Raw genomic sequence first — 69,177 nt, 5'->3', positions numbered from 1 at the left:
CTCAGTGTCCCAGTAATCGCTCCAAGCACCTTTGAGAGAAAGCCGTCCTCGAGTTCCGAGTTCTGCCCACTGCCAGACATTCCAGTTTTTCCCCATATGAGTCTGGGTCCCCAGAGACTCACCCGGAACTGGAGTTCAGAGCTGTTGGGGGCTTGTGACTCCCTCCTGATTCAAAAAGACAGCTGAGTCCTCAGTTGCCAGCCCTTGCTGCGTGCACCTCCGTACCTCTGCACTTTACTTCCGCACCTCCTCTGGGTCTCAGTGTGCTTTTCTCTTTCCTTCTAGTTGTAGAATTTTCACTCAGGCAGCCTTCCTGTAGTTCTGGATGATGTCCGTTTTGTCTTTTAGTTGCATTTTTGAATTTGTTGTTGGGAGGAAGCAATTTCCGGTGTTTACCTATACCGCCATCTTGGTTTCTCCCTCAATTTTTTTTTTTTTAAGAAAATCATGCACAGGTCTCTGCTCCTTTCCCTGGGGAGCCCACCTTCCCTCCTGGCCACCTGACCACTCACAAGGGTCATGCTGTGGTAGGCAGTCAGACAGGCAGGAGTAGAGCAGAGCAGGACTATAGGCCGGGTCTGAATGTCACCAGGGCAGAGAGCCCAGGACACCTAGCGACAGGCACCAGGAGAGGAAGTGATGGGAGTAACTGTTGTCCTCAGTAACTAGTCATGTGGGAGCTCCCTCCCCAACACCCACACCTCGACTCCTGAACCCCCTGCCCCTACCCCCGCCCAGCGAGGAACAAGGGAGCTGGAGAAAAGCCCCATCTGACTTCCAGGCAAGGACAGGGGCCTGGGACGGGGCGGCTTGGGGAGAAAGCAGGGAACCCTCCCTGGCCCACACCCTGCTGGGAACTTTTCCAAGTGTACTTTTGTTTTGTTTGCTGAATAAATTTCCCCTCACAAGTTTGAATCTTGGCTCTGAATTCTTTCTTAGCCAGAACTCAGGACCAAGGTCTACTTCCACCATTTACAATGTCATGACGAAACCTGGCGGGGAAGTGTCGGGCTTGCCAAGAGAAGACGGCTGGCATGCTGGAAGCCCGCACGTGCCAAGGGGCCAGGCAGGAGGAATGGGAGTGCCAGGGACCGAGGGGCAGGGCTTCAGGGCTCCTCACAGGAAGTGGGTTCAGGGAGGGCTTATCTGTAGGGGAGCACCTGCTGTAACACAGGACTTACTACCTGGCAGAGCCCCCAGGAAACCGTGCCAATTCACTGCCACCTTGGTGTGGAAGCTTTGAGAAAGCCATGGCCCTGGCTCAGGGAAGCAGAAATACAGGCGTTGCCATAGGCAGTGGAGGAAGGAATTCAAGTGCCAGGTGAAGGGCATGCTGATCTGGACATACTCTACAAGTCTTTTTTTTTGTTTTTAAATCCTACCCAAGAAGTAGGGATGTTTTTTCTATTGATTTTTTTTTTTTGAGATAGTAGAAGGGAGGGGGGAGGGGGAGAGAGAGAAACATCGATGTGACAGAAACATCAATTAGTTGCCTCCCACACAACCCAGACTGGGGGTGGGAATAAAATCTGCAACTAGGTAGGTGCCCTTGATGGGGAATCAAACCCAAGACCCTTCAGTGCTCAGCTGATTCTCTAACCACTCAGCACACCGGCCAGCAAACTCTACATTTCTGTTGGGCCAAAAACCCCACCCACCATTAGATTCTGCAAGAACACCCAGAGGACATCCATTTACCAAAGAGGGCACACTGGAGTGACCCGTCATTGAGAAGCGGGGTGGCCTTTCCTCCAAGACCCAGACTGATAGTAGCAGATCCTGTAACAGAATCGGGCTCCCTGAAAGCAGTGGGGTTGAGAGGGTCCCAGAGCAACGGGGCCTGGCAGAGGGTGGGATACTTAGCATATTAGCCTTTTATATATATACTAGGGGCCCGGTGCACAAAAATTTGTGCACTCGGGGGGAAGGGGGGGTCCCTCAGCCCGGCCTGTGCCCTCTCACAGTCTGGGACCCCTCGGAAGATAACGACCTGCTGGCTTAGGCCTGCTCCCAGGTGGCAGAGGGCAGGCCCAATTCCTAGGTGCAGGCCCTGGTTGGACTCAGAGCAGGGCTGATTGGGGAGTTGGGGCACCGCCCCCTGTCATGCACAGAGCAGGGCGGATCGGGAGGTTGTGATGCCACCCTCAGTCACGCTCAGGGTAGGGCCGATTGGGGGGTTGGGGCACCGCCCCCTGTCACACTCAAGGCAGGGTCGATGGGGAGGTTGCGGAGCCACCCCCTGTCACGCACGGAGCAGAGCCAATCCGGGGTTGGGGCGCTGCCCCCTGTCACGCACAGAGCAGGACCCATCAGGGGGGTTGGGGCTCCTTACCCTGTCACGCACAGAGCAGGGTCGATCAGGGGGTTGGGGACCTCCCCCCTGTCACGCACAGAGCAGGGCCCATCAGGGGGTTGGGGAGCTCCCCCCTGTCACGCACAGAGCAGGGCCGATAGGGGAGTTGGGGCACCGCCCCCTGTCACACTCAGGGCAGGGCCGATGGGGAGGTTATGGCTCTACCCCGTCACACACAGAGCAGGGCCTGTGGGGGCGGGCGGAGGCGGGGAGGTTGGGGCACCACACCCTGTCACACACAGAGCAGGGCCGATCAGGGGGTTGGGGAGCTCCCCACTATCAGGCACAAAGCAGGGCTGATCAGGGGGTTGGAGCGCCTTCCCCTGTCACAAACAGAGCAGGGTGGATTGGGAGGTTGTGGCCCCACCCCTGTCACACATAGAGCTGCAGGGTGATCGGGGGGTTTGGGCGCTGCCCCCTGTCACGCTGATCCCGGTGCCGGGAGGCCTCTCAGCTCCGCTGATCCCGGTGCTGGGAGGCATATTACCCTTTTACTATATAGGATGGAGGCCTGGTGCATGGGTGGGGACTGGCTGGTTTGCCCTGAAGGGTGTCCTGGATCAGGGTGGGGGTCCCGCTTGGGTGCCTGGCCAGCCTGGGTGAGGGGCTGATAGCTGTTTGCAGCTGGACACACACCCTTCAGGGTGGGGGTCCCTACTGGGGTGCCTGACCAGTCTGCGTGAGGGGCTGAGGGCTGTTTTCAGGCTGGCGGGTGACTGAAGCTCCCAACCGCTCCTTTTTTTCTTTTTTTTTTAAATTCTGGGCCAACTTTAGCTCTGAGGCTTGGCTCCAGCTCTGAGGCCTCGGCTGCTGAAAGCAGGTATCTGGTTTGTTTGGGTTCTATAATCAAAACACTGTATCAACTCCAGCTCTGAGATCCCGGCTGGCTGAAAGCAGGTTTCTGGGGTTTTGTTTAGCTTCTATATTTGTAACAATGTTTCAAACTGCAAGCTCAGAGGCTGGCAGCGGCAGGCAGGGAATGTTGGTTTCCTCCGTCTCTGAAGCAAGCAAGCCTCATGTTAACTTCAAGCTGCCTGGCCTCCGGCCACCATCTTGGCTGGCAGTAAATTTGCATATCACCCTGATTAGCCAATGGGAAAGGTAGCGGAGTTATGGCTAATTACCATGTTTCTCTTTTATTAGATAGGACTAGTGGCCTGGTGCATGAAATTTGTGCATGGGAGGGGATTTCCCTCAGCCTGGCCTGCACCCTCTCCAATCTGGGACCCCTCAGGAGATGTCCAACTGCCGGTTTAGGCAGGGATCGGACCTAAACCGGCAGTCGCACATCCCTCTCGCAATCTGGGACCACTCACTTCTAACCGCTCACCTGCCTGCCTGCCTGCTCACCCCTAACCACTCTGCCTGCTGGCCTGATCACCCCCAACTGCCCTCCCCTCCTGGCCTGATTGCCCCTAACTGCCTCTGCCTTAGCCCCACCACCATGGCTTTGTCTGGAAGGACGTCCAGTAGGTCTCCCAGTCTCATTAGCATATTACCCTTTTATTAGTATAGATAGATAATTTCAGACATAGGAAAAAAGCTGTGACAGAGACCATAGCTGAGGAGCCTGCTAACTACTAAAATGGACCCAGGCAATAGGCATACAACCACGAAAGCTTTCTTCCTCCGATGACAGCTGCCAGTTCCTTGGGATTGTTCAGCACCAGAGTCGGGGATTCCTGTGGCAGTAAATGTGGAGTCATGGGTTTCCGCGAATCCCTGAGCCTCGAGTTGAAAGCTGCTGAAAGGGATGGAATTAAGACAACGCTGGTTTGCCCACACCTGGTAGACACTGGCATGTTCAGAGGCTGCGGGATCCAGAAGGAAAGCGAGCCTTTTCTGCCCCCTCTGCAGCCCGACTACTGTGCGCAGCAGGCGTGAGGGCCACCCTCACCGACCAGCCCATAAGCTGCACCTCATGCAGATCGTGACCGTCATGGAGAGCATCCTCCCTTTTGTAGCAGTCGTGTGCGTGTGTCGGTTCCTAGGAGCGGACAAGTGTATGTGCCCCTTTCTCGCTCAAAGAAAACAAGCCACAAACAATAATGACGCGAAAAACAGCATCTGGGAATCTTCTGGGTGGAGTGCTGTTTCCCTCGGAAGACGAGCAAGATGTTTCTGTTCACCCCATCAGCACTTCGGACATTCTCGGGATTCTGAATTCGTGTGGACTATTTTTTATTAATCAACTTTTTAAAAAATAACGTGTAAAGTAACCGACTAGAGTACTTGGAACAACGCGATCAGCAAAAGTGAGGTGGAGCTGTATCCAGTGGGGGCCGACAGTTCTTTCAGACAAGCGTTGTGTGCGTCCCCAGGCTCCCATGATATTTTTTTTAATGAGCAGAGAGTCTAGAGATGATAACTACAGTGTGTTTCACGTGTGTGGCTTTTCTTAATTCCCATAGAGTCCATTAATTCTTGTCATTAAACTCTAGTCGGTTGACACACTTGCAACTTCAAGGACGGAGAGTGCGATGTTTTATCCTGGTTCCTCAGTTTTGTTTTGCAAAGCCTGCGCGGCCCTTTCGTGGTGTCTATATAGCTCTTCTAAAAAGGAATTTTGAAATCTCCATCAGTTTGAATCAAGTGATGTTTGATTCGGTAAGATAATCGGGTCTCTTTCTTAAAGTCACAACAACTAAAGTGTTAGCTGGATTTTCAAACTTTCTCTCTAAAACCTTCCTTAAGTGTCTGTCCCTGGGGACCGAGTTATCCAAAAAAGATCATGCGTTTCTTACCTATGAATTCTGCTGCAAACAGACGTGCCCCCTTTCCTCAGGAGGTTGCTGTGTTTCATTTGTTTGGGGGACTTTTATCTAGAACACATAGTGGATGAGCAAAGAGAGTTGGGTTAATTTGCATACTCGCTCCTGATTGGCTGGTGGGCGCTGCAAAAGGCACAGTCAATTTGCATCTTTCTCTTTTATTAGTGTAGACTAGAGGCCCGATGCACAAAAATTTGTGCACTCGGGGGGGTGGGGGAGGGGTTCCTCAGCCCGGCCTGTGCCCTCTCACAGTCTGGGACCCCTCGGGAGATAACGACCTGCTGGCTTCGGCCTGCTCCCAGGTGGCAGAGGGCAGGCCCAATCCCTAGGTGCAGTCCCTGGTTGGGCTCAGAGCAGGGCTGATTGGGGAGTTGGGGCACCGCCCCCTGTCATGCACAGAGCAGGGCGGATTGGGAGCTTGCGATGCCACCCTCAGCCATGCTCAGGGTAGGGCCAATTGGGGGGTTGGGGCACCGCCCCCTGTCATGCACAGAGCAGGGCGGATTGGGAGCTTGCGATGCCACCCTCAGCCATGCTCAGGGTAGGGCCAATTGGGGGGTTGGGGCACCGCCCCCTGTCACACTCAAGGCAGGGTCGATCGGGAGGTTGTGGCGCCACCCCCGTCATGCACAGAACAGGGCCAATCAGGGGGTTGGGGCGCTGCCCCCTGTCACGCACAGAGCAGGGCCCATCAGGGGGTTGAGGAGCTCCCCCCTGTCACTCACAGAGTAGGGCCCATAGGGGAGTTGGCGCACTGCACCCTGTCACACACACAGCAGGGCGGATCAGGGGGTTGGGGCGCCGCCCTCTATCACCCACAGAGCAGGGCCGATCAGGGGTTTGGGGTGCTGCCACTCTCACACTCAGGGCAGGGCCGATGGGGAGGTTATGGCTCTACCCCGTCACACACAGAGCAGGGCCCGTGGGGTGGGGGGGTTGGGGCGCTGCACCCTGTCACACATAGAGCAGGGCCGATCAGGGGGTTGGGGCGCTGCCACTCTCACACTCAGGGCAGGGCTGATGGGGAGGTTATGGCTCTACCCCGTCACACACAGAGCAGGGCCCGTGGGGTGGGGGGGTTGGGGCGCCGCACCCTATCACATACAGAGCCACAGGGTGATCAGGGGTTTGGGGAGCTCCCCACTATCAGGCACAGAGCAGGGCTGATCAGGGGGTTGGGGCGCCTTCACCTGTCAGGAACAGAGCAGGGCTGATAGGGAGGTTGTGGCCCCACCTCCTGTCACACACAGAGCCACAGGGCGATCAGGGGGTTTGGGTGCTGCCCCCTGTCATGCTGATCCCGGTGCCGGGAGGCATATTACCCTTTTACTATATAGAATAGAGGCCTGGTGCATGGGTGGGGGCTGGCTGGTTTGCCCTGAAGGGTGTCCCGGATCAGGGTGGGAGTCCCCACTGAGGTGCTTGGCCAGCCTGGATGAGGGGATGATGGCTGTTTGCAGCTGGTCACACACCCTTCAGGGTGGGGGTCCCCACTGGGGTGCCTGGCCAGTCTGGGTGAGGGGCTGAGGGCTGTTTTCAGGCTGGGACTGAAGCTCCCAACTGCTCCTTTTTTCCTTTTTTTTTTTTTATTCTGAGCCAGCTTTAGCTCTGAGGCTCCAGCTCTTAGGCCTCCGCTCCTGAAAGCAGGTATCTGGTTTGTTTAGGTTCTACAATCGAAACTCTGTATCAACTCCAGGTCTGAGATCCAGGCTAGCTGAAAGCTGGTTTCTGGGGTTTTGTTTAGCTTCTATTTTTGTAACTATGTTTCAAACTGCCAGCTCAGAGGCCTGCAGCGGCAGGCGGGGAACGTTGGAGTCCTCCATCACTGAAGCAAGCAAGCCTCCTGTTAGTTTCAAGCTGCCTGGCTGCCGGCCACCATCTTGGCTGGCAGTTAATTTGCATATCGCCCTGATTAGCCAATAGGAAGGGTATCGGTCGTACGCCAATTACCATGTTTCTCTTTTATTAGTGTAGATGTCCAGAAAAGACCCAACAGGCAGGACAGAGGACAGATCAGTGGGGACCTGGGGCTGGGGCTATTGGGGTGATGAGAATGTTCTAAGACCAGACTATGTTGATGCTTGCACAAGTGATTGCATTTACTAAAAGTCATTGAATTACATATTTTTAAAGGGTAAATATTTGGTATATAAATTATATACCTCAATAAATTTGTTTTTTAAAATACTACAAAGAATGCTGGTATACCCTTCACCCAGCTGTTAAAATCCTTTATAACAACAATACAATTATTAAAAAGAGGAAATTTCCCTAACTGTTTTGGCTCAGTGGATAGAGCATCGGCCTTCGGACTCAAACGTCCCAGGTTCAATTCCAGTCAAGGGCATGTACCTTGATTGCAGGCACATACCAGTAGGGAGTGTGCAGGAGGCAGCTGATCGGTGTTTCTCTCTCGTCGATGTTTCTAACTCTCTATCCCTCTCCCTTCTTCTCTGTAAAAAATCAATAAAATATATTTTTTTAAAAAAAGAGGAAATTTACATTGAAATAAAGACTATTAACTAATCAACAGATCTTATTCAAACTTTGTCCTATAATGTCCTTTTTCTGATCCAGGATCCCATCTGGGATCACATTGCCTAGAGTTGTCAGGCCTCCTCGGCCGCCCCGAGTCTGGGGCAGTTGCTCGGTCTTTGTTAGTTATGTCCTTGGCACCGACTAGCGCAACTCCTGCAGTGGGCACCTCCCAGGTGTGCTCTGCCTATCCTGCTGGTGGGCCTGGGCCAGCACTGCTGTCCGAGGAGTCGGTGTTCGACCTGCCAACACTTAATCTGCCTTACATTGCCTTGGACCAAAGAACTGTTACAGGATAGCGAGAAGCTAGAAAAATTCCGAGGCAGGAGGAATAGGGAAACTGAGACAAAATAATTAAACAAGGCCAAGCAGTTTGGACAGCTGCAGCTGGCTTGTAAATAATAAGCCATTATCTTCGCCAAACCAAGGGAACTTGAGGACAAATTGTTAGCCCTGCTGGCGTGTCTCAGTGGCTGATCATCAACCTAGGAACCAGGAGGTCACAGTTTGATTCCCAGTCAGGGCACATGCCCAAGTTGTGGGCTCGATCCCCAGAGTGGGGCGTGTAAGAAGCAGCTGATGAATGATTCTCTCATCATTGATGTTTCTTTTTTTTTTTTTAAGATATTTTTATTGATTTCAGAGAGGAAGGAAGAGGGAGAGAGAAACATCAATGAGAGAATCATTGATCGGCTGCCTCCTGCACACCCTACACTGGGGATGGAGCCCGAAACCCAGGCATGCTGAGCTCGTCATTGATGTTTCCATCTCTCTCTCCCTCTCCCTTCCTCTTTGAAATCAATAAAAATATATTTAAATAAATAAATAAAATAACAGGCTCTCTAACCAGAGAATGCTACAAAGGAGGTGGAAAGGGGAAAGGGAAAAAAGGCAGTTTTATTTTTTACTTTCTAAACAGAGAAGCCAACAGTCTCAAGGGTTGGCAAGATAAAATTGGTGCTTTTCATGAATTCTGGGAAGGCCACAACAAAGTAAAAGGAGAAACTTGAAAATTAATCTATACTGAGATATTCCGCAGAGGAATTTAAAAATTTATACACAGAAAAGTATATAAGGCAGACACCCCCCACCCAACTCTCTCTCAGATCAGCTGAGAGCCCATTTATGCATTTCATGCTGGATGATAGATTTGCTTCCCTTGCTTCTTTAATACATTTGCTTGTTTCAATTGCTTTCATAAATTGTCTTTATCACAATGCAGTCAGGGTCATTCGTTTGAATTCATCCCTACAAAACTGATGTCAACTGTAAGAAACATTCAAACCTATAGAGAATTTTTGTGAGTTTATTTGAGCCAAACTGTGTACAATTATTGGGAAGCAAAATCTCAACAGATGGAGATAATGTTCCAGAAAATGGCAGTTTTGTATCTTATTTTGTATACTAGAGGCCTGTTGCAGGAGGATTCCTGCAAGAATAGGGCTTCACTCCCGTCTCTGCGGCTCCTACCCCGGCTCCTACCCCACCCGTCTCTGCCGCTTATCTCCCGCCCATCTCCGCTACCTCGGCTCTGTTGCTTGACTTCCTTCTATGGTGTCTTCAGTCTTCGCTCCCAGCTGGTATATGCAAATTAGCTGCCATCTTTTTTGGCGGTTAATTTGCATATCACACTGATTAGCCCATGGGAGGTGTAGCGAAGGTATGGTCAATTACCATGTTTGTCTATTATTAGATAGGATTATAATTAAGAGAAGACTTAATTGAGTTATATGAAATCCATTGGTGATAGATTAGGGAGGTGGGAGAAAGCAAATCAAGGAAACCTCTGGGATTGGATGAAGAGTAAAATGGCAGTTAACAGTTAATGATTAACATGATTTATGGTCTCCACCCAGTCCTGAGTGGTCTGGAGAAAGGGGAGTTACCTGACATTCCAAAGGAATGTTATTGTAGATGCAAAAGTCAATAAACAAGCTTAATTAAGGGAAAGATTGGCTTTTGTCAGGGAAGATCTTAGGCCATGACATGACAACCTGCCATAAACTGCCTTTAATTAAAAACTTTTAATTTCAGCCCTAGCAGGTTTGGCTCAGTGGATAGAGCATTGGCCTGTGGACTGAAGGGTCCCAGGTTCAACTCCGATCAAGGGCACATACCTCAGTTACAGGCTTGATATCCCTCCCCCTCCCTCTCTCTAAAAAATCAGTAAGAACATATTTAAATAATAATAATAAATAAATAAAAAGTTTTACTTTCAGCACATTGAGACTGGTAGGAGGGGTGGAGGTGAGGAATGGGCTGGTCAGACACCCATGTGTACTGTTTTTTTAATCAGGACAGATATCTCTGAGGCCTCCGTGAGACAGGAGGTCCCAGCCCCACACCAGACCCAGGGTTCCAGAGCTGGGAAGAGAAGTCCCCGTAACTTCAGGCTGTAAAAACCAGTGGGGATTGTGGCTGAGTGACACGGAGGCTGCTGGAGTCCCAGATGTTCCTCTTAAAGGGCTTGAGCACAAACTTTAATGGCCCCACTTCCTCTGAGCTCTAGCACCAGGGCGGTGGCTTTGGGGGAATCCAGAGACATATGGGGAGAAACTGGACTGTCTGGCATTGGGGCAGGAACTCAGGGGCAGCTTTCTCCCAAACAGGGATGCTCACATGGGTCATTGTTCCTGTGTTGAGACCTCCTCTGTCGCAGGGCTGACGAGCAGCCATATCTGAGTTTCCATCAGCCTGCCTTACACTGTTCATTTCACCCAGGTGATTCCCTGAGAACCCCACCCCATCCAATTTGCAGCCCCACCTAAGCTGTTTGCAGTTGCTTCTCCATATGAATGGCTTGTCCTGGCTCAGGCTTCAGACTTTTCTAAAATCTCTTAAACAAGCAGCAGCTGGAGTCAGTGTGCCCCGAACCTATCAATAAAAAGCCCAAGAGCCAGCACTGGAACTACCCTGCCTTCCTTCGCAGCAGGGCCTCACCTGGGCACTTCCTAGCCCAATACAAGTAGCAGCCATCTGCAGATCTCTCTGTAGCTCCTGACAGGTGGCCCCAGGCAATGGCTGACTTTGCACCTCCCTGGTGACCCAAGAGCCAGTGTACCCAGTGGTCAGTGCCAGACTATAGCAGATTACAATTCTTCACATCCATAAGCAACACACTCAAGGGGCAGACTCAGTGAGCACCAAAGCCCCACTGAAGCAAGTCCTACTCTATAGGGGTGTCTCCTGCACAGTATCTTTTCCATTATAGACACAGCTGGTCCTCACAGCCAATTGGCTCGGAGGTCAATTCCTCCTAGTGACACCAACAGCAATCAAGGATCAACAACAAGATTGTGCACACAGCCCACACAGGGGTGCACCTAGAGTGCTCAGCTCAGGTGACTGGGGAAGCTAAGCCACTGGGTCCTACAGGACACCTACTATACAAGGCCACTCTACCAACTCAAGGAGACATAGTAGCTCTACCCAATACATAGAAACAAACACAGGGAAACAGCAAAAATGAGAAGACAAATTAAGGAAGCTGCTTAGAGCTTAATGGGACTCATATTGTGTTACAAATTAAAGAAATGGAAGCAAGAAAACTTATGGGGGTCCCAGAAGGAGAAGTGAGCAAGATATTGAAAACTATTTGAAGAAATAATGACAGAAAATTTCCCCTACCTGGTGAAAGAAGTAGACTTACAAGTCCAGGAAGTGCAGAGAGTCCCAAACAAGAGGAACCCAAAGAGGCCCACACCAAGACATATGGTAATTAGAATGCCAAGAGTTAAAGACAAAGAGAGAATCTTAAAAACAGCAAGAGAAAAGCAGTTAGTTACCTATAAGGGAGCACCCATACGACTGTCAGCTGATTTCTCAACAGAAACTATGCAGGCCAGAAGGGAGTGGCAAGAAATATTCAAGGTGATGAATAGCAAGAAGCTACAACCAAGATTACTCAGCAAAGCTATCATTTAGAATTGAAGATCAGATAAAGAGTTTCACAGACAAGAAAAAGCTAAAGGAGTTCATCGCCACCAAACCAGTATTACATGAACTGTTGAAGGGTATTCTTTAGGAAGAGGAAGAAGAAGAAAAAGATAAAAAGAATGAACAATAAAATGGCATGAAATACGTATCTATCAACAATTGAATCTAAAAATAAGTAAAGAAGAAATCTAATGATCAAATAAACTGGTGAATAAAATAGAATCAGAGGGATGGAAACATGGAACAGACTGATGAATAGCAGAGGGAAGAGGGGTGGGGGAGGGCGGTAAGAGATTAAGTAAAGATTTTATATGCATACTAGAGGCCCGGTGCACGAAATTCATGCACTGGGGGAGGGGCGTCCCTCAGCCCGGCCTGCACCCTCTCGCAGTCCGGGACCCCTCGCTCCTTTCCGCCTGCCTGCAGTGGAGGTGGGAGAGGCTCCCACCACTGCTGCTGCGCTCAGAAGCTGGGCTCATGGCTGGCAAGCACAGCAGCGGCAGCGGGAGCCTCTCCCGCCTTGAGGCAGTGCTAAGGGGCAGCGAGCCCAGGTTCTGACTGAGCAGTGCTCCCACAGGGGTAGTGCATTGAGTGTCTGCCTCCTGGTGGTCAGTGCTTGTCATAGCAACTGGTCGTTCCGCCAAATATTCAGTCTATTTGCATATTAGGATTTTATTATGGAGCATATGCATTACTTATGGACACAGACAATAGGGCGAAGGCCTGGGGTGGGGTGGGAACTGGTGAAGGAGGCAATGGGGGGGAAAAGAGGGACATCTGTAATACTCTCAAAGATTTTTTAAAATATATTTTTATTGATTTCAGAGAGGAAGGGAGAGGGAGAGAGAGATAGAAACATCAATGATGAGAGAGAATCACTGATTGGCTGTCTCCTGTGCAGCCCCTGAAAGGACAAAGCAGAAACATACTCCCCTCCCTCTCCCCTATCTTGCCTTGTAGGGCTGGGCCCTCAGCCCAAGCCCCCTCCTTTTCTGAGTGACCACAAGAATGCCGGTATTGACCTAACTTCCCCAACCACCACCTGAGTGGACCAATGAAGCTCCAGGAATGCAGCTAAGGTCCTGATAAGGCTATCGTGGGGGACGGCCCAAGCCTCAGAATGTGCTGGTCACTTCCTGACCTTTGTGCTGTAAGACGCTGATGAAAAACCCTGACCTAAATGACCAACCTCTGTAACCCACGTCACCCCCTAAGCCCACCCAAATAGCTAGCCCTATATAACCTTTGTTCTCCTGGGACACGCTCTCTCGCCTTACCGCTGCGTCGGACAGAGGCTGGGAGCCAAACCTAGGTTTGATTAATAAAATTAATAAAGACTCCTTGCTTTTGCATCGGAAGAGGCTCCCTGGTGGTGGATTATTGGGGACCCCGAACTCTGGGCATAACACCCCCTACTGGGGATCAAGCCCACAACCCGGGCATGTGCCCTTGCCCGGAATCAAACCTGGGACCTTTCAGTCTGCAGGCCGACACTGTATTCACTGAGCCACACCAGCTGGGCATAAAGATTTTTTTTTTAAGTTTTCATTTCAGACCATCCTTTGTGGTTACTTTAGGTCTCTGAGTTTGCAAGCCGCACGCAGGCTGTCCCTGAGCTCGTGAGGTTAGCATGCGGCCCCTTTTGTCCACACTAAGAACTGATCTGGGGCCAGCCCTCTCTTCTGACTCAGGGGTTGTCTGATAACTCCTTTCCTGGGGCTCCAGGCGGCCTGCCCCAGAGCCCTCTCCATGACGACGCTGCAGGGTCAGGCAGCAGGACCCCCTGTGCTGCCGCACTCCCACCTCCAGGAGCTCCAACCTGGAGAGCGATGGAAACTGGTGATGAGACCTTACAAGGACAGGATGCTGTCCTCCAGGAAAGGTATACATCCCAGATCCAGCCTGAGGCTTGGGGCCGTGTCTCCAATAGAGACAGGGTGGGAAACACCCTTGTGAAACGAAATTTTTGGACTGGAACCCGGATTCATTGTCTGCCGGAGTCGAGGAATGAATCCACTGGCAGAAGGTGGTGTAGCAACGGTGGAGATTTATTGAAGAACAAGTACAGACTCCCACGTGGGGAGGGGGAAGAGTCCCACAGAACGGACTCCCTCATAGGAGGGGGGAAAGGCTACCGCTGTCTTCCTTTTCCCTACGGCTTACACCAGTAAAAGCTGCAGATCCTGGTGCCTTGATATCCCCTCTGATGGTCACTATCCCCTTAGACTGGTTGCTATAGTAACTCCTGGGCTCAAAGGTCAGACCTCCCTCCCCCCCCCCCCCCTCCTTCCTTATTGTTTTCCTGTTCCCTTTGGGCTTTCTCCTCTCCTTCTGGAAGAAGGGCTTCCTTCTCTTTATTTTGTAAATATAGACCTTTTGCTGTTTCCAGCTCCTTTCTATGGAAATGTTCCCGTTGCAGCTTTTCAGCTTTTCTATTCTATGGACATATACCTTCTGCTGCTCTGCAGCCCTGTGCTTCCTCCATGGTCCCCTTAATTTCCAAAATTTCCTAAACCTGTCCTATTTTGCCCCTAAAATTCCTGTTTCACTTGCTTGTTGTTAGGTCGAAAGGGGTCCAGGAGCTGATGCATGCCTCCACCAGGCAGATGGTGACATAGATACTGGGCCCTTCCTAGAATCCGTAACAGGCCAGGGCACCAGGTAAATGGTGACGCAGATACCGGTCCTGCCCTGGAATTCCTAACAGGTCAGCTACCAGGCAGATGAGGACACCTGGAAACCGTGACCACCCCGCCCCCACGGCGGGAACTCCCACAGCTCATGCTCTCCCGCCCTCACTGAACAGCTGTGTAAAAAAAGCGCCCCCCTCCCTGTTGGTGCGGATCCGCGTGCCCTGTCTTTGGGGCCCGTGGGTCGCCCGGGGACACAGAATAAAGCCTTTCCTTTCTTTCTTTTCTGATTAACTGGACTCTCTTTATTTCCTACGCCGCCTCCTGAGCAACCTAGCCTAACGCTTGTCATCTCTCCAGACCCACTGGGGTGCTGTGCTTCCCATCCTGCAGCTTCCGGCTCCGTGGGTCCAGGGACCCGGCTCCCAAGGAAGAACACATCCTCCGGGAGACACAATAGGAGCCCCTGAGCCTCTAAGCAGCAGCTGCCACCTGGTCCCAAAGCTCCTCAGGCCCAGAGAGCAGAGAAAGGAGCCACTGTCCTGGCAGGAGGGGTTGGCCTGCCCATCAGGGGAGGAGGGAGAATGTAGCCGACACCCAGCAGATCCCCTGAGTGCCCCTTGGTACAATCTTGGAGGTGAATGGGTCACGGACCAGAGGGGTCTGCTTGCCTGAGCACATCAGAACCCAATGAGCCCGGAACAGGTTTGTAGCCAAGAAAATAAGGGTTAATTTTAGGAAGTGGCCCAGGACAGACAGGCGAGCTAACGCTCAGCGCCCTGGTTGCCCAATGGCTTCCAGGGGTTGGGTTACACAGGGACAAAGCATTAATCATGGTGACTACGGGGGTTAGGGTCAGGTCTCTGTTAGGGTCGCCGAAGGAGGAACACGAGGGCAGAATGGTGAAGGCTTACGAATTTATTGGATCATCTGCACACCAGGTGGCTGAGCCCCAGATGGCGCCAGCCCCCAGTGACGGGAGTCAGCGGGTTTGAAAGGACTTCGGCGGGCTTTCTGGGCGGAGAATTCTCTGTGCAGGTCTGGAGGGGAGAGATAAATTGTCTTAGCAAGTGGAATGTGGTCTCAGCGAAAGGGAATTAAAAAATCAGACAGAGGCCGAAAACCAGGACTACAGGCTTTATTAGAGGAGAAGGACCTGCGGGCTGTCTCGCACGGGGAGGACAGCAGCACGTGCAGGGCGGGCACGCCTTTTGAGGGGCGGAATGGGAAGGGGTGGGCGCTTAGTGTACTCGGCGCACACGGATTGGTGGCTTACTGCATTGTCCATATAGACCAGTGATGGCGAACCTTTTGAGCTCGGCGTGTCAGCATTTTGAAAACCCTGACTTAACTCTGGTGCCGTGTCACATATAGAAATTTTTTTTATATTTGTAACCATAGTAAAACAAAGACTTATATTTTTGATATTTATTTTATATATTTAAATGCCATTTAACAAAGAAAAATCAACCAAAAAAATGAGTTCTCGTGTCACCTCTGACACGTGTATTATAGGTTCACCATCACTGATATAGACCAAGGGCTTAGGGTATTTGGCAGGTGTGGATTGGTGGTCCAATGTATAGTCCATATAAGGTACATGGTTAGTCACTCAGGTATTTCGTCATACTCCGCCCACCAGTTGGGGGAAGGGAGGATCTATCAGGAATGTCCACTGCAAAATGGCCTGGAAGTCAGTTCCGGGGGAGGGGTGTCCAACTGCTGGATGAAGCCTTGTTATGCCCAGATTTCAAGATCCCCCAAAGACCACCAGGGAGCCAGCCAAGTCCGATGCAAAAGCAAAGAGTCTTTATTCGAGCTAGCTCGGCTCCCCGACCACATTCACCAACGCAGCGGCAAGCGGCAGAGAGAGAGAACTCTGTGTGGAGAGGGGTTTTATTAGGGGGGTTGGAGTAAGGGGAGGAGAAAGGACTGTGGGCCCTGATGATTGGCCAGGCGCAAGTCGATGTCTTGTTACACAGGATGTGGTCATATCTATGGCGCGCACTTCCCTTGATTGTCATTGGTTAGTTTAAAGAAATCGTGGGTGTGGCTAGCAGAGGCTTGGGCTTCCGGGAAGAAGCTCCTTGCCGAGCACATGGCTGCCCAAAAATGTAGGATCCAGGATAAGATGGAGGGCGTAGCCCTTACCCTGGGGCAAGTTGGAGGGCTTAGCCCTTGCCCTTTCAGCCTCACAGTCTCTACTGATTTGCTGGCACTAGGGGTTCGGAGCAGGGGCGGGGGTGGGGGGGTGACCATTGTATCTGGTCTTGGTGTCTGCCGTGGCCTTGCTTCATCTGGTGTCACCACTTTTCTGGGCCTGGAGGAGGCACACAACTGCGGCCTAGATGTTATCTCTAGTTTGACTCTGTCTCTGTGGTCAGCAGACCAGAGGCTTTGTTCCTAAGATTATTTGATGCTCATCAGAACCTCGTTGTCCTGAGGGCTTAAATGATTAAGGGAGTGGATGTGCATGGGAGGAGGCAGGTGAGCCAGGTGCTGGAGTTCGGATCAAAAGGAAATGTGGACGAAAGGGGCCGCAGGCTGACCTGACAAGCTCAGGGGCGGCCTGCACGGCGGTCTTGCAAACTCAGAGACCTAAAGTCACCACAAAGGATGGTCTGAAATTAAACTTTAACTAAAGCAATGATGGGGGGCAGTTACATCCTAGGCCGGTATCTTCACTGACAAGGGCAACTGAGCCTATCTGTCTTTTTGCATCTGTGATAACATACCCTTGAAATGTCTGGGTAACTTGTAACTTCCCTTTTTCTGGAGCCCTTGGGGCACAAAGAAATGTGCTGGGCGCCAGGACAGAGACCACAAATTCCGTCATCATCATGTTAACTGATCCTGCACCCACCTAAGTATGTGTCCATCATTTTACTTTTTATCCAATCCCAGGGGTTTCCCTGCTTTGCTTTCTCCCCCCTCCTTATTCTATCACCAATGGATTTCATGTAACCCACCTATGTCCCTCCTTTGATTGCAAATGTATAAGTGCAGATGTAACCCCGCCATTCTCCGGGGCATTATCTCAATTACTTGAGGTTCTGCTTCCCGGCCTATGTCGACAGTTTGGCTCAAATAAACTCACAAAAATTCTTTACGGGTTTCAATGGTTTTTTCCGTTAACAGAAAGAAGGAGAAAACATCACAATAAATAAATGAAGTTTCTACGTGGTTACAGATGGACTGGCACGGCCACCCACACTGGCAGGAGCTCAGACCCCCCCCCCCCCCCCGGGATATGGGACTGGGTGACCCCCAGGTAAATGGATGTGTGGCAACCTGGACAGGTGGGGGGGGGGGCAGTGAAGCCTGAGACACTGGGGGGGCGGGCAGGCTGCTGTGGCCCATTCACTTCTTTCAGTGTCCCCAGGAAGAGACCAGCACCCTGAGGTGCTGTGCACGGAGGAACTGAACTTACTGTGTGAGGCACGAGGACCCAGGTGGTGCGGGATACAGCCTCCCCTGGCTCCCAGCCTCCCCGTCGCTGTGGGGTGCAGAAGCCCGACCTGCAGGCCAGGCGGCTGAGGCTCAGGTGCAGCCATGTCACATCTCAGCCCCCTGCCCAGCCCGGTGCCCCTCAGCTCCCACAGGTGGTGCTGCCAGGCCCAGGCCCCAAGCAACCCCTGCACACATGCCCTGAGGGGTCCACTCACACAAATGGAAAGTTTAAGTGTTTCTTTGTTGAGGAGACAGTAGGTTTATCAGCATTTCCAAGACTTGTGTTCCCAAACAAGTCAGTTGAAAGCCCGCCCTCCTTCAGACTCCGGAGGCGCCTGCAGGAGCAGGAAAGGTCTCCCCGCCTGTGCCCTGTGCCCTGTGCCCTGTGCCCTGTGCCCTGTGCCCTGTGCCCTGTGCCAGGGCTTCTGAAAGTGAACATCTTCAGTGTGGTGGGGTTTTTCATCCTGATTTTAAGCTCTTTTAAAACGGCCAGGTAGAGCATTGCAGTGAACGCCACCACAAGGTCGTATTGGCTATGACATTTAAATCAGTGTCTCTATATATTATTTAATAAAAGAATTATAGTCCTGGCTGGTAGCTCAGCTGTTATGCTGGTGGTGCGGGCACCAGGTTCAACAACCTCGTACTTGGGTTCTGGCAAGGAAAGAATTCAGAAAATTCCCTAAGAGAACATTTATTTAGAAAGTCACAGAAGTGGAAGTGAGTGGTAGAAGAAATGGGCTCAGGAAACAAGTTATAGGAGCAAAAGAGGGGCCCTTGGAGCTTGGAGGAAGAGAGGCGAGGGAAATGTGCGGGGCAGAAGGAGGGGGTGGAAGGGGAGGGGAGGGGAAAACCTGGGAGTGCTCTGGGGACCCGGCTGGGTCCTCCCTCCTTAAGGACTTTGAAGGGTGGGGATTTTAGGGGAGGTCCCAGAGGAGGCTCTCAATAGCATGTTCATCAGCAAGCATGTCAAACTCACAGCCCTCAGGCCACGTGTGGCCCACAACGAATATTTTTGTGGCCCAGTCAATATAACAGTATGTAAGAAATGTTTTAATAAAAATTTCATTACTTAATTTTTGCAATATCCTGTTATACATAATCTATATATATATAAGCCAAGCGACCAGAACGCGGGAATGACCGAATGACCGGTGGCTATGACACACTGCGGCAACCAACCAGCCTGATCGGGCCCCAGTTGGCACCCCCAACCTCCCGCGGCCCCTCCCCCCCGCTGGCCCCGCCCCCAATCGCCCCCCCTCCCCGGTCTGCCCAGCTCCAATCTGGCTCCCATCTGGGCGGGCCAGCCAGACCCCACCCCTGCACGAATTCATGCACCGGGCCTCTAGTTATTAATAACGAACTACAACGTTCACTAATGACTGATTACTATAATCATGTTGCATTCATTTCCCTTACACGCCTTACACACAGGCGCACCATTTCTCTTCACTAATATTTCAGTGAATATTTTAGCAGCCGATTCCCATGTCATTAGTCTTGGACTGACTTGTTTGGTGTGAGCAACAGGACATATTTTGCTTTTGGAGAACAAGAGGTTTATTTGCATTACATTTATTAATTTGTGCAGTTATTCAGTGTCTGGTAAGTTAATGTTCAAGAAAAATAATTTTTATTAAAATGTTCTATTTTATGTTAATGATGACTCATTTATTTCAGCCCTTTGTATTCAGCGTGTCTCTATCAAAATAAACCTACGTTTCTATGAAAATTGAAGCTTTTGTTTTTTTGTGGCCCACATACACTTACTCCTTGTTTATTTAGCCCACGCTAGCCTTTGAGTTTGACATGCTTGTTCATCAGTATTCCAGGTGCGCCCTTTCAGGGTCATGGTCTTCACTGATTGGTCGGTATCAGGGCAGAGGGCCATGCAGCTGGTCCTCAGGTCAGATGTAGCGGTGTCTCTTGTCTGATTTTGCTGCTTTTCTGGGCCTGGAGCTGAAACACAACTGAGGCCTAGATGGATGTGATGTGGGTCAGAACCTCATTGTCCAGAGGGCTTAATGCTTAAGGCCTATTCTCAGATTCTCCTGTTAATTCCCGCTCTAAGGGGGCCTCCCCTGCATGACTAGCAACATGCCAGGGGAGGAAAGGTTAGGGGCGGGTCCAACCCCATGACCAGCGATGTGCCAGGGGAGGAAAAGTTACCCTGGGGCCATGTCTTTGTTTTCCCAGTTTTGTCCAATTCCACGTACCCAGGGCCCTTCACCCTGGTGACCTTCTGTACCTGGCCCATCATCCTTGCTCTGTTCTTACCTAACTGCCTACCACAGTTAGAGCTTCGTCCAGATTCACCAAAAGGTTGTGGTTTTGACCCCTGGTCAGGACACATACAAGACTCAACCAATAAATGCATAAATAGTGGAACAACAAACCAATATTTCTCTCTCTCTCCTTTTATTTTTAAATCTTTATTGTTGAAAGTATTACATATGCCCCCTTTCCCCCACATTAATCTCCTCCAGCCTGCCCCACCTCTCTCTTCTTTTCTCTCTCTCTCTCAAATCAATAAAATAAAAAGAATTATAGTAGCAGGTTTTTATCTATCTATCTATATATAAAAGGCTAATATTCTAAGTGTCTCTCCAGGTAAAGATGTCACATAGCAACACCCAGCTTCCTTTCCCTAGCAACTAGCCTCCTTGCAGTTTCTTCAGCCCAGGAACCTGATTTACTTTATACCCAAGTGCAAACATTTTATACTTTAACCAAATGTCTGTGAAGCGTTTTCCCGTGCCTCATCTCATTTGATCCTCACAGGAGTCCTGGAGTAGGTAGATAGGAGACTCAGTGGAATCCTATTTTCTTTTCATTAGCCAGAAAATGGAGATTTAGAAAGCTTAGAAACTTGACCCGACTGAAAAGAAGTAAGAAATGGTGGACCTTGAAAATGACTTCAAGTTTACTCACTGCACAGAATATAGTCAAACACTGATGCAATTAAATATTTTACCCTTTGTTCTCCCTGCGAGATCTACAATAATAATCTGCTTCATGTTGATATTTACTGCTGTGTTGCTGACAATTACCTAAAAGAGAAGTTGGGGTGCTTCACTGGGCTGGAAAAAGTTTAGCTACATCAGAAAGCAGGTCTAATTAAGCAAGTTTATTCTATATCTATGAAAGGCTAAGTTGACTCGCACATGCGCAATACATATAAAGCTGTTGCTGGCGCCAATCGCATGGGTGTGTTTCCATCTGTCATTGTCAATCGTGAATTTGGTTGACACTTCTATTATAGAGAAAGGGCAAATAGCAATATTAAAATATTTCTTCTAATTAATTTCTTTTCAATGTGCATGAACTCATGCACCGGGCCACTATTATTTTTATATGGGGTGTCCCAAAATTCACGCAAGATTTGCAATTGAATTGAATTGCAAATATTGTGTGAATTTTAGGACACCCTATATTTGAATCAACTGAGTGTATTAGCTATTTGAAAATTAAATCTTTTTTTTTTTTTGCTTTGTAATTTGTTTACTTCTTTATTTTTTTTAATTTTTATTTTTATTTATTTTTTTGTTTGTTTGTTTTTTTATTGCTTAAAGTATTACAAAGGGTATTACATATGTATCCATTTTATCCCCCCGCCCTAGACAGTCCCCTAGCCTCCCCTATCACCCAGTGTCTTATGTCCATTGGTTATGCTTATATGCATGCATACAAGTCCTTTAGTTGATCTCTTACCCCCCTACCTCCTGCCCCCCAACCCTCCCCGGCCTTCCCGCTGCAGTTTGACAATCTGTTTGAGGCAGCTCTGCCTCTGTATCTATTATTGTTCAAAAGTTTATAATGGTCTCTATTGTCCATGAATGAGTGAGATCATGTGGTATTTTTCCTTTATTGACTGGCTTATTTCACTTAGCATAATGCTCTCCAGTTCCATCCATGACGTTGCAAATGGTAAGAGTTCCTTCCTTTTTAGAGCAGCATAGTATTCCATCGTGTAGATGTACCACAGTTTTCTAATCCATTCATCTACTGATGGGCACTTAGGCTGTTTCCAGATCTTAGCTATGGTGAATTGTGCTGCTATGAACATAGGGGTGCATATATCCTTTCTGATTGGTGTTTCTGGTTTCTTGGGATATATTCCTAGAAGTGGGATCACAGGGTCAAATGGGAGTTCCATTTTCAGTTTTTTAAGGAAACTCCATACCGTCTTCCATAGTGGCTGCACCAGTCTGCATTCCCACCAGCAGTGCACAAGTGTTCCTTTTTCTCCACATCCTCTCCAGCACTTGTCGTTTGTTAATTTGTTGATGATAGCCAGTCTGACAGGTGTGAGATGGTACCTCATTGTTGTTTTGATTTGCATCTCTCGGATGATTAGTGACTTTGAGCATGTTTTCATATGTCTCTTGGCTTTCTGAATGTCCTCTTTTGAAAGGTGTCTATTTAGGTCCTTTTCCCATTTTTTGATTGGATTATTTATCTTCCTTTTGTTAAGTTGTATGAGTTCCCTATAAATTTTGGAGATTAGGCCCTTATCAGATATGACATTGGCAAATATGTTTTCCCACACAGTGGGTTTTCTTGTTGTTTTGTTGATGGTTTCTTTTGCTGTGCAGAAGCTTTTTATTTTGATGTAGTCCCATTTGTTCATTTTTTCTTTAGTTTCAAGTGCCCTAGGAGCTGTATCAGTGAAGAAATTGCTTCGGCATATGTCTGAGATTTTGTTGCCTTTGGATTCTTCTAGAATTTTTATGGTTTCCTGTCGTACATTTAAGTCCTTTATCCATTTTGAGTTTATTTTTGTGTATGGTGTAAGTTGGTGGTCTAGTTTCATTTTCTTGCATATATCTGTCCAACTTTCCCAACACCCTTTGTTGAAGAGACTATCTTGGCTCCATTGTATGTTCTTGCCTCCTTTGTCAAATATTAATTGAGCATAGTGGTTCGGGCTGATTTCTGGGCTCTCTATTCTATTCCATTGATCTATATGCCTGTTCTTGTGCCAGTACCAGGCAGTTTTGAGAACAGTGGCTTTGTAATACAACTTGATATCTGGTATTGAGATCCCACCTACTTTGTTCTTTTTCAGGATTGCTGCAGCTATTCGGGGTCTTTTTTTATTCCAGATGAATTTTTGGAAAGTTCGTTCTAGATCTCTGAAGTATGCTGTTGGTATTTTAACGGGAAGTGCGTTGAATTTATAGATTGCTTTGGGTAGTATGGACATTTTAATGATGTTGATTCTACCAATCCATGAACACGGTATGTTCTTCCATCTGTTTATGTCTTCCTCTATATCTTTTTTCAATGTCCTGTAGTTTTCTGAGTATAGGTCTTTTACCTCTTTAGTTAAGTTTATTCCTAGGTAGCTTAATTTTTTTGGTGCAATGGTAAATGGGATTGTTTTTATAATCTCTCTTTCTGAAAGTTCATTATTGGTGTATAGAAATGCCTCAGATTTCTTGGGGTTAATTTTGTATCCTGCTACATTGCCAAATTCATGTATTAAGTCTAGTAGCTTTTTGATGGAATCTCTAGGGTTTTGTATGTATAATATCATGTCGTCTGCAAATAAGGACAGTTTTACTTCCTCTTTTCCAATTTGGATGCCTTTTATTTCTTCTTCTTGCCGAATTGCAATGGCTAACACTTCCAGTACTATGTTGAGCAGGAGTGGTGAGAGGGGGCATCCCTGTCTTGTTCCTGTTCTTAGGGGAAATGGTGTTAGTTTTTGTCCATTGAGTATGATGTTGGCTGTGGGCCTGACATATATGGCTTTTATTATGTTGAGGTATGATCCTTCTACTCCCACCTTGCTGAGAGTTTTTATCAAAAATGGGTGTTGAATTTTGTCAAATGCTTTTTCTGCATCAATTGATAAGACCATGTGGTTTTTTTCTTTCAATTTGTTTATGTGACGTATCACGTTTATTGATTTGCGGATATTGTACCATCCTTGCATCCCTGGGATAAATCCTACTTGGTCATGGTGTATGATCTTTCTGATGTACTGCTGGATCCGATTTGCTAAGATTTTGTTGAAGATTTTGGCATCTATGTTCATGAGGGATATTGGCCTGTAATTCTCTTTCATTGTGTTGTCTTTACCAGGTTTTGGTATTAGGGTGATGCTGGCTTCATAGAATGAGCTTGGAAGTGTTCCTACCTCTTGAATTTTTTGTAGTAGTCTGAGGAGGATAGGTTTTAGTTCTTCCTTGAATGTTTGGTAAAACTCCCCTGTGAAGCCGTCTGGTCCTGGGCTTTTGTTTGATGGAAGCTTTTTGATGACTGCTTCAATTTCTTCCATGGTTATTGGCCTGTTGAGATTTTTAGATTCTTCCTGATTGAGTTTTGGAATGTTGTATTTTTCTAGGAATTTGTCCATTTCCTCCAGGTTGTCTAGTTTGTTGGAGTAGAGCTGTCCATAGTATTTTTTAACAATCATTTGTATTTCTGTGGGGTCTGTTGTTATTTCGCCTCTATCGTTTCTTATTTTGTCTATTTGGGTCCTCTCTCTCTGCTTCTTGGTGAGTCTGGCTAGAGGTTTGTCAATCTTGTTTATCCTTTCAAAGAACCAGCTCTTGGTTTCATTGATTTTCTGTATTGTTTTTTTGGTCTCTATGTCATTTATTTCTGCTCTAAGCTTTATTATCTCCTTCCTTCTGCTCACTCTGGGGTTTTCTTGTTGCTCTCTTTCTAATTCTTTGAGTTGTAGAGTTAGATGATTTACTACCATTTTTTCTTATTTTTTGAGATAGGCCTGTAGAGCTATAAACTTCCCTCTCAGGACTGCTTTCATTGCATCCCATAAGTTTTGGATTGTTGTGTTTTCATTGTCATTAGTTTCCAGGATGTTTTTAATTTCTTCTTTGATCTCATTGGTAACCCAATCAATATTTAATAGCATGCTATTCAGCTTCCAGGTGTTTGAGTATTTTGGGTTGTTTTTATTGTAGTTTATTTCTAATATTATGCCATCGTGGTCTGCGAAGACGCTTTTTATGATTTCAATCTTCTTGAATTTGGGGATACTTTGCTTGTGACCCAATATATGGTCCATTTTTGAATATGTCTTATGAGCATTTGAGTAGAATGTATATTCCCTGGCTTTGGGGTGAAGTGTTCTGAAGATGTCTATTAAGTCCATCTGATCTAGTGAGTCATTTAGGATTGCTGTATCTTTGCTGATTGTTTGTTTAGAGGGCTTATCCAGTGCTGTCAGTGGTGTATTAAAGTCTCCTACTATGATTGTATTGTTGTCGATCTCTCCTTTGATATCTTCCAGGAGTTTTTTTATGAATTTGGGTGCTCCTGCATTGGGTGCATATATGTTTACCAGGGTTATATCTTCTTGTTGTATTGAACCCTTTAGTATTAGGAAGTGGCCTTCCTTATCTCTTGTTATGGCCTTCACTTTGAGGTCTATTTTGTCCGATATAAGTATTGCTACCCCAGCTTTCTTTTCCTTTCCATTTGCCTGAAAGATATTTTTCCATCCTTTCACTTTCAGTCTGTGTGAGTCCCTTCTAATGAGGTGGGTTTCTTGTAGACAGCAGATGTATGGGTCATGTTTTTTTATCCATTCAGCCACTCGATGTCTTTTGGTTGGAGCATTTAGTCCATTTACGTTTAAAGTTATTATTGAAAGGTACTTGTTTGTAGCCATTTCTTTTGTGTGTGTGTGTGGCTGTTTTCTTTCTGAGCTTTTTATTTCTTCATTTTATACCAGTCCCTTTAGCATTCCTTGCATTGCTGGCTTGGTGGTGATAAAGTCCCTTAGCCTTTTTTTGTCTGTGAAGCTTCTTATTTCCCCTTCAAGTTTGAATGATAGCCTTGCTGGATAGAGTATTCTTGGATTCAGTCCTTTGCTTTGCATCACTTTGTAAATTTCAGTCCATTCTTTTCTGGCCTGATGTGTTTCTGTTGAGAAAGCATTTGACAATCTAATGGGAGATCCCTTGTATGTAACTTTCAGTCTCTCTCTTGTAGCCTGTAAGATTCTCTCTTTGTCCTGAACATTTGCCATGGTAATTATGATGTGTCTTGGTGTGGGTCTTTTCGGGTTCACCTTGTTTGGGACTCTCTGGGCTTGTGTGACTTTTTTCTTCCCCACCTCAGGGAAGTTTTCTGATATTATTTCTTCTAATAGGTTTTCTAATCCTTGTTCATCCTTCTGTTGTTCTGGTACTCCTATTATTCGTATGTTGTTTCGTTTCATGTTGTCACAAAGCTCCCTTAGGCTCTCCTCCTGTCTTTTAATTTTTTTCTCCAATTGCAGTACATTTTGGGTGTGTTTTGCTTCCTTGTCTTCTAATTCACTAATTCGGTCCTCCGCTTCTCCTAGTCTACTGTTGATACTTTCAATGGAGTTTTTCATTGCAGCTATATCACTCTTCATTTCTTCTTGGGTCTTACTTAAGTTGTTGATTTTTTCATCTGTTTCTTCTAGCTTCTTCCATATGTTATCGATTTTTTCATCTGTTTCTTCTTGCTTCTTGCAGAGGTTGTCGATTTTTTCATCTGTTTCTTCTTGCTTCTTGTAGAGGTTGTCGATTTTTTCCTCCATCCGGTTTATGCACTCTAGGACCCTTATTCTGAACTCTTTTTCTGTCATGTTGCATGCCTCTGTATTACTTAGCTGCTTTTCTGGAGAGTCCTCCTTCTCTTTCCTTTGGGGGTTTCTTTGTCTATCCATGTTTGATCTCCCTGACATATCTAGACGTTGAGTTGTTCAGTGGTTGCTCCCTTGGTGGCAGTGACTCCTTGGTCTGTGGTTGCTCTTCGGGCGGTTGCGGTAGCAGCTGCTCTTCAGTTGGCAGCAGCTCCTCTGGTGGGTGCTGTTCACAGCTGTGGTGGCTCTTCTGGCTGGTGGGGCGAGGTTTCACGTACAGCTGCTGTTCCTCAGCAGAGGATGTGGCGCTCAGGAGGTTGCTGTTGCTTGGATCTGCTGCGTTGATTTAAAGGCACAAAATACAACACAACAAGGCACCACGTACCAGGCACTATACACAAATATATTCATGATATTAATAACCCCAAATAAAGGTGACCACCCGAATTAAGAGAATTAGGGGATAAGGAAGAAGGACGAGAAAAAGATAAAAGAGAAAAAAGAAGAGAAAAGTAGGGACCAAAAAAAGGAGTGCAAAAATAAAATTGGGACAAAGGAGGGGGGAAAATAAAAGCGAGAAAGAAAAGAAAAAAAAATAGAGCGAAAAGAGAGAATGAAGTGGAAGAGGGGAAGAGACTTTTTATATGAGGAGAATACTCCTATAGAACAGCCATTAATCCCAACAAATTCCAGCAACAGTTCCCTGGAGATGAATGCAAACTAGAAACAACCAATAATATAACGATGAAAATAGAATGGAGAACACTAATCCCAAAATAAAATAAAGAGAAAATAAAATGGCACTTTAACAAATGGTAAAATGGTAGCAGTAATAATACTGGTTAAAAATAAGAAGGTAGTAATTAAAAGGGTAAAATCAGTTGATGGAAAAAGAAGAAGAAAAAAAAAAGAAAAACAATTGGTTTCTTAGTTAAAAGGTGAAAAAAGGAAAAAAAAATTGCAGTAGTGAAGGTCCTTCGGTTCTTCTATTCTTCAGTGTGGCTCGCCTTAGACCTGCCAGGTATTCAGGAGAGTGTTGAGTTTCCCTGCGATATACTGTTCCTCTGTGTTGTAAACCACAGTCCTTATTGTAAAGCAGGCTGCATTTATTTCCCAGACTGCCTTATTTTGTGTTTAGCAAAGAGTCAGTTTGTGGGTCAGCCTCTGGGTGGCAGTGTTCTGGGGTTGGCCTCTGAGGCTATAGGGCCTCTCTGTCCAGTGGAAGTTCACTGCCCAGAGCTGACTGCGTAATAGTTAGTTACCGGCGCTGTGTTGTTGCTGGGATTGAAAATCCCTCTATAGGCCAGACCCTGTTAACTCCCAGGGACTGATAAGGTTATTTTAATCCTTGATCTCCTACAGGGTGGAATCTGGGTGTGGCTGTGCTCCTTGCCTGGGGGCTGGGGGGAGGAGTCTCACTCTCTGGAGAGAATGGCTGCCCCAGTCCAGGGCTCAGGGGTGTCTCAGCACTCAATTCGCTGCCACTTCTCCCGGCTCCCCCTCTCTCCCCAATCTCTCCCCAGATTCCACTCCTCCGCACACTCTCCCTCTCTTCAGCACAGGTGAGTGTCTGTATCCGAAATGTCCCATGAACAGGATTCAGTGAAAACAAACAAACAAACGCCGGCCACGGAAACGGGGAAGGCTTGGTTTCTGTAAGCTTCTTCTCTTACTGGGACTGCATGGTCAGGTCAGCTCTTCAGGCTGCCCCCTTTAGGCTCAGTCCTCCGTGATCACAGAACCCAGCTCTCAATTTCCCTGGCGGCGCCAGGAATCCCGCGGTTCTCCTTTCCCCCTTCAGGGGCTGTGCCTGTCCCAAGGGACGCGGCTGTCTGCCACGCGGTCTCCCTCCGACTCTCTGGGCTCAGAGGTCTGGCAAACTTTCCTGCCAAATCCCTGTTTTTTTTACCTTTCCAGGGGAGTTCTGCTCTTCCCGGCTGCAAACGGTCTCACCAGCTGAGCAATTTCGCCAATTCGGTGTGGCTGTTACTAGTTTCAGCTGCTCATTCCATTTGCTCCCGGACACGACCTGGGACGCGTCTGCCTATATCGCCGCCATCTTCCTTCTTCTGAAAATTAAATCTTATAAAATCATTATATTAAAAAATACAACATTGCCCTAGCTGGTTGGCTCAGTGGATAGAGCATTGGCCTGCAGGCTGAAGGGTCCGGGTTTCGATTTTGGTCAAGGACACATGCCCGGGTTGCTGGCCCCATCCCCAGTAGGGGGTGTGCAGAAGGCAGCTGATCAATGGTTCTCTCTCATCATTGATGTTTCTAACTCTCCCTCTCCCTTGCTCTCTGAAATCAATAAAAAAATATATTTTAAAAGTCCAACCTACGTGTCACATAGGACAAGAGTCTCAAGGTCTGGGCAGTTTTGTTTTGTTTTAAATATATTTTTATTGATTTCAGAAAGGAAGAGAGAGGGAGAGAGAGATAGAAACATCAATGATGAGAGAGAATCATTGATTAGCTGTCTCCTGCAGGTTCCACTGGGGACTGAGCCCACAAGGAATCAAACCATGACTTCCTGGTTCATAGCTCAATGCTCAACCACTGAGCCAAACCAGCTTTCCAGGTGTGGCCTTTCAGGGTCTCGGTCTCCACGGACTGATTGCTCGGCGCCAGAGCAGAGGGTCGCTTGTCTGGTTTTGCTCCTTTTCTGGGCCTGGAGCTGAAATACAACTTGAGGCCTAAATATTATCTCTAGGGGAAAAGGTCAGAGGGTCCAAATCACATGACCAGCGATATGCTCTGGGAGGGAAGGTCACCCTGGGGGCGACGTTCCACCCTATAATCTTCCTTTGCTAGGCACCCAGGGCTTTGTGCCCTGGTGACCTTCTGTACCTGGGCCATCACTGATGTTTCTATCTCTCTGAAATCAATAAAAACACTAAAACAAACAAACAAAAAAAAAACCTTTCCTTATTCCAAACTCTGACATTTTGAGTTTTGGATTTTTGAAGTATCAGTCACACAGACTTTGGACTGGTAGCAAATACAGACACAAAAATAAATAATGGGGCCCGGTGGTATTGCTCAGTGGTTGAACCAGGAGGTCACAGGTTCAATTCCCCGTCAGGGGCATGCAGGAGGCAGCTGATCAATGACTCTCCCTCATCATTGATGTTTCTTCTCTCTCTCCCTCTCCCTTCCTCTCTGAAATCAATAAAAATATTTTTTAAAATAAAAATAAATAAATAATGGTAATAAAGAATTATAACCCATTGAGTAAAATAATAATTTATTTTTAATTTAAAAACTTATGACTCCACAATGATTCAAATAAGTGAAGAAGTGAAAGAGATACTGAAGCTTTTTCTTACTAAGAAACGTAAAACGAAGAGATGGGATTAGAAAATCACCAGTGGCAACATCATAATAATAAGTGATTCAGGCAAGAATCACCAAGAGGCTCTGGCTGGTGTGGCTTGGTTGGAGCCTTGTCCCATATTCTGCGAAAGGTGGCAGGTTCGAGTCCCTGTCAGGCACTTACCCAGGTTGTTGGTTTGATCCCCCAGTCAGGGTGGTGCAGGAGGTAACCAATCGATGTCTCTCTCTCTCTCTCTCTCTCTCTCTCTCTCTCTCTCTCTCTCTCTCTCTTCTTCTTCTTCTTCTTCTTCTTCTTCTACTTCTTCTCCTCTCTCTGCCTTACTCTCTAAAAATCAATAAAATTCCAATAAAAAAATAAATAATAAAAATCAATAAAATATTTTATTTTTAAAAAAGATCCCACTAATTGTTAAAATTAGTTTGAGGAGTAACACGATTTTTTACATAACCTCAACATATGACCCTACAAAGAAAGATACTGATAAGTTTCACTAGGAAAGAAGTTACTTTTGTAAAAGATAAAGTAAGGGAGGTATAAAAAACCCGTGGGAGGCCAGCGCCGTCAGGGAAGTGAAAAATTACAAAAGCCATTAAGAGGGCTGCTCAGTGTCAAAGTGATCAGTCCCCTCTGCCTGCTACCTGCATTCACTGCATTCACATGCAGGCCAGTCTCCCTCCCTCAGAGACTGGGAGTCAGTCCCCGGACTTCCTGACAATAACATTGCAAAAGAAAGGCTTTCAGATCCTTGAGAAGGATGCTCCTGGGCTGGTTGAGACTCAGATATGGCTGCCAGTCAGGCCTGTGACAGGGGAGGTCCCAGCATAGGAACAATGACCCTTGTAAGCACCGCAGTCTGGGAGGACCTGGGCTCCAACATATACCTATTGGAAGCACACAGTTCAGTCCAACAGACTCACTTTTCAGAAAGAAGTCCCACCCAAAGTAAGATCTGAAGTTTGCCTAGAATTGACCGGGTAAAGGGGGAGGAGAAGCATGCTCCAGACTGCAGGCAGAGGATGGACAAGGCCAGGGGACAAGAGCGAGTGTGGCACATGAGGAAGCTAAAGGTCCTTTCCATCTGGGTCTTGGGAGGCTCATAAACAGAGCAGATGAGCAGACCGTTTCTTAGCTGCAGGGAAATACAAAGAGGTTGTGTCTTGTCACAAGAAGGCTGTGCGTATCTTTCTGAAGCCATGAGGCTGACACTTTCTGAGCAGGCTCCTTCATCACTGGAACTGCAAGGATCGCCCCAGGAAACAGTCCTTCTCATACGAAAGAGGTGGGAGGGGCCAGGTGGGAGGGAAGACTGAGAGCCCAGCAGAGCACAGACCAGGATGCTGCTGCCAGCTTCAGGCAGTTCACAAGCTCCCTGCCGGTGCAGGCCAGAGTTTCCTTCTCTCCCAGGAGTGCAGTCCTTTCCTGCCTGAATTCCAGGGGGTCTTTGAAGGGACCCAGACACATGGCTACTTTCACTGCAGCAGGAGAGTGAGCCAGCAGGCCCTGACCGGGTAGCTCAGTTGGTTAGACTGTGGTCCCGATATGCCAAGATTGCAGGTTTGATCCCCCAGTCAGGACATGTACGATAATCAACCACTAAAAGCATAAGTGGAACAACAAATCGATGTTCCTCGCTCTCTCTCTCTCTCAAATTAGAAGAAAAAAAGCCGAGGAGAACCCAGATGGTGGCATAGGAAGATGCCTGTACTCAACGCCTCCCACAATCACATCAAAATTACAACTAAAATACAGAACATCCATCATTTAGAACCACCTGAAAGCTGACCGAATGGAAGTCCTACAACAAGGAAGTAAAGAAGAAAGACATTGAGACTGGTAGGAGGGGCAGAGATGCAGAACGGTCTTGTCCATCACCCACATGTGCCGCTTTTTTAATCGGGAAGGAGCTCGTCCCTGTGGAGGCCACCCGTGAGGAGCAAGGAGTCCCAGCCCCACACCAGACCCCCACCCAGGGTTCCAAAGCTGGGAAGAGAAGTCCCCATAACTTCGGGCTGTAAAAATCAGCGGGGATTGTAGGAGAGTGACATAGAGGCCACTGGGGACGCAGGTGTTGCTTTGAAGGGGCCAGTGCCTGAACCTACTGGGACTCCATACTTTGAAGCTCAAGCACCGGGCGGCTCTGGGGAAGAAACTAGACTATCTGGCATTGGGGCAGGAACTTAGGGGTGGCTCTCTCCCAGACTGCGGTGCTTACAAGGGTCATTGTTCCTATGCTGGGACCTCCCCTGTCACAGGCCTGACTGGCAGCCATATCTGAGTCTCAACCAGCCTGGAGCGCACTGTTTGCTCCACCCTGGGGTATTCCCTGTGACTCTGCCCCATCCAATTTGCAGCCCTACACAAGCTATTTGCAGCAGCTTTTCCATATGAATGGCTGGTTCTAGCTCAGGCTTCGGACTTTGCTAAAATCTCTCAAACAAGCTGCAGCTGGTGACAGTGTGCCCCAAACCTATTAATTAAAAGGCCCCAGACCCGGCACTAGCACCATCCTGCCTTGCTTCAAGCCGGGCCTTGCCTCCTGCATAGCAGCTCTCCCACTGTTGCCACACCTGGTCTCCACAGCCAATTGGCCTGGAGGTCAATTCCTCCCAGAGACATCAACAGCAATCAAGGCTCAACTACAATAAGATTGTGCACACAGCCCACAAAGGGGCACACTTAGAGTGCCCAGCACAGGTGACTGAGGCGGCTGACCCAGTCAGCACTACAGGACACCTAATACACAAGGCCACTCTACCAATTCCAGGAGACATAGCAGTTCTACCTAATTCATGGAAACAAATACAGGGAAGCAGTCAAAATGCAGAGACAAAGAAACATGTCACAAATGAAAGAAAGGGAAGCAAGAAAACTACTGGATACAGAGTTCAAAACCATGGTTATAAGGTTATACTCAAGGATTGTAATGAGAGCTTCAAGGATCTTAGTGAGAATGTCAAAGACATGAAAAAGGACCAGTCAGAAATTAAGCATACATTAACTGAAATAAAGAACAATTTACAGGAATTCAACAGCAGAGTAGAGGATTCTGAGAACAAGTTAATGATTTGGAATATGAGGAAGCAAAAAACACCCAATCAGAAAAGCAAAAAGAAAGAAGAATTTTAAAAAAAAATAAAGATAGTGTAAGGAGCCTCTGGGACAGCTTCAAGTGCACCAATATTCAAGTTATTGGGGTACCAGAGGGGAAGAGAGAGAGCAAGATATTGAAAACCTATTTGAAGAAATAATGACAGAAAGCTTCCCTACCTGGTGAAAGAAATAGACTTACAAGTCCAAGAAGCACAGAAAGTCCCAAACAAGAGGAACCCAAAAAGGCCCACACCAAGACACATCATAATTAAAACACCAAGGATTAAAGACAAAGAGAAGATCTTAAAAGCAGCAAGAGAAAAGCAGTTAGTTAGCTGCAAGGGAGTGCCCATAAGACTGTCAGCTGATTTCTCAACAGAAACTTTGCAGGCCAGAAGGGAGTGGCAAGAAATATTCGAAGTGATAAATAGTAAGAACCTACAACCAAAATTACCCAGCAAAGCTATCATTAGACTTGAAGGTCAGATAAAGAGTTTCACAGACAAGATAAAGCTAAAGGAGTTCATCACCACCAAACCAGTATTATATGAAATGCTGAAGGGTATTCTTTAAGAAAAAGAATAAGAGATAAAAAATTGGAATAATGACGTGGCAACAAATACATATTTATCAATAATTGAATCTAAAAATCAAAATAAACAACAAGAAATATAATGAACAAAATAAACTGTTGAATAAAACAGAATCAGAGACATGGAAGCATGGAACAGACCGACAAATCTCAGAGGGAAGGGGAGAGGGAGTAGAAAGAGATTAACCAAAGATCTTACCTACAGACACAGACAGTAGAGTGGTGAAGGTCTAGGGTGGGGCAGGAACTGGGTGGAAGGGGGCAATATGGGGGAAAAGGAGGGCATCTGTAATATTCTCAACAATAAAGATATTTTTTAAATAAATCTCTATTCAGATTATTACAATTGTTTCCCTTTTTTCCCCCCATAGCTCCCCTCCACCCAGTTCCCACCCCCCTCTGCCCTTACCCACCCCCCACTGTCCTCATCCATAGGTGTACACTTTTTGTTGCCAGGTCAAAGGTCATACACATGAAGAATGTAGCTATTTCCATCTGCGACATGTCCCTGTGTTTGGAAAGGTCTCTCACGACTTGTTCATGCTCTACTCAGAAAGGGTACAGAGACACATAACGGCTTTTTAAAATAATGTGTCCTCTTATGTTTAAAATGAAGATTTTGTTACCAAAAGTGAGGAGAAAGCAACACTACAGCTGCTCTCGCCCCTCTCGCCCTTCGGGTGATAGTTGTGTGTGGGGCCGTATGCTGGTTTGGGTGGCTCGCGCGGTTCCGCCGGCTTCCCAGGGGCCGTCATAGCCTCCCAGGGGCCGTCACAGCCTCCCAGGGGCCGTCACAGCCTCCCAGGGGCTGTCTTAGCCTCACAGGGGCCGTCACAGCCTCACAGGGGCCGTCTCAGCCTCACAGGGGCTGTCTCAGCCTCACAGGGGCCCTCAGAGCCTCACAGGGGCCGTCAGAGCCTCACAGGGGCCATCGCAGCCTCACAGGGGCTGTCGCAGCCTTACAGGGGCCCTCAGAGCCTCACAGGGGCCGTCAGAGCCTCACAGGGGCCATCGCAGCCTCACAGGGGCCGTCGCAGCCTTACAGGGGCCATCGCAGCCTCTCAGGGGTTGCCTCATCCCACGTTGGGGGTGAAGATGTGAGACAAGCTCCTCTCGCTGTCTCTCCTGCTGCTCCCTTGCGTATCGCCGATGCTGTAAGTTTCTGAGAGCAGTCTGAAGGTTCTGGACATCATACTTTAACTGGTCAACACAAACTTTGGCATTTTGTCTTTTGTTGGAGGCTCCTTGCTGGACAAAATCTCCAGGCATTCTAGCTGGCTGAATATCTGGTATGCTTGCTTGGATTTTGTTTTCTACTAAGTGCACAGATTGCTTGTCTGCCGTCTCCTGGCGTCCCATGTGAAACTGGATCTGGTGGACCTGCTTGTGCAATTGCTGGTACAGTGGTTCCATGTCGCCGGCCCAGCCGGGTCCAGCTCTGGCTTCCTCTGAACCTGATTCTGCTTCTTGGGTGTGTCCCTTATGGATGTGAGGAGTTGAAATCTGCAGTTTGTTGGGTTAAGCTGCAAAATTGCAGGTGGTTCCTTTTGTGCCACTGGCACAGCTTGGGTGGGGATGTAAATTGAGTAGGGCGGGGTCTCAGGGAATCACCAGGGCGGAGCAAACAGCAATGGCGTCTCTGTGACTCCTCGCCTCTCTGCGACTCTGCGTCTCCATGTCCCCGAGTGCCGGCGAGCAGCTCTGCGAGAAAGCCACCCTAGCTTTCTGACCCGCTGCAAGGCCGTCCCGCCTCTCCCCGTAGGGGTCTGGGACCTCAGAATCCTGCCCCAAACAAGCTCAGTGGATTCGAGAGTTTGTAACCCTTTCAATTGAAAAAACCGCGCATCCAGTTGCAGCCCACCTGGCGCGCAACTTCATACCTCTGTTCTTGGCACCTCTGCAGATCCTACTCAGTCTCAATGCTCTTCTTTCTTTCCTTCCAGTTGTAGAACTTCCACTGGGCCAGCTTTCCCATGATTCTAAATGACAGCTGTTTTGTCTTATAGTTGGTATTTTCAATGTTGTTGTGGGAGGCAGCACGCACAGGTCTATACCTTACGTCGCCATCTTAGTTTCTCCCAACAATAAAGATTTTAAAAAATTAATGGGAAAAGAAAAGAATAATGCCAATAGAGCCATGCATTGGAAGCAAAGCTCCAAAATATGATAAAAACAATTATAGAGGATCAGGCCTCCAAAATTTCGGATTTGAAAAGGCATGTGGTATTTCTCATGGCTGAGAATGACAGTATAAGGAAAGAAGATAAACAACTAAAGGCTGAAAAGGCCCAATAGAAAAGGAGCTACAGGTAGATGCTGATTTTGTAGAAAAGTCAGAGTTGTGGAGCTTGCCACCACATTCAGAAACTGCTACAGCCTCTTCAACCTGGCAGAAGTCTGCAGCAAATACTGGGACAGCCAAGGATATTCCATTCCCAATTTTCCTTCCTTGGATTTTCCATCTCCAGAACTTCCCCTCTATTAAGGAGCTCTCTGAGGATATTCTGAAAGGACTTATAAATAATTAAAATGTAAAACCAGCCCAGCCGGTGTGCTCAGTGGTTGAGCATCAACCCATGAACCAAGAGGTCACTGCTTCGATTCCCAGTCAGGGCACATGCTGGGTTGCAGGCTCGATCCCCGGTAGCGAACATGCAGAAGGCAGCCCATCAACAGTGTTTCTTTCTCTCTATCCTTATCCCTTCCTCTCTCTCTAAATTCAATAAAAACGTAGCTTTAAAAAAATAAAATGAAATGTAAAACCATAAAAGAGATGTTAAGAGAAAATAATACAGTTAATCCAGAAAAAAAAATGGAAAAGCAAGGGTAATGCTGCAGACACGTTGTCCTCTGGTGCGCTGTGGCCAGGAGGCATCGCCAGGACTTGGAACGGCCACTGTGAAATATGCTATGTGTCTGACTCACTGACTTGACTTAATGACTCCAGACTTGGCAGACACTAAACTCTCAGAGGTTCACTTTCTCCTGATACAAAGCAAATTGCTGCCTGGAGTAATTTTTTTCAAGAAACAATTATTTTTCTTATCTTCAGGGCTAAAATATATAAAATATGTTACATGTCATTAATCTAGACCAGGGGTGGGCAAACTTTTTGACTCGAGGGCCACAATGGGTTCTTAAACTGGACCGGAGGGCCGGAACAAAAGCATGGATGGAGTGTTTGTGTGAACTAATATAAATTCAAAGTAAACATCATTACATAAAAGGGTACGGTCTTTTTTTTCAATAGTTTTATTCATTTCAAATGGGTCGGATCGGGCCCACGGGCCGTAGTTTGCCCACGGCTGCCTAACCACTGAGAAAAATCAGCCAGGGCCACTAATCTCATTTTTTAAAATTATTATTATTATTATTATTTTTGCTGATCTGATTGGATGTTTCCTGCTTCCTTATATTCCAAATCACTGATTTGATTTGCTGCTTTACCTACTCTACTGTTGATTCCTTGTAAATTATTCATCATTTCAATTAGTGTACCCTTCATTTCTGACTGGTTCTTTTTTATGATTTCCATGTTCTTTTTTTCATGCTGTTGAAGTTCTTATTAAGATCCTTGAGCATCTTTACAGCCATTGTTTTGAACTCTGTATCTGGTAGTTTGCTTGCCTCCATTTCATTTAGTTATTTTTTCTGGAGATTTCCCCCGTTCTTTCATTTGGGACCTGTTTCACTCCTCATTTTGGCTGCCTTCGTGTTTGTTTTTATATATTAGGTAGAGCTGCTACATCTCCCGGACTTGGTAGAATGGCCTTATGTGGTGGGTGTCCTGTAGGACCCAGTGGCACAGCCTTCCCAATCACCCGAGCTGGGCGCTCCAGGTGTGCCCCTTGAGTCTGCAGGCCAACGCTCTATCCACTGAGCCAAACCAGTTAGGGCGGCTTCTTCTTTATTTATTTTTTTAAATATGTTTTTATTGATTTCAAAGAGAGGAAGAGTGAGGGAGAGAGAGATAGAAACATCAATGATGAGAGAAAATCATTAATGGGCTGTCTCCTGCACACCCCCTACTGGGGATTGAGCCTGAAACCCGGGCATGTGCCCTGACTGGGAATCAAACTGTTATATCCTGGTTCATAGGTCAACGCTCAACCACTGAGCCATGCTGGTTGGGCTATCTTTTTTTCTTTTTTAATTAAATTTTTATTGTTCAGATTATTACAGTTGTTCCTCTTTTTTCCCCCCATAGCTCCCCTCCATCCAGTTCCCACCCCACCCTCCGCCTTCACCCCCCCCACTGTCCTCATCCATAGGTGCACGATTTTTGTCCAGTCTCTTCCCGCACCCCCCACACCCCTTTCCCCCCAAGAATAGTCAGTCCACTCCCTTTGTATGCCCCTGATTTTATTATAACCACATTTATTCTGTTCATCAGATTATTTATTCACTTGATTTTTAGATTCACTTGATAGATGTGTATTTGTTGTTCATAATTTGTTTTTGTTTTTTTAAAATATATCTTATTGATTTTTTACAGAGAGGAAGGGAGAGAGATAGAGAGTCAGAAACATCGATGAGAGAGAAACATCGATCAGCCGCCACCTGCACATCCCCCACTGGGGATGTACCTGCAACCTAGGTACATGCCCTTGACCAGAATCGAACCTGGGACCTTTCAGTCCGCAGGCCGACGCTCTATCCACTGAGCCAAACCGGTTTCAGCTGTTGTTCATAATTTGTATCTTTACCTTCTTCTTCTTCTTCCTCTTCTTAAAGGATACCTTTCAGAATTTCATATAATACTGGTTTGGTGGTGATGAACTCCTTTAGCTTTTCCTTATCTGTGAAGCTCTTTATCTGACCTTCAATTCTGAATGATAGCTTTGCTGGATAAAGTAATCTTGGTTGTAGGTTCTTGGTAGTCATCACTTTGAATATTTCTTGCCACTCCCTTCTGGCCTGCAAAGTTTCTGCTGAGAAATCAGCTGACAGTCGTATGGGTACTCCCTTCTAGGTAACTGACTGTCTTTCTCTTGCTGCTTTTAAGATTCTCTCTTTGTCTTTTGCTCTTGGCATTTTAATTATGATGTGTCTTGGTGTGGTCCTCTTTGGATTCCTTTTGTTTGGGGTTCACTGTGCTTCCTGGACTTGTAAGTCTATTTCTTTCACCAGGTAGGGGAAGTTTTCTGTCATTATTTCTTCAAATAGGTTTTCAATATCTTGCTCTCTCTCTTCTTCTGGCACCCCTATAATTCGGATGTTGGTACGCTTGAAGCTGTCCCAGAGGCTCCTTACACTATCTTCATATTTTTGGATTCTTTTTTCATTTTGCTTTTCTGGTTGGGTATTTTTTGCTTCTTCGTATTTCAAATCTTTGACTTGATTCTTGCGATCCTCTAGTCTACTGTTGGTGTTGTAATGTACCCCGTGACTCACAGAAGGACGCCTCAAGAAGTCTAATTAAAGAGTCACATTTATTGCAATCCAGGACTATGAGGGGCCATTCCCCAAATCTCATAGTAACAAGGTGGTTGCAGCTCCAAGGTTATATAGGCAAAAATCACAAGGTATTGATTACATCCCAGGGTTTGGAATGAGGAACCTGGCTCGCAAAAAGAAGATTACAGAAGCAGAATTAAGCATGTTAATTATAGTTTTGGGTCTCGGGGCACTGAATTGACAGAAATCCATTATCTAGAGCCCTCGGGTCTGGAATGAGGAATCTAGTTTGCAAAAAGCAGTTTAAACAGCATGTTATAAACACATTATCTAGAGCCCTTGGGTAACCTGGGTTAAACTTAGGCATGTTATCTAAATTACAGTTTTGGGTCTCAAGACCACTGAGTTGCCAGGAATTCATTATCTAGAGCCATTGAGGCAATTTAGAGTAATTGCGCTGTCCTGGTCTTGGGACCACTGAGTCAACTGGAATGCATTATCTGTGGCCACTAAAACAATTTAGGATAATTGTGCTGTCCTGTTTCCCAGGTACAGAAGAATATGCTTCGATAACCAGTAAGATCACAATCAATGGGATAGTCACGTTACAATCAATAAGGCATTCAATCGAATGGGATGACTTATATTAATTCAGAAAATCAAAATAACCTGTCCATTGTTAAACAAAGCAAACAGATACCATACTTCATTGGAACTTTGCATAATATACTTTATTTCAGTCAGTGTATGCTTAATTTCTAGTTGGTTCTTTTTCATAACCTCGAGGGTCTCACTAGGTTTCTTGAGGGTCTCACTACATTTATCGGCGGTCTCACCAGTCTTTTTAAGGGTCTTACTAAATTTATCAGCGGTTTCTAGAAAGTTCTTGAAAAACCTTAAAAGTGTGGTTTTGAACTCTATATCCAGTTGTTTGCTTTCCTCCATTTCTTTCATTTGTGACCTGTTTCTTTGTCTCCACATTTTTTATGCTTCCCTGTTTTTGGTAGAGTGGCTTTGTGTGCTAGGTGTCCTATAGGGCCCAGTGGCTCAGCCTCCCCAATTACCTGAGGTGGACACTCTTGGTGCACCCCTTTGTGGGCTTTGTGCACAGTCTTGTTGTAGTTAAGCCTTGATTGTTGTAGGTATCACTGGGAGGAATTGACCTCCAGGCCAATTGGCCGTGAGAATCAGCTGTGTCTATGGTGGGAGAACTTCTGTGCTGAAGACACCCTTATGAGGCTAGACTTGCTTCAGTGGGGCTTTGGTGCTCACTGAGTCTGCCCTCTGACTGTGTCCCTTATGGATCTGAGGAGTTGTAATTGGATGGTCCCACTCTGACCACTGGGTACACTGGCTCTTGGATCTAAGGAGGTGCTAATTTAGCCTCTGCCTGAGGCTACCCAGCAGGAGCTACGAAGAGATCTGCAGATTCCCCTTCCTTGTTTGGGGTTTGGAGGTGCCCAAATGAGGCCCAGCTGTGAAGCAATGTAAACTGCTGTGGGGCCTTGAGCCTTCTTTTGGAAGTTCTGGGTCTGTCTGGCCCAGCTGCAGTTTGTTAGGTAATTTTCAGGTTGCAAAGGGCCAGGGCATTCATATGCAAAAGCCTCTGCCACAGCTTGGGTGGGGCAGGGTCTCAGGGAATCAACAGGGTGGAGCAAGCAATAATGGCTGATCCTCAGGCCTGCCCTAAGGGGCCCCACGTCTCAATGTCCTGGTAATCGCTGCAAGCACCTTTGAGAGAAAGCCCCCTGGATTTCTGAGTTCTGCCCGCTGCCAGACAGTCCAGTTTCTCCCCATATGAGTCTAGGTCCCCAGAGACTCACCCAGAACGGAGTTCAGAGCAGCCGGGGGCTTGTGACTCCCTCCCGATTCAAAAAGACAGCCGAGTCCTCAGTTGCCAGTCCTTGCCGCCTGTGCCTCCGTACCTCTGCACTTCCGCACCTCCTCTAAGTCTCAGTGTGCTTTTCTCTTTCATTCTAGTTGTAGAATTTCCACTCAGCCAGCCTTCCTGTGGTTCTGGATGATGTCCGTTTTGTCTTTTAGTTGTATTTTTAAATTTGTTGTGGGAGGCAGCAATTTCCAGTGTTTACCTATGCCACCATCTTGGTTTCCATCTGGGCTACTTTTTTATTTTTATTTTTTTCATTGATTTTCAAAGAGAGTGGAAGGGAGGGGGAGAGACAGAGAGAGAAAAACACTGATGTGGGAGAGATACATCGATTGGTTGCCTCTTGCACATGCCCTGACCAGGGCTGGGGGTTGAGCCTGTAACTGAGGTACAAGCCCTTGACTGGAATTGGACCTGTGACCCTTCAGTTCGCAGGCTGACACTGAGCCAAATCGGCTAGGGCTATTCTGTGTTTTTAACAATAACAATGATGAGGTGACAGAACATGGTTTGAAGCTCAGATCAAATAAGAAAATCTAGCCAGAATTTAATTACATTGTCTTGTTTTTTATTTATGAAAACAAGATATTGACTTTATTTTAATGGTGGTGACATAAAGTGTATTTTAAAGAGTTAAAGAAAAAATATTAATAATCCTCAACACTTATTAACAAATCAAATCCAGCAACATATAAAAGGATTATACAGTCTGGCTGTTGTACTCAGTTGGTTGAGCATCATCCATGCACCAAAAGATTGTGAGTTTGATTCCCGGTCTGGGCACATGCCTAGGTTGTGGCTCAATCCCCAATGGGAAGGCGTGTAGGAGGCAGCCAATCAATGTTTCTCTCTCATCAGTGTTTCTATTTCTCTCTCCCTGCCTCTCTCTGAAATCAATAAAAACATGTAAAAAGATAATAAAAACAAAAAAGTATTATGCATCATGGCCAAGTGGGAATTACACCAGGAATGCATGGTTGGTTTAAAATTTAAAAATCCATTGCCCTAATCAGTTTGGCACAGTGGATAGAGCGTTGGCCTGCGAACTCAAGGGTCCCGGGTGCGATTCCGGTCAAGGGCATGTACCTTGGTTGTGAGCACATCCCCAGTGGGGGGTGTGCAAGAGGCAGCTGATCGGTGTTTCTCTCTCATCGATGTTTCTAACTCTCTATTCCTCTCCCTTCCTCTCTGTAAAAAATCAATAAAATATTTTTTTAAAAAAAATTCAATTTTTTAATGACCGGTTTGGCAGTATAGTGCATATGGCTGGCTATCAGTCCAGATATAGGGATTGTGTAGTTTTGTCTGCAAAGAGCATCTCCTCCTGCTGAAAAAGGCTCCCCTGCCCCCATGTAAGCAATCCTATCCTATATAATCTATCTATGCTAATAAAAGGGTCATATGCTAATTAGACTGGGTCGACCGGCCATCTTCCGGATGTCCACCTTCCTTCCGGACAAAGCCATGGTGGTGGGGGCCGAGGCAGAGGCAGTTGGGGGCAACCAGGCTGGCAGGGAGGGCAGTTGGGGGTGAGATTAGGCCAGCAGGGGAGGGCAGTTAGGGGTGATCAGGCAGGTAGGGGAGAGCAGTTGGGGGCAATCAGGCCAGCAGGGGAGCAGTTAGGGGTGATCAGGCAGACAGGCAGAGGCAGTTAGGGCGATCAGTTAGGCAGACAGAGTGGTTAAGGTACGATCAGGCAGGCAGGAAGGTGAGTGGTTAGGAGTCAGTGGTCCCAGATTGGGAGAGGGATGTCTGATTGGAGAGGATGCAGGCTGGGCTGAAGGAACCCTCCTCCCCATGCATGAATTTTGTGCACCCAGCCTCTAGTAATAAAATGAAAGGCATATGATCATCTCAATAGATGTACAAAAAGCATTTAACAAAATCCAATATCTTTTCATGATAAAAACAGTTAATAAACTGAGATGAGAAGGGAACTGTCTCAACCTGATGTAAGATATCTACAAGACCCACAGATAACATCATACTCAATGGTGAAAAACTGAACACTTTGTTCCTAAGGTCAGAAATAACGTAAGGGCTCTTGCAACATCAGAAGGTTCCAGCTAGGGCAATTACACAAGAAAACGAAAATGAAGCAAAAAGAATAAGTAAAACTATCTCTCTTTGCAGATGACATGAGCTTGTTTGTATACAGAAAATACTTGGGAGGTGGAGTGGCCAGGGAGAGGTCAACGGGGGAGAAAGGAGACATTTGTAATAATTTAAGCAATAAAGAATGAAAAAGAAGAAAATATTAACAAATCCATTAAAGATGAATAGAACTGCCGTAACCGGTTTGGCTCAGTGGATAGAGCGTCGGCCTGCGGACTGAAAGGTCCCAGGTTCGGTTCCGGTCAAGGGCATGTACCTTGGTTGCGGGCACATCCCCAGTGGGAGGTGTGCAGGAGGCAGCTGATTGATGTTTCTCTCTCATCAGTGTTTCTAGCTCTCTATCTCTCTCCCTTCCTCTCTGTAAAAAATCAATAAAATATATTTTAAAATAAAATAAAAATGAATAGAACTAATAAACAAAATCAGTAAGTTTGAAGGATACAAGATCAACTCACAATTTGTTGTGTTTCTATATACATCTGAGAAGAAAACCCTTCTATTTACAATCATATCAAAAGGTATAAAATATTTAGAAAAAAATGTAACAAAATAAGTGCAAAACTTATACTCTGAAAACTATAAAACATTGTTATGACATAAATTAAAGAGGACCTAATAAATGGAAAGACATCCCAGAATATTTAATATTGTTGAGAAGGCAATATTTCCAAATTAATAAACAATTTAACACAATCCATATCAAAAACCTAGCTGGTTCTTTGTAGAAATTGATAAGATGATCCTAAAGTTCATATGAAAACTCAAGGAATCCAGAATAATCCAAACAATCTTCAGCATGAAGAACAAACTTGAACAACTCACAATTACTGGTTTCAAAACTCACTAAAAAGCTACACTCAAATCTCTAATGAGAGAAATCTAAGAATTAAATAAATGGAGAGACATTCCATGTTCATGGATAGAAAGACTCAATATATCAAGATGTTAGTTCTTCCCAACTTAATCTATAGATTCAATGTAATTCCAGTTTAAAAAAAAAAATCCCTGCAAATTACTTTGGGGACATAAACAAACTGATTCTAAAGTTGATATGGAGAGGCAAAAGACCCAGAATAGCCAACTCAATGCAACATTGAAAGAGAAGAACAAAGTTGGAGGATTCATGCTACCTGACTTTAAGACTTACTATAAAGTTGCAGTAATTAACAGTGTGGTACTGGTAAAATAGACAATTTGTTTATTAATGGGACAGAATAAAGAACCCCAAAATGGACCCATGTAAATATAGTCAACTGACTTCTTTCTTTAAAAAAAATTTTTTTTATTGATTTTTTTACAGAGAGGAAGGGAGAGGAATAGAGAGTTAGAAACATCGATGAGAGAAAAGCATTGATCAGCTGCCTCTTGCACATCCCCTACTGGGGATGTGCCCGCAACCAAGGTACATGCCCTTGACCAGAATTAAACCTGGGACCTTTCAGTCCGCAGGCTGATGCTCTGAGCCAAACCGGTTAGGGTCAACTGACTTCTTTCTTTTTTTTAATATATTTTTTATTGATTTTAGAGAGGAAGGGAGAGGGAGAGAGAGATAGAAATATCAATAAGAGAGAATTATTAATCGGCTGCCTCCTACACACTGCACTGCAACCCAGGCATGTGCCCTGACTGGGAATCAAACCATGACCTCCTGGTTCATAGTGTTATGGGTTCAATCAGCGAGATAGACCACTGACTCAGAATTTAAATTTAGGAGCCTTTATTAAGCTGGCCAGCTGACTACAGCGCGTCCCTCCCCCTCTGGGAGCCTCGCAGCTTGCAGTAACTATTTGGGGTACAGCAAAGCTTTTTATTTGTAAAAATCACAAAGCATTTTGTTAGCTGTTCTTTAGAATTGGCAGGGTGAAAAGTTTAATACAAACAGGAGGAAACTGGAGTCACACCTGGCTGGAGCATATCATAACACTTTGTTTCTTTAAAACAATCAGTAATCTTTCCATGCCGCGGTCCCTGCCCCCAGTACAATAGGTCGACACTCAACCATTGAGCCATACCAGCCGGGTTCAACTGATTTCTGACAAAGGAGAAAAGGCAATATAATGGAGAAAAGATAGTCTTTTTCTTGTGGGGTTTTTTGTTGTTAATTCTCATGGAGGATATTTTTCCCATTGATTTCTAGAAAGAGTTGAAAGGAGGGAGAGGGAGAGAAAGAGAGAAACATTGATGTGAGGGAGACACATAGATTGGTTGCCTCCCACATGTGCCCCCTTGGGGCACGGGAATTGAACCTGCAACCCAAGCACGTGCCCTTGACCAGGGATTGATCTGGCGACCGTTTGGTGTGCTGGTTGACGCTCCCACCTCTAAGCAACACTGGCCAGGGAAAAATAAATACTTGATAAGCTGAACACCATGAAAATGTTTAAAATTTCTGCTTTGTGAAAGATCCTGTCAAGCGAATAAGAAGAGCTTTGCACAGTGGCAGTATTGTGGCCAATGAGGTTTATCCGAGGCACGATTATTGCTAATTGAAAGCTTTTCCCAATGCCCCGCCGTGACAAATATAGCCAGCACTCTCAAGTTTTGACGGTCTCTATAGAGAGTGAAAAAAAAAAAGAGAGAATGAGAAGAAAAGCTACAGGATAAGAGAAAAACATTTGCAAAAGATATATTTGATAAAGGACTTGTCTAAAATATGCAAAGAACTCTTAAAACTCAACAAGCCTGGCCCTAGCCAGTTTAGCTCAGTGGATAGAGCACTGGCCTGCAATTGAAGAGTCCCACTTTCGATTCCGGTCAAGAGCACATGCCCAGGATGCGGGCTTGATCCCCAGAAGGGAGCGTGCAGGAAGCAGCCAATCAATGATTCTCTCTCATCATTGATGTTTCTATCTCTCTCTCTCCCTCTCCCTTCCTCTCTGAAATCAATAAAAATATGTTAAAACAAAACAAAACAAAAAACCTCAACAAGCCTGGCTGATGTGGCTCAGTGGTTGACCGTTGACCCATGAACCATGCCTGGCTCGATCTCCAGTGCAGGAGGCAAGTCAATCAATAGTTTCTCTCTCATTGATGGTTCTCTCTTTCTCTCTCTCTCTCTATTCCTCTCCCTTCCTCTCTCTTTAAAAATCAATTAAAAAACATATTTTAAAAATAAAAAAAAAAACACTCAACAACCCTATTTAAAAATGGACAATAAACAGGAACATACATCTCACCAAAGAAGATATGCAGATGATAAGTTAGCATATGAGAAGGTGCTCCACATCATATGTCCTCAGGGGAATGAAAAGAATGCTGAGGTAACACTGAGAGTCCGCAGCAATCCGGAACAGTGAGAACACCAAATGCTACTGAGGGTGTCTGTAGAGCAACAGGAATTCTCATTCATTGCTGGTGGGGATGCAAAATAGTACAGGTACTTTAGAAGAGTTTGACAGATTCTGGAAAAACTTGGTCTTACATTATGCTCCAGCAATTGTAGTCCTTTGTATTTACACCAAGAGATGAAAACTTACATCCACACAAAACCTACACACAAACGTTTATAGCAACTTTATTCATAATTGCCCATCAGGGGGGGTGGGGCTCCGTTCCCTGTCACGCACAGAGCAGGGCCAATCAGGGGGTTGGGGCGCTGCCCCCTGTCACTCACAGAGCAGGGTCAATCAGGAGGTTGGGGAGCTCCCCCCTGTCACGCACAGAGCAGGGCCCATCAGGGGGTTGAGGAGCTCCCCCCTGTCACTCACAGAGTAGGGCTGATAGGGGAGTTGGGGCACCGCCCCCTGTCACACACAGAGCAGGGACGATCAGGGGGTTGGGGCACCGTCACTCTCACACTCAGGGCAGGGCCAATGGGGAGGTTATGGCTCTACCCCGTCACACACAGAGCAGGGCCTGTGGGTGAGGGGATGATGGCTGTTTGCAGCTGGTCACACACCCTTCAGGTTGGGGGTCCCCACTGGGGTGCCTGGCCAGTCTGGGTGAGGAGCTGAGGGCTGTTTTCAGGCTGACGGGTGACTAAAGCTCCCAACTGCTCCTTTTTTTCTTTTTTCTTTTATTCTGGGCCAGCTTTAGCTCTGGCTCCAGCTCTGAGGCCTCTGCTGCTGAAAGCAGGTATCTGGTTTGTTTGGGTTCTATAATCGAAACACTGTATCAACTCTAGCTCTGAGATCCCGGCTGGCTGAAAGCAGGTTTCTGGGGTTTTGTTTAGCTTCTATATTTGTAACAATGTTTCAAACTGCAAGCTCAGAGGCCGGCAAGGCAGGCGGGGAACATTGGTTTCCTCTGTCACTGAAGCAAGCAAGCCTCATGTTAGCTTCAAGCTGCCTGGCTGCCGGCCACCATCTTGGCTGGCAGTTAATTTGCATATCGCCCTGATTAGCCAAAGGGAAGGGTAGCGGACGTACGGCTAATTACCACGTTCCTCTTTTATTAGATAGGACTAGAGGCCTGGTGCACAAAAATTTGTGCACTCAGGGGGGGAGGGGTGGTCCCTCAGCCCAGCCTGTGCCCTCTCGCAGTCTGAGACCCCTCGGGAGATAACGACCTGCTGGCTCAGGCCTGCTCCCGAGGGGCAGAGGGCAGGCCCAATCCCTAGGTGCAGCCCTTGGTCGGGCTCAGAGCAGGGCTGATTGGGGAGTTGGGGCACCACCCCCTGTCATGCACAGAGCAGGGCGGATCTGGAGGTTGAGATGCCACCCTCAGTCACGCTCAGGGTAGGGCCGACTGGGGGGTTGGGGCACCTCCCCCTGTCACACTCAAGCCAGGGTCGATGGGGAGGTTGTGGCGCCACCCCCTGTCACGCACAGAGCAGGGCCAATCGGGGGTTGGGGCGCTGCCCCCTGTCGCACAGAGCAGGGCCCATCAGGGGTTGGGGAGCTCCCCCCTGTCATGCACAGAGCAGGGCAGATCAGGGGGTTGGGGCACCGCCCTCTATCACCCACAGAGCAGGGCCGATCAGGGGGTTGGGGCGCTGCCACTCTCACACTCAGGGCAGGGCCGATGAGGAGGTTATGGCTCTATCCAGTCACACACAGAGCAGGGCCTATTGGGGGGGGGTGGTTGGGGTGCCGCACCCTGTCACACACAGAACCGCAGGGTGATCAGGGGGTTGGGGAGGTCCCCCCTATCAGGCACAGAGCAGGGCTGATCAGGGGGTTGGGGCACCTTCCCCTGTCAGGAACAGAGCATTGAGGATAGGGAGGTTGTGGTCCCGCACCCTGTCACACACAGAGCCGCAGGGCGATCAGGGGGTTTGGGTGCTGCCCCGTCACACTGATCCCGGTGCCGGGAGGCCTCGCGGCTCCGCTGATCCCGGTGCTGGGAGGCATATTACCCTTTTACTATATAGGATAGAAGCCTGGTGCACGGGTGGGGGCCGGCTGGTTTGCCCTGAAGGGTGTCCTGGATCAGGGTGGGGGTCCCCACTGGGGTGCCTGGCCAGCCTGGGTGAGGGGATGATGGCTGTTTGCAGCTGGTCACACACCCTTCAGGCTGGGGGTCCCCACTGGGGTGCCTGGCCAGTCTGGGTGAGGAGCTGAGGGCTGTTTTCAGGCTGCTGGGTGACTGAAGCTCTCAACTGCTCCTTTTTTTCTTTTTTCTTTTATTCTGGGCCAGCTTTAGCTCTGGCTCCAGCTCTGAGGCCTCTGCTGCTGAAAGCAGGTATCTGGTTTGTTTGGGTTCTATAATCGAAACACTGTATCAACCCCAGCTCTGAGATCCTGGTGGGCTGAAAGCAGGTTTCTGGGGTTTTGTTTAGCTTCTATATTTGTAACAATGTTTCAAACTGCAAGCTCAGAGGCCGGCAAGGCAGGTGGGGAACATTGGTTTCCTCTGTCACTGAAGCAAGCAAGCCTCATGTTATTTTCTAGCTGCCTGGCTGCCGGCCACCATCTTGGCTGGCAGTTAATTTGCATATCTTGCTGATTAGCCAATGGGAAGGGTAGCGGGCGTACGCTAATTACCATGTTTCTCTTTTATTAGATAGGATAGCTTACATACCACAAAATCTGCCCATTTTAAGTGTAAAAACTCAATAATTTTTTAGTAAATTTACTAAGTTGTGCAAATATCACCACAAACCAGCTCTAGAACATTCTCATCACCCCAATCAGAGCCCTCATACTCACAGCCCAGGCTGCCATTTACCTGTCTTCTGTCTCTATTACTTTGCCTTTTCAGGAATTTTATATAAATTCAATCTTTGGGCTATGACGAAGGGAGTATCATTGTTAAGCTTGGTCGGGAGGAACCTGCCATGTCCATGGATGCCAATTTGAAAGATAATTTGGGCCAACCATTCAGAAGTCCAGCAGGCCAACCTAAAAGCAATGGGCAATGCTGAAATTAAAGATGGAGAAAGATTGCCACTGGCAGTATAGGATATGGGCAGTGAAATATACCCTCAGAGTAGTCAGCACAGTCCTAATGGGCGATTTGTTGTGGTTTGTGGTGATGGCGAGTATATCATCTACACAGCAACGGCTTTGAGAAACAGGAGCTTTGGGTCTGCCCAGGAGTTTGCATGGGCCCATGATCCCTCAGAGCATGCAATAAGAGAGCAACAGTGTTGTAAAGATATTTAAAAACTTTAAGGGAAAAAAAATCATTTAAACCAGATTTTGGAGCTGAAAGTATCTATGGAGGCTTCTTATTGGGGGTCAGATCTGTAAATGTCTTAGCTTTCTATGACTGGGACCATACAGAACTCACACGCAGAATTGAGACTCAGCCCAAACATATTTTCTGGTCTGACTCTGGAGAGCTAGTCTGTACTGCCGCTGAGGAGTCATTTTTTATCCTTACGTATCTGTTGGAAAAAAGTCTTGGCTGCACAGGAAACACATGAGGGAGTTACTGAAGATAGCATTGAAGACGCCTTTGAGGTTCTTGGTGAGATTCAGGAAATTGTGAAAACGGGGCTGTGGGTAGGCGACTGCTTCATTTGCACAAGTTCTGTGAACAGATTAAACTACTGTGTTGGAGGAGAAATAGTCACCATTGCCCACTTGGACAGAACAATGTATCTCCTGGGCTATATTCCCAAAGACAACAGGCTTCATCTGGGGGACACAGAGCTGAACATCGCCAGCCACCCCCTCCTGGTCACCAGACGGCTGTCAGGCGGAGGGACTTCAGCATGGCTGATAAAGCCCGTCCCACCGTTCCCAAGGAACAGAGCACCAGAGTCGCACATTTTTTGGAAAAGCAGGGCTTCAAGCGACAAGCTCTTACAGTATCCACAGATCCGTGGGACATACGGTCTTTTGTGTCTGGCACACTCAGCATGTTTTTGAGGTCTTTGTATTAATTTAGTGGGACAATTGGGGATACTTGAATAAGATCTGTAAAATGGCTAATAAGGCCGAGACCGGTTTGGCTCAGTGGATAGAGCGTCGGTCTGTGGACTGAAAGGTCCCAGGTTCGATTCCGGTCAGGGGCATGTACCTGGGTTGCGGGCACATCCCCAGTAGGAGATGTGCAGGAGGCAGCTGATCAATGTTTCTCTCTCATCGATGTTTCTGACTGTCTCTCTCCCTTCCTCTCTGTAAAAAATCAATAAAATATATATTTTTAAAAAAATGGCTAATAAGATCTGTATCAATGCTAATTTCTTAGTTTACATAATGAAAATATGGTTTTTATATAAGATTTTAATATTAGAGGAAGCTGGATGAAGGGTATGTGCTAACTATACTATTTTTGCAACTTCTTGAAAGAAAATAATTTCAAAATAAGTATTTTCCTTTTTTAGTGTAAGGTTAGGGTTATTATGCACTGCTTGTGGTCTATCATGCCAAAGTTGTGATTTATTTTCAACATAATGGTTCTGCTGGCCTTTCCACTCCCCAAAAGGTCCCTGGTGAGCTCAGCTTCCAGAAGGTTCCTCAGGGCCATGTAGAGGCTTTAGAACAGAGGGCAGGGGTTCTGAGTCATAGGGGCAGGTCCTGCAGGGGTCAGGGAGGGGCTTTTTCACTTCCCTCCTGGTGCCGGCACCTCCAGGGCTGCCCAGGGGGGTGGGGGCGGGGTGGCCATTGTCTGGATGGCCTTGGGCTGGACCCCTTTTCCTGAGCAGACTCAGCCCAGGCCGGGGCCTGGGAGGCTGGGCCAGCTCAGACCAAGGGCTTGGGGAGGGCTCCAGGGGCTGAGACCAGGGACTTCCCCAGAACCTGCTGTTAGTCAGCTTCCTGCCACCCAGGCAGAAGGGGATGAGCTCCGCAGGGAGGATGTTTAGGCCTCAGAAGAAACAAGAGCTTGGCAGAGAAGAGGCCTGGACACCTGCAGGCACCCAGACACACACTCGGGCCACGGATGAGCTGTAATACACTCCCAAGCACCGGGACCCCGAGAGACACAGGCGTGCAACAAGCAGACCGATGGGCACGCGCTGCGCATGGACGTGCCCGGGGCACAGGCCTTCCGCCAGCATGGGTCCTACCCGTCAGGGGCAGGTTTCAGGGAGGAAGAGGGCTGAGTGGGCAGTTAGGGGGCTGGAGGGTGCATCTGGCATCCCTTCCCTGGTGCTCTTGTTTGTTTCTAAGCATCTATCAGCCATGCCCTGTCACTGAGCTCCTATGGGTCAGACTGTTATGCCCAGATTTCAAGACCCCCCAAAGATCCACCACGGAGCACCAAATCCGATGCAAAAGCAGAGAGTCTTCTATACAAGCTCGCTTGGTCCCCCCCTTGTCTCCATTACTGGATGCAAGAGAGAGCCCCGAGTCTCAAGAGAACAAAGAATTTATAGGGCTTGGGGTCGGGGGTGGGGGCAGGGTGCAGCTAGGGTCTGGTTACACAAAGGGGGGGGTGGCTAGCATACTTTTGGCCTTGGGCTAGTCCCCCCCCGCCCCCCCCCCCCCCCCCCCGCTGTCCCATTGGCCGAGATAAGGGCAGGCTGAGTAACTGATACATTCTGCGGCTTTTTCTTGGAAGAGGGGTTAAAGACACAGCTACCAGTCCTGTTCTGTCCTTTCAAGACCTGGCCCACAGTGAGCACAGACTTGGAGACCCATCCCTGCCCTTGAGGTGCTTGCAGCGCTCCCAGCTGGGGAGCAGCTGGTTGGGGTGTAGCTGGGGGAGGATGGGGGCAGAATGGCTGGTTGGTGTTGGCCAGGTACTGAGGGTAAAAGGGTTTCTTGGGAAACCCAGCAGGCACCACAGTCCTCAGGCTGGAGCCTGGGCTTGGGGCAGCAAGAAAGGCCAGGTGGGGGCAAGGTGTGGAGGCTGAGGGGTGCCAGGCCGTCCTGGTGGCCAGGACCTGCTGCAGCAGCAGGTGCTCCAGAGACCCAGCTGCCCAGCCCTTGTCCCTCCCACGGCCTGGCCAGTGCTTGCTTGTGGCCTCACCGGCTCCTGCCTGTGCTTGTGTATCAGTCTGGATGCTGCCACCACTGACCAAAACCCCCTTCCCAGCGGTGTGAGCCTAAAGGAGAAGTGGCCCTTACAGCCAGGGGGGCAGTCCAGGCCAGGTGGCCTCAGGGTGCCTGGACGAGCCCCCTCTCGGTCATGGTGGCCCTGTGTGGGCTCCATCCTCCTCAGGCTGGTGTGTGGCCATCAATGGCCTTCAGCAATCTCCCTCCTCACTCTGAACTCTCAGTTCTAAGGAAGCTTCTAGAGCTGCGTCTCACCATCTTGGCTCTACAGTCAGTTTTGGCTCATGTGTCCTTCCCACAGGTCTCAAGAGGAGTGGGGGCAGCTCTGCCCCGACCACAGGACCAAGTCTGGAGACGGTCAGGGTCTTAGGAAGGAGGGCTGCCGGGCAGGCAGAACAGCAGGCGGTTGCGTGGGGTCAGAGGCCCTGAGAGGATGAGTTTGGCCATCCTGAGTGGGCTGAGCCACCCTGCCAGGCCAGCCGGGCAGCCTTCGGCGTTGTCCGTGCACCTGGAGCCGGGCAGCCGAGGCTGGAGGCATCAGGCTTCCTGGGAGAAAGCGAGTACTTGGCTGTGCCCAGTGTGGGCTGGGTGCTTAGATGACGACCCCTCAACCAGCATAAAGAGCCCAGCGTGCTCAGTGGTGGTAGCTCTGGTTTCCTGAAGCCAGACCTAGGACAAGGGGAGGCTCGCAGGCCAACTGGAACCTGCTGAGCGTGCAGGGCCTGGGGAACACAGGGATGACACGGATGACACCTAGGCTGGAGCACACCTGGGGGGACAGCTTAAGTTCCGTCAGCACAGGGCTTGGCACAGGGACTAGAAAAACTGGAAGTGGCCAGGCTATACCAGCCAGCTGCTCTCTCCTGCCCAGACTCATGTGACCCTGGTTTCCGCCTGCTCAGTTTGACCAGGCTGCCTGCCCCTCTCTGGCCATAGCCACGCCCCTGCCCTTTGCCCTCCATTGCAAAGGGGCGGGAGAGCCAGCCACTCTTCCTCTCCTGGGCCAGCCTCTGAGCAGCCGCTAGGCAGGGGCTGATAAACTCTGCTGCGAGCCCTCTGACACACCAGCTGGCCCGACTGAGCCACCAGCATCACCATGAAGGACGAGGTGGCTCTTCTGGCCACGGTGACCCTCCTGGGAGTTCTACTGCAAGGTGAGCTGGCTCCTGTGTGGGAGGTGGGTGGGCCTCAGACCCTGCAGCCTGCCTTCTGCCCTGCAGGTCTGGGGAGTACTGGAGGGCCCAGGCCCAGATGAGGGGCCCCCAGCCCGGAGTCTGGTGTCCAAGCTCTCCTGACCCCACTGACCGACTACAGGAGGCTGGCATGCCCCGGGGCTGAGGGCCTTGTAGCTTCCCAGATGGGGAGGGGCAGCCCTGAGGGATGTCTGCAGGATGAACGGTGAACCCGGCAGGGACCAAAGGCCCTGAGGGATGACTGAGGTGGTGACCCCTCAACCAGCATAAGAACCCGGAGTCGGAATGAGGCTTCCAGGGAGCAGATGGGCATCCAGCTGTGCTGGGCTGTGGGACCTGAGTGTGTGCGCGCGCCAGGATGAATGGGTGCTCTGGTGCTGGGTACCGATGTGGGACAACCATGGGTCTGGTGCAGCCCCGCTCCAGCCGATCCCTCTTTGGGTGTCCCAGCACGAGAGCCCATCCCCTGGCCTTGCCTTCAAAGGCACCCTCTCCATGCTGGGATCACATGGAGCTGGACAGGGTTAGAACTTGCCCCCTTGGGCCACATAAGGTGCCGGCTTGGTGCCGGTCTCAGACTTAGCCTAGAGCAGTGGTCGGCAAACTGTGGCTGGGCAAACCGCGGCTCGCGAACCACACAGCTCTTTGGCCCCTTGAGTGTGGCTCTTCCACAAAATACCGACTTCTGCGCATGGGCCACGAAGTTTCAATCGCACTGTACGTGCGTGCCTGCACGTGGTATTCTGTGGAAGAGCCACACTCAAGGGGCCAAAGAGCTGCATGTGGCTCGCGAGCCACGGTTTGCCGAGCCACGGGCCTAGAGGACACATTCCTGGGCCAGATACCCCCTCTGCTGAGGACACCACCGTGGATGGGCTGGGACGAGGCACAGCCGGGGCAGGGGCCTGAAGGGTCCACGCAGCCTCCATTTCCAGCCACATCAGCAAGCTTGGCCCTCGGCCCCTGTTCATGTAGCTGCAGGGCTTCCTCCAGATGCTACCCTGCTCGCGGCCACCCTGGTACCACAGTGCCCTTGGGATGATATGTCTGCATAGGGCCTGGCGCCAAGGGCGCAGTAAGATAGTTGGGGACACCCAGCACTGGGCTGTGTGTGGTAAGGGCCTGGCCTGGGGTCCCCTCCACACTCAGACCCCCTAGGGCAAGCCCAGCCGCCCGTGCTGGAATGAAGGGTGGCAGAGCTCTTGGGGTCTGGCTAGAAGGTTGGACTAGAAGGTCCCAGCTGCCACCACCGGAGGTAGGGAGCGTGTCTGTCAGACTTAGGCCAGGGTCCAGAGTGTCTGCACAGAGACACTGAGACGGGAGGCCACTGCTACAGTTTGGAGGCCCAGGAGCCCAGGCTGGGGTGACCCTGGCCTGAGGCAGCGTCAGGAGGCTCTGCAGGTGGGCGCGGGGCTGTTAGCCACAGGGTGCTGCTGCCCTGCACCTGGAAGGGGCAGCCAGCTCTGCCTTAGGCCGTGGTGGCACTCCCTGTGTGGGGACCGAAAGGCAAGGTCCATGTCTAGAGGGGGGACGGGTAGCTGGGCATTTGCCTGCATTTTGCAAGTCAAATGATTTAGCAGGAAAGCCCAAAGGGCCTGCCCACGGCAGGTGTCCCAGGGATTGGCATCCCCCTCCCCTACACTCACAGGGTGCCCAGGCCGCACCCTGCCCTTCCCATGGAGGTCAGGGACACGGGGCAAGCCCAGAGAAGACTGGGGGTGGAGGCCCCTGCCGAGGGCTTTCGAGAGGAGCCCTGAGTTCAGTGTGGAGGCGGAAGTGGAAGAGAAAGGTGCGAGGCCGCTGGGAGGCGGGGTCCCGGGAGGCTGCCGGCGCCGAGGGGCCAGACCTGACTCCCACCCCCTTCGCCCCAGCCTACTTCTCGCTGCAGGTGATCTCGGCGCGCAGGGCCTTCCGCGTGTCGCCGCCGCTCACCACCGGCCCCCCCGAGTTCGAGCGCGTCTACCGAGCCCAGTGAGGCGCGGCGGCAGGGCCCGGGCAGGGGCGCGCGCCGGGGCGGGCAGGGTCGCAGGCCCGGCGACGCCTCACGCCGCCCCGCCCTCCGCAGGGTGAACTGCAGCGAGTACTTCCCCCTGTTCCTCGCCACCCTCTGGGTAGCCGGCATCTTCTTCCACGAAGGTCTGGGCGCGGGGCAGGGGGGCGCGCTGGAGCCCAGGGTCCCCCGCCCGGTGCGCTGACCCCGCCCGCCGGCCCCCAGGTGCGGCGGCCCTGTGCGGCCTCGTCTACCTGTTCGCGCGCCTCCGCTACTTTCAGGGCTACGCGCGCTCCGCCCAGCAAAGGTGAGAACCGGGCGGGGTCACCACGCCCGGCCACCGGCGGGGGGCGGGACCCTTTTGGGGAGCCAGGCTGGTGGGCGGGGCGGGGACTGGTGGGCGGGGCGGGATCGCGAAACAGGGGCGGGGCCTCGGGCGGGCCTGCGGGAGGGGCGGGGCTTCCTCCAGGCCCCGCCCCCGGCACGCCGTCCGCAGGCTGGCCCCGCTGTACGCGAGCGCGCGCGCCCTGTGGCTGCTGGTGGCGCTGGCGGCGCTCGGCCTGGTCGCCCACTTCCTCCCCGCCTCCCTGCGCGCCGCACTCGTGGGGCGGCTCCGGACGCTGCTGCCCTGGGCCTGAGACCGAGGACGCGGGACCTGCGGAGCTGGACCGGAGCCGGGCCGCCTGGAGGGCGGGGGGAGGGGACCCCTCACCCCACCCCAGTCTCTAATTAAAGTGCTCGCGACCAGACCCGAAGGCGCTCTCTGTCGGTCAGGGTCGCGCTCCGTGTAGCAGTCAGTCGAGTGGGCTTCCTGGGGGGTGGGGGGCAGGCCGAGGAAGGAAAGCCGCCCCCTCCAGCAGGGCCGCGATCTGGCCGTAGGTCCGTCCTCTCCCAGCCCAGGGCGCCATCTCCTCTGCGCCTCACCCTATTCCTGTTCCCGGGCCTTTACACCAGACATCAGGGACCCTCTCTCGTCAGCACTGGGCCCCCGGTGTCTAGAACAGTGTAGGTTTTCAGGGCACCCTGCCTCCGAGCGGGGGGAGGGGGGGGGGCGAGGGGCGGGAGCGAACGTGGTAGGCGCCTTCAGAAGTCGGGGTGCCTTGAGGGACGACTGGGGAGGACCTGCAGGCCGCCAATAACGTCCCTCAAGAGTGACTGTTAGTCCAGTCTCGGCAGGAGCTCTGCAAGCGGGTGACAAAGTGTGCAAAGGCCCGACGTGGGCGGGAGCCCCCCCAGTGTGTCAGAAGGGTGGGTAGGTGATGGAGGCCTTGGCACCCTGGACTTGGAGGAGGGCAGGGCCGAGGGCCTTGAAGGGGGAACGGGCCAGGGGTGCCTTGGGTTTCAGAGGCCCCACGGCAGGCAGCCGGGGTGAAGGAAGCTAGGGGCGGGCTTGGAGGCCCTGTGGAGGGGCAGCTTTCCAAGGCCAGGGCCTGGTTCCGCGCCGCCCCCACCTTCCAGTATCCAGACCCTTCAAGGTGGCGCCGGCCTGGACCGGACAGCGCCAGGAAAATGGGGTTGTGCAGAGGTGGGCGCAGGTGGGCACAGGTGGCATCACCTGGTGCCCGCTCCCCACCCCCACCAACTGGAGCTCAGAGCACCGGGTATGAGGCACACACTTCATTAACCCTTTATTACAAGTCACGCTCTTATAGAAGTATATGTGGACTTAAGTGAAAAAAATCAAATGTATCCAAGAATAAAAAACACAGCACGTAAGTAGTATATGCATTCCAGTGTTCGCGCCGGAGAGCGCAGGCGCCCAGGAAAAGCTCTTCTAAAACGGCCTGGCTCCAGCCCACCTGCCAGCTGCGAACAGTTCAGGGCGGCACAGGCCGGCCTTAGGCACAGTGTGGGGACCACCACCTCCTCCCGCGGCCGGGCGGGTGGGCAGCACCAGCTCCTGGGGCCTCCCGGCCAGCGGCAACCCCAGGCTGCTGAGAGGTGCCAGGAACAACCCCTCAGGCTGGGTGGGCCACATCTGGCCCTGCGGGGGCAGCAGCGAAGACGTCCTGGTCTCCTGGGCTTCAGGGCCAGTCCTCAGAAGTCCTCCGTCAGTCCGCCTTCTTCAGGAAGATCTGGAAGAGCAGGCCCGGGGTCAGCAGGGGCCACAGAGCTGGCCCCAGGAAGCCACTCGGAACAGCTCCGTGCTCCCTGCCCCTGCCGTGTCCTGCCTCACCTCGCTCAGAATGACCCACACGGGCGAGTCTGTCTGGATGGAGAGGCGCAGTGCTTCCAGGGGACCGAAGGCAGGGTCCACCTCGCCCTCCGCCACGCCTTTGTAGAAGGAGCCTGGGGACAGCAGTGCTGAGAGCTCGTCCCGAGACCCCTGCTCAGCCCAGCCTCTCCCCCCTCTGCCTGCCGGACCCCACTCACCTATCTGGAGGTAGCCATCGGGGCTCCGCGGGTACCGGAGGGTGGTTGAGCGGCCCTCCTGCAGGGCCTCCTTGTCTGACTGGGGGTTCTGGGGGCGAAATCAAGGGGCTGAAGCCAGGGCTGTGGGAGAGGTGGCCTCAGTGCACACCCACACGCGACCACACTCACGTCAAAGGGCAGCACCTCCACAGAAGTGTTGAAGAGCTTGTCCTCTGGGTGCTCAATGTTGCCGCTGCGGAAGAAGAACCTGCAGCCAGGCAGGCCTATGAGCTGCTGCAGGGTGGGAGCTGCCCAGGCACACTGCCCAGCAGAGAAAAGGCCAGGCTTGGGCCCCGGGTGCTGGGCGACGCTGGCACCACCAGGGGCAGCCATTGGCTGTGCAAGGGAGCCAGGCCTTACTCCTTGGAGGGTGGTGACGGGCAGCGTCACTGGGCCCCCCGGGGCCCCGCCTGACAGTCTTTACAAGGTAGCTACCATTAGGCACCCCACTCTTCAGATAAGCAAACTGAGGCATGGCGGGGTGGAGTCATTTGCTGGGGTCACAGGGGTTTGTGGTGAGGCCGGTACCCTGGTGGCCGCCCTGCCCCTCCCCCAAGGGGGCCCGTGGGTGCCGTCACTGACCGCTCAAGGCGCAGTGGCTGGAAGAAGCGGAAGCGGATGAAGTCCCCGGCAGCAGGCGTGAAGGCCCAGAAGAAATCCTCCCGCAGGTAGGCCTTCTCCAGGGTGAAGTGCTGGTACGTCTTGAGGCTCGTGCTCACTTCGGCCGGGGGGTTCATGTGCTCCTTCCGCAGCGCCTGCTTCCCAAAGTCCTTGTCCTAGTCCCGGAGAGACAGTGCTGCCGGAGTGTGCCCTGGACGGGCCCTGCTACCCCTTGGCCCGCCCCACCCAGGCAGAGCCGGCTCCCACCTTCAGCTTCTGAATCTTGCCGGCCAGTGAGGAGTGCGTGCCCACGTGCTGGAAGAGGGACGGCTTGAAGCGGATGCGGAGGTTGGCCTTCTGCCGGTCACAGTGCTTCTGGGGAGGGAGGGCGACGTTCTAAGTGAGCTCACGCCCGCCCCCGAGGCCAGGGCCCGCCCCCAGCAGCACCATGTCCTGAGTCAGGCGCACACCCGCAGACACGTCCACGCTGGAGGTTGCGAGCGGCACCGCCCGGCCTGCCGCCTGCAGCCCCTGCTCACCGCGTCCTTCTCAGGGTTGCAGACCTTCACCCACAGAATGTGGTCCAGGAGCCAGTCGATGGGCTTGTCCCGATAGAACATGAGGATGAACTCCACAATCAGGCTCAGGTCCAGGGACTTGAACATCTTCCCTGGTGGGGAGGGGGGAGGGTGCTGAGTGGGCAGCTCTGCCCTGCCCTGCCTCCTCTTAATCCCTGTGGGAACCACTAGGGAGGGTCCCACAGCAAACCCTGTGCCCAGCTGCAGGCAGGTGTGGGCACCAGGGGCCAGACACTGATGGTGACTCTGAGGGCAGGTGGGAAGAGGCCAGATGTGGCTCCAGGGGCCTGGAGTGGTGTTGCAGGGTATGGGGTACGGGGCAGGGCAGGGGGTGGGAGGGTTATGATGCGGGGGCGGGGGGGTGGGGAGAGACTGAGGGCTCTGTTGAGGTCAGTGGGATGAAGGGTGGGGACCCACCAATGAAGCCCAGCTGGGAGAACTCCAGGATCATCCAGTCCTCTGAAGGCTGCTGGAGAGCGAAGTTCTTCATGGTGCTCAGGTAGTTGGGCTTGGCCACTATGTCGTCCTCCAGCTGCACCGTGAGGGGAAGAAGGGGCCTGGGACTCAGGGTGGGCACAGGGCAGGGCGGCAGGCATGTCCCAGGCCCCGCCAGGGTCTGGGGAGGGGCGCAGAGCAGGGCCGGTGCTGACCTGTACGTAGTAGATGCCTTTGGACTGCGCGTACATCATGAGGAAGCAGTAATCGAGGTTCTGTTTGGTCCTCCACCTGTGGGCCAGGGGCAGGGCCTCGGAGCTCAGACCCTCCTCCTCCTCCTCCTCCTCCTCGGCGCACAGACCCCACCCCATGCAGGGGTCCTCCAGTGGAGACGCGGAGGCACTACAGCCAGCGGCCTGGGCCCTCAGCACAGCCAGAGAAGGTTGCTGGGGGACCTGGAAAGGGGCAGTGCTAGTACCTGACTCTCTCCTTGGGGTCCCCAAAGGACTCTCGGAGCCGGGAGAAGTCAGGGTAGAAGTGCGGGGAAGGGGCGATGACCTCCAGGAGCCCGGAATGGATCTCTGTGGGGAACCTGGAGGACAGGAAGGCCCAGTGGGTGTGCAGCCTCCAGGGCCCGGAGCAGGGCAGAGCTGAGCAGCCAGACCCTGTCCCTTCTGGGGGCCCACAGGCAGCCATCACTGAGGCGATGGGGCTTGGAGGGGTTGGGCCACCTCTACACACCCACTGCCTCCAGCCCACAGGGCAGCACCCTCCTCAGGTCACTGTCGTGGGGGGGGGGGGGCAGGATCTGCCTCCCAGTCCGCCACCAAGGGCCCTCCTCCCACCAGCTTCCTGGGCTGCCAGTACTCACAAGGCCTTTATGTTGTCTGTCACCAGCGAGGTGTACTGCGGGTCAGTCTGTGGGGAGACCAAGCAACCACCCTAAGCAGGACTGCTGCCCAATGGCCTGGAAGAAGGGGCCAGGGCAGGGGCGCGGGCCTCACACGGAGCGAGTGAGCCCCGATCCTGAGGGCCGAGTGAGGCTGGGCGGTGGGGCCTCGGAAAAAGCCCTTTGGGTAGGTGCCTGGGGGTGGGGCAAGTAGGTAAACGGCATCTCCACGAGGGGGCGCTAAAACGCCGTAACTTTTTATCTTGATAAATTTGTGAATGACAGGAAACTGGTAGCTCTCCACTCGGGATGCTGCCCTTTCCATTTCTCCTTCAGTCACTGGGTGCCAGGTGTCCCCCTGTGAGTGGGTCCCGGCCCCGCGCCCCGCCCACTCGCCTCGGCAATGAGCACCACGATGACCGAGTCCTCCTTCTCCTGCGGGCTCAGCTCCGAGATGAGCGAGTGCAGCGTGTCCTTCAGATAGGAGTGCACCTCGCGCCGCACACTGGGGATGCCCATCACCACCGACACTGCGGGGAGCAGGGGTCCTCAGGCCTGGCCACCGGGCCGCCCACCCCTGCGAATGGCCCTCCGGCCCCGCCCCTACCTCCCGTGCGGCCCTGGCCCACGCGCACTGCCGGCTGCAGGCTGCTCTCCTGGGCCAGCAGGTGCGGCAGGTGGTGGAAGACGGTGGGCAAGTGCAGCACGTGCTTATGCGAGACGTTCCACGGCTTCAGTCGTGGGTCCTCTGGGAGGGTCAGGAAAGGACGGTCAGACGGTCAGACCGCGGGCCTGCCCGCTCCCCCGCCGCCCGCTGGGCCTCTCACCGGTGAGCCTGCCCCAGGTGCGATTGCCGTCGCGGTCTCGCAGCGCCTGCCTCTCGGACACGGCCCTCTTGATCTCGTCCAGCACCAGGTTGAGCTCCTTGGAGCGCTTCAGGCTCTCCTGCTCAGCGGCGTGCAGCCGGTCGCGCAGTGCCAGGAACTCCCGCTGGTACACGTCCACCACATCACCTGTGGGTGGTCCGCAAGCGGTCACCAGGGGCGGCCCAGAGCTGACCTACAGCCTTTGGAGGGTGCCAGCATACACCTGCGTGCCCATCTGTGCCACAGGCCATCTGCATCTGCTGTCGTGTCTGCCACATGGGAGTTTTCGGGGGTTGCACAGGGTCGCTTTGAAGTCACACTGACACACCTGGGGGAGAAGCCTCCACTGGGGAGTAGCACTGTCCAGCACTCTCTCCTGCCCCCCAGGCATTTTCTCCTGTGAGGAGGTATCTGAAGTGGGAGGGCTGCAGGATCACTTACAGTCCCGCGTGGGGCAATCCTTTTCCACCCTCTGGCTTCTCCTTGCCGCATCTACTCCTGCATCTACTCCTGCCAGCGGGTGGGACACCCAAAGGTCCCATCCAGCCACAAAGACCCAGCCCTTCCTCAAGGGGTTTCTTAGCACGAGCCACACCTGGATTCCCTCAGTCTCACACCAGCCCCCAGCGCTCAAAGGAGCAAATGTTGAGAAACTAGTCCAGGGTCATTCGGTGAGTCAGCAGCAGAGAGGGGCCATTTCTGATGCGCTGAGGCCTGCTTCTTGGGAGACCTGTGTCAGAACCTCCAGCAAGACCCATTTCGGGTGTTGGGGTGCAGGGTGAGAAGCACAGAGGTGGGGCTGCCTGACAGGACAGAGGAATCCCTAGGGTGCCCCTACCTGGCTCCACTGGTTGGGCAGGGACCAGTGAGCAAGTATGAGACAAACAACATCCCTACCTGTGGCTGGCACAGCAGGTCCTGGAGGGCTGTGCACACCAGGCTTTCTGGTCTCACCAGTGCCACCTTCATTTGCAATTACCCACAACTCCTTGTCCTTGCCTACGGGCCATGCTCCACACACATGCTGTCCTCTCTTCTGCCTGGGACCCCTTTCCTCCTCTGGGCCCAATGAACACAGTGTGGCCTTCAAGGCCTGGTTTCAAAGTCTCCAAGTGCAGGAATCCTCTCCCACCCCCAGGCAGTTCTTCTACCCCTCCATCCCTGGTGGTGTCACTCCCGACAGCTGTGTGCACCAGAGGTCACAGCCAAGGCAAAGTTCAATCACCTCATGCCCAAGATGGTTTGGCTCAGTGGATAGAGCGTTGGCCTGTGGACTGAAGGGTCCCAGGTTTAATTCTGGTCAAGGGCACATGCCCGGGTTTTGGGCTCGATCCCCAGAGGGGACCTGCAGGCAGCAGCTGATCAATGATTCTGTCTCATCATTGATGTTTCCATCTTTCTCCCTCTCCCTTCCTCTCTGAAATCAACAAAAATATATTTTTACAAATTTCAGTCATCTCAGGACACGACTACTTCTGGAGCACTCCATCCCCAGCTGGCCCCAACCTCCAACCCCTTGGGGTGGGGAGGCGGAGGTTGTATCAGGTTACAGGTTCTGCGCTGGGTTCCAAGGCCGGGTTACCCTGGAAATCTGAACCCTTGAACAAGGAGCTGCCCGGCCCAGCAGGAGGCAGTTCAGAGTCACCTGGACATAGCAGGTGGCCTTCCTCCTGCTGAGTCCCTGCCCACCTACCTGTTGGCCCCTGCTGCCCACCCCTGTGCAGTGGGGCCCTTTGCGAAGTAGGGGGATGTGAGGAGGCCTCACCCCCTCTGACTGCTGCCTCTGCCTTCCACTCCCCCTCCCTTTCTCTAATCTTTAAGTAGGCTGAGCTCTGTCCAACCTTAGCCTGCCCCTGGCGGACAGGCTGGGTAGGTAGCGGTGGGCACTGTTGCCCTGAATCACCGACTACCAAGGCCTGGCACAGCCTGCTCCATACCGTGCTGCCCTTCCAGGGGCCTCCCTCTGTCCAGGTCCTGAGCTTCCTCCCTTTACTAAAAGGAGATGGGCCGTGGGGTTCCTGGGCCTGGTTCCTGTCCACACAGACCCTCTTATCATTTCCCTGAACACTGACCCTGTCCCTCAGCAGCCCGCCCGTGGTCCCTCTGCACCCTGCCCGTGGTCCCTCTGCACCCTGCCCGTGGTCCCTCAGCACCCTGCCCATGTCCCTCAGCACCCTGCCCGTGGTCCCTCTGCACCCTGCCCGTGGTCCCTCAGCAGCCTGCCCGTGGTCCCTCAGCAGCCTGCCCCTGCCCTGCCTGTTGCCCGCAAGGTCCCCAGCTTCTCGCTTGTGGGCCCAATCTGTTCTCACCTGTCAAAGCCAGAAGCTCAAGCTCTGTGACTGCTTGTCCAGGTGCTGAGCCTTAGGCCAGAGTTCTGCCAGGCTCTCCTGCACCCCACAACCTGCAAGGGCTGGGTGGGTGGACTGAAGTGGTGAGTGGGTTGGGAAGGCAGCTCAAGTGATGGAAAGGGCAAAGGTCTGGGAGCCCTGGTTTCTGGGAGCTAGGGCTGAGGGGACCTGGTTTTTCCTTCTATCCATACCTTCTTATCCCAGGGAGATGGGGGGGGGGGGGGGGGGCTGGCCCCAGGGAAGGACTGCAGCTGTGGCCATACTATTGGAGGTTTTCCCACCGGAAGGCAGAGTAATCGGGACACCTGAGGCCCATGACCACAGCTTCCCTGTGGTCGCCTCTTGGCTGAGGACACAGACCTGCGCCCATGCTGAGGGAGGGGAAACGAGGGGAAACGGGCTCAGAGGGGCCCGGGCAGGTCTCTTGTTCACCAGCAGGTGGGGCCGGGGGTGGAGGGGGCAGCGGTTCACTTCCCCTCCCGCACTCGTACCCATACTCCCAGTCGGGAAGGGCCCCCACTGCTGAAGCTCAGGGTGCCAGGAAGCCAGCCCTGGCTGCTGTCCTCCCTGGGGAGGGGCTTTCAGCAGATACTTGGCCGAGGGCTCCAGGCTGAGCGCTAGCAGTGCCGGTGCACAAATGTGGTCAAGGCTGGATGTGAAACCCATATCCGGGGCCCTTCCTGCCAAGGCCTACATGTCCTTCCTGGCCCTGGGCTTTCAGGATGCCATCTTCTCCTGCTGCCTCCTTCTTCTCTGGCTACCTGCCCGCCTCCTCCCTTCCCTACAGACCCAGGTTCCTCTGTCCCCCCCCCCCCCCCCCTAAGTATCAGTGCCTGGGCCAACCCTATCCTGAGCTCCCCACTGGCTGCAAACTGGGACCCAGGATCCCGTCTGGCCTCAGCCTGGCTGTCTGGCTTCTCCACAGGCCTAACAGCATTGTCTATCTGTGAGAATAAGAAGGGCTCACAGAAGAGCTCAGATGCAGGCTTCTCGAGGCCTCCAAAGATCTGGCCCTACTGGGCCCCCAGAAACAGTGACAGCTCTCGACCAGCAAGGCCCAGGTCACACCCTCACCAGGCCCCACAGGCTCCTTGGCCTCCGCGCCCCAGGGCGGAGGATCCCCGCATCTGAGCTCCACAATTCTTTGGCCGAGGGTGCTCTCATTCTCCCCGGGGCCCTGGAGTGCCAGTCTCCTCGATGCCCCTCAGGGAGTGTGAGCCCTAAATGGAGCCACTGGAATCCCCCCTCTGCTGCTCGGGACACTGGTGGGGCCTGCGCTACGGCCCCTGACATCAGGCTGAGGGCCTGTGGCCGCGCAGGAGGCACACAGAAACGGTACCCTGGCCAGGACAGGTATCCAGGCTCGTCACTCCACCTGCAGTCGGACAAAGGTGCCCCAACCCATCAGGTATAGCCCCACCAGGGCCTCCATGCCAGTCTGCTTACATGGCCACCCTTCCAAGGGTCCAACTGCCATTCCCAAGGTGACACCCCACCTGACGAGACTGCCCAGCCACGCTCTCCCCAGGTGACACACCCCACTCGAGACCTGGAGAGAACGCTCAGTCCTCCCTGTGTCCAGCCCCAGGGGTGTCCCCTCAGGCCCCTGGCCTCCACCCACAGGACTGCAGGAGGCCGGGCAGGCAGGGGCAGGTGGGAAGGGCGGCTGGGGCCGAGGGTCAGGAAGGCTAGCTCCTCCCCAGCCTCAGTCTGTGTGGCTGGGGGAACGGGGAAGCAGGAAGTGGAGGGAGCGGAGGTTCGGTTGACCTCAGCCGGACCCTGCCGAAGCCTCCGCAGGAAGGCCAGGAGGCAGGAAGGAAGCCGCTTTTTCCTGGTGGCTCCTGCGCTGCAGGCTGGATGGACCAGGGCTTGCAGTCCATCCAGCCCCTGCCATCTCCAGCCAGTCCTGGAGCCCGCCTCCCCCCACCTCCTACTCCCAAGGTGCCAGCCAGACCCAGAGGCCACGGTGGTGGGTGGGCCAGCCTGACCGAGCTTGGGGGGGCGAAGGGGTGGGGAGACCACACCAAGTGAGTTCATGGGCAGCTGGGGCTGGGCTGGCTGCTCATGAGGTCCGCCCGGCACTCCTGGGCCGGCAGCCCCTGCACCCAGGCCCTGGGGAGCAGTCCGGGGCCACTTGTCATCGAGGGGGGCTGCGGACACCCCAGAGCAGCCCGGGCAGCGGGGGTGTGACCATGTAAGCAGGGTGGTGCGCGGGAGGGTCGCCGTCTGGGTGTCTCGCTGTCCCTGCACACCTGTCTCAGGACACAGCGCCTGCTCCTGCGCAGGTGCCCGCAGCCCCGGGAAGCACTGACGGCCGCCGTGACCTTGCATCTCTGTCCCTCCGAGGACCCCGAGGTGCCCAGGTGCGAGGGGGAGCGACCACCTGGCCCGGGCGCCGCGGGAGGCACCGGCGAGGGCGAGTTCGTGGTCCCGGCGGCCGGCCAGCGGGGCGGGGAGGGAGGGGCGCCTCCCGCGCCGGGCGGGGAAGGCCGCGCGTCCGCTTCCGGCCGCTCCGCGACCCCCGCCCGGCCGCCCGGCCGCGGCGCCCAGGTGCGGGCGGGGACTCACCTTTCTGGCCGCCGAGCGCCGCGTACCAGGACAGCGAGAGGAGCGCGCACAGGCAGAGCAGCAGCAGCGTCAGGAAGGGGCCATTGCGGAGCCTCATCTCCCCGGGTGCGCGGCGGGCGCCGGCGGGGCCGAGGCCGCATGGCCCGGGAGCGGGGCCGGGCGCGGGCCGGAGGCGGCGGGGGCCGGCGGGGGCCCCGGCCCCGGGGCGGGGCGGGGCGGGGCCCGGGCCGGGCGGGCTGGGCGGCTCCTCCGGGCCGGGCGCGGGGCGCGGGGCGCGGGGCGCGGGGCCTTCCTCCGCGCGGGGCCGGGCCGGGCCGGGCTGGGCTGGGCTGGGCGGCGAAAGCCGGGGCCCGGCCTGGATCCGGGGCCGCCGCGGAGTCGGCTGCGCGGGGCGGGGCGGGGCGGCCCCGACTTAAAGGGGCCGCAGCACCCGCCGCTGCCGCCAGCACCCGAGGAGGCGGGGCGCTCGGGTCGGCTCAGGTAGGTGGAGGCGGCGCCTTGGCGGGTGCGGCGGGCCCTCCCAGCCCTTCTTAGCGACAGTTCTTATTATGACACCCCCCGCCCCCCGATGCCATCCCGTCACCCGCGGCGCTCGGGGCGCTCCCAGGTCTGAGCGGGTCCAGGCGCCGGGAGGGAAGGTACGGCGGAGCTGGCACTGCCTGCACCCCGCGGCGACCTCCCCTCCCGGGACCTTCCGGTCGCAGATGCAGGCGTGCTAGGGACGGAGGTGCCCCTGATTCGCAAAGCAGGGACATGGGGGTGTTTTCAGGAGCAAAGGAGGTGATGTGTGCGGGTGTTGGGCACGGGGACCGGCACGGGCGGGCTGGAGGCGGGCGCGACCCCAGGGCGGTGCGGCCCGCGGCCCGCGCCTTCTCTCCGTTTTCTTGCACAGGCTCCCACCTGTGCGCTTGCACCGGCCAGTCCCGGCCAGCCCTGTGGGACCAGGAAGGGGACACACCATCGGCGGGTCAGTCCGGCACAGGCTCTGGGCCGGCCTTGGGGACCTCCGCAGCCTTCCCCGTCGCCCTGGTTCCTGGCCTCGGCTGCGAGGACCGTGGGTGGGGCCTTGCGGGCCTGGGTGCAGACGGGAGACGCTGGGCCTTCGTTGTCCTCTCTGAGCCCAGGCCTGCACCTGCGGCGGGTGGGAGCTGGGAGAAGGCCGGGCCTGGGCACTGGCCTCTGCAGAGAGGTGTCTGCCCAGAGCCGGGGAGGCAGGCCGTGGCCGCGGGAGGCTGGATGGGGCCTGATGACCGGACGGCGTCCGCTTTCCCACAGGCCTGTTTCCAGGGTGAGGCGGCCGCCCTGCTCTCAGCCGGCCGGGAGCCTTCTGCAGGAAACGGCTTTGTGTCCCCGTTTCCACGGGCATCTTCCGTGTGTGGCCAGGGACCGTGGCTTTCCATCTGGGCTGTGGTACAAAGGGTTTAATTGTTTCCCTACGTGTGTGTTGAAGTTTAAAATGAGTTGATTTAAGGAAACTAAACCAGTAAAAATTAAGGAGATGGCCTGCCAGGAGCTAAAGTTTGAGAAGCCCCCCTGAGTCCCCTGGCCCCTACACCAGTGGCCGGCAAACTCCTTAGCCAGCAGAGCCAAATATCAACAGCACAACGACCGAAACGTCTTTTGAGAGCCACATTTTTTAAACTTAAACTACATAGGCAGGCACATTGTTATTCACTTAGTCAGGGTGCTCCTAAGCTGGCCTTTGCTAAAAGCGTCCTCAATCTGATGGAGGTCCGTTCGCTGAGGTCGGCCCCTTCCAACTCTCCCATCCACACGCGTCGTGTAGACTTGTTTCGTCTCTCCTTTCGTTCATCCTCTCTATGTCCAAACCGTCTCCACATACCTTTCTCCATCCTCAACACTACATCTTCTTTCACCCCACAACGTTCCCTAAAATTAACTTAGTGAACTTTACTTAAAGTTTTAAGTCAGCTTCGCACTGTACGTGCATGCCCGCACGTGGTATTTTGTGGAAGAGCCACCCACACTCAAGGGGCTAAAGAGCCGCCTGTGGCTCGGGAGCCGCAGTTTGCCAACCACTGCCCTACACAAGGGCTCTGGGGGAGGAGCAGAGATGGGGGTGGCTCTGGAGGGGGTGCAGCTCTGCCCTGAAGCCTGGAGATGCAGGGCCTCGGTCCGAAATGGGACTGTCCAGGGCCTGGGTGGGAGAAGGGTGTGATTGACTTTGGGAAGGGGGAGGTCTGGAGTGATGGGGAATGGGCGAGGGGCTGGAGTGAGGACACTGGTGGCTGAGGGCTCCAGGCAGTGGAGAGTGAGGGCAGTCTTTGCAGAGCCCTCCCGGCCCCACCCCATCAGAATCCCAGGAGGGGGTGCTGGGCCACACACCCACCGGCTTGGCTGAGAATGGCCCTGCCCGGATCGTACACTAACTGAGAGGGACACCCCGAAGGAAAGCCTGGTGCTCCCTCTGGGCGGGGGCTGGAGAGGGGGTGGTCATGGCAAGAGGCTGTGTCCCCCAGCGCCTGCACAAGTGACACCACCGTGAGGGAAGGCCGCTGCGTGCATTCACTGGCCCTGCTGTCCCAGAGCCGCCCTCCCTGGAGCCTCTGCGCTCCCAACTTTATCCTTGGGAACGGCAGCAGTGTCTGGCTCCTGGCCAGTTTGCCACAGGCCCTGTGCCCTTTAATGAATTCCTCAGGGCCTACCTGCAACCCAAGTCCCGCGGGCACTTCTAGGCAGGTGAACTCTGCCTGTCACCCTGCCACCCAGGATGGGGCACCCCCACCCAGGAGGGAGGGCGGAGCCAAAGGGGCGTAGAAAGCCCTGTTTTCTCTCCAGACCCAGCTGTGGCCCTTCCTCCTTTGTTCCTGCTTCCCACGGAGTGAAAGTGCCCTTTTGTGTTGGAGTCCATGCCGGCCTTCAGCCCACACTGCCTTCCGGAGAATTCCTGGGCCAGCCCCTGGAGGTGGCCCCTCCTTCCGTCCTTCAGGGGCCTCTTGACCTGTGGCCCAAGGAACCAGAGTTGGGGAGTTCCAGGAGCTGAGATGAGGGAAAAAATCCATCTTCATTTTCACTATTAACTGAAATTTGGTATTTCCTTGAGTTGTGAATGGAGGCAGCAAAGTCCAGCAGAATTCACGATACCCGTGGCTGTCACACAGAAATTGAAAGCGGACAACCAACGGGCCGGGCTGCCTGTCACTCATTCAGCCCATTAAGCAGAGATGGCGTTGAGTCATCGATGAGCGTTTATTCCAATAGCACCGGCAGCAGGTCTTCCACAAAATCTGCTCTCTAGCGCGCCCATCAGCCAGCTGCTTA

The 69,177-nt window shown here is 51.6% G+C and overlaps 2 protein-coding genes, 1 non-coding gene and 2 pseudogenes across 4 annotated transcripts; 4 read left to right on the top strand and 1 right to left on the bottom strand.

Annotated features, from left to right (window-relative positions):
- Positions 1 to 30,435: 30,435 nt before the first annotated feature.
- On the top strand, positions 30,436 to 35,815 carry LOC132234455 (nuclear receptor-binding factor 2-like; annotated as a pseudogene).
- Positions 35,816 to 45,112: 9,297 nt separating this feature from the next.
- LOC132236186 (U4 spliceosomal RNA) lies at positions 45,113 to 45,247 on the top strand. Its single transcript, XR_009453155.1, has one exon. It is a non-coding gene; the product is annotated as a U4 spliceosomal RNA (small nuclear RNA).
- Positions 45,248 to 48,850: 3,603 nt separating this feature from the next.
- LOC132234454 (coatomer subunit beta'-like) lies at positions 48,851 to 49,957 on the top strand (annotated as a pseudogene).
- Positions 49,958 to 52,991: 3,034 nt separating this feature from the next.
- On the top strand, positions 52,992 to 55,948 carry LTC4S (leukotriene C4 synthase). Its single transcript, XM_059695646.1, has 5 exons — positions 52,992 to 53,170; positions 55,081 to 55,180; positions 55,275 to 55,345; positions 55,425 to 55,506; positions 55,696 to 55,948. The coding sequence occupies exons 1-5, from the start codon at positions 53,113 to 53,115 to the stop codon at positions 55,835 to 55,837; spliced, it is 453 nt and encodes a 150-aa protein (XP_059551629.1). The 5' UTR covers positions 52,992 to 53,112; the 3' UTR covers positions 55,838 to 55,948.
- Positions 55,949 to 56,814: 866 nt separating this feature from the next.
- MGAT4B (alpha-1,3-mannosyl-glycoprotein 4-beta-N-acetylglucosaminyltransferase B) lies at positions 56,815 to 66,086 on the bottom strand. 2 transcript variants are annotated; one of them, XM_059695644.1, is made up of 15 exons: positions 65,896 to 66,084; positions 60,941 to 61,126; positions 60,721 to 60,861; positions 60,510 to 60,643; positions 60,096 to 60,142; positions 59,703 to 59,816; positions 59,440 to 59,515; positions 59,207 to 59,321; positions 58,751 to 58,881; positions 58,479 to 58,586; positions 58,194 to 58,387; positions 57,741 to 57,819; positions 57,573 to 57,660; positions 57,376 to 57,488; positions 56,815 to 57,274 (listed from the first exon to the last, which is right to left on the bottom strand). In XM_059695644.1, exons 1-15 carry the CDS (start codon positions 65,990 to 65,992, stop codon positions 57,251 to 57,253), a joined length of 1,647 nt encoding a protein of 548 aa, XP_059551627.1. In that variant the 5' UTR covers positions 65,993 to 66,084; the 3' UTR covers positions 56,815 to 57,250. The 2 variants fall into 2 exon arrangements, with proteins under 2 accessions (XP_059551627.1, XP_059551628.1); XM_059695645.1 differs by lacking the exons at positions 56,815 to 57,274; positions 57,376 to 57,488; positions 57,573 to 57,660 and having other exon boundaries at positions 57,742 to 57,872; positions 65,896 to 66,086.
- Between the last annotated feature and the right edge of the window lie 3,091 nt (positions 66,087 to 69,177).

This window comes from Myotis daubentonii, chromosome 5, assembly GCF_963259705.1.
Source record: "Myotis daubentonii chromosome 5, mMyoDau2.1, whole genome shotgun sequence".
Classification (NCBI taxonomy): Eukaryota; Metazoa; Chordata; class Mammalia; order Chiroptera; family Vespertilionidae; genus Myotis; species Myotis daubentonii.
The sequence above is the reverse complement of the archived record's forward strand: the minus strand, read 5'-3'. Positions and strand labels throughout refer to the sequence as shown.

Bases quoted from the DNA above. Each gene is read 5' to 3' on its own strand.
- LTC4S (XM_059695646.1), top strand. From the start codon at position 53,113: ATGAAGGACGAGGTGGCTCTTCTGGCCACGGTGACCCTCCTGGGAGTT. The intron at 55,181-55,274 runs GTGAGGCGCGGC...CGCCCTCCGCAG, and splicing joins GAGCGCGTCTACCGAGCCCA to GGTGAACTGCAGCGAGTACT. The intron at 55,346-55,424 runs GTCTGGGCGCGG...GCCGGCCCCCAG, and splicing joins CGGCATCTTCTTCCACGAAG to GTGCGGCGGCCCTGTGCGGC.
- MGAT4B (XM_059695644.1), bottom strand. From the start codon at position 65,992: ATGAGGCTCCGCAATGGCCCCTTCCTGACGCTGCTGCTGCTCTGCCTG. The intron at 60,143-60,509 runs GCGAGTGGGCGG...GTCTCCCCACAG, and splicing joins TCGTGGTGCTCATTGCCGAG to ACTGACCCGCAGTACACCTC. The intron at 59,817-60,095 runs GTGAGTACTGGC...CCTGTCCTCCAG, and splicing joins ACAGACAACATAAAGGCCTT to GTTCCCCACAGAGATCCATT.